Raw genomic sequence first — 72,089 nt, forward strand, 5'->3', positions numbered from 1 at the left:
ATAAAACATAATTTTAAAAGCTAATGTTTCTTGAATTTACCAGTTCCCTTATTTTCTACTTTACATTGCAGATGCCAGAGGCTCTTTCCTGGATTGATCTTCCTCCTGATTGAGGAAATAATAGACATGGAAGTTAGTCTAGCTGCAGAAGCTTTTTGTCAGGACTAGTCCTTGCTTACATAAAGCATTTTGCAGAGTTTACATAAATGCTAATATATTAAGAGATCAGATTTTACATTAAGGACATTTATGCTGGTGAACAGGAAAATGTTAAGTTTAAGATTACAGGAGTACTTTTTTTCATGACATGCCTCATGGTGAGTAGAAGTATTTCTCTGAAATTTTGTGACAGCAGCAAAACTGTATTTATTTGTTTTAGTTCAGGTTCATTAAATGTATGTCAGTTTGGTTAGCCATATTCATCAAATGAAGATGTGGATGATTTAGCAAAATATTGAAAGGGAATAAATTTTATTTTTACTTCTATCATAAAATAATAAGTTATATTATTGTGACCAAAAATTTAGTCTATGTAAATATATAGATAAATAGATTAATTTATGTTTGTGCCTACTACATTTCCTAATAACACTTAAAAAACATGGATTATTAAACACCAAACATAATATTTTCCAAAGATCTCTATGCCGTAGCCATTAGTAATGACTGTACACTCAGAGCTCTCTATGTTTCACACATTTAATTCACTTGCCAATTTCCCTAATTTGCTTAGCATTTACAAATGAAAAAAAAAAAAAAAAAAAAAAATCTCTATTCTAAAATTATACCCTAGGTTTTGCCTGACTGCAACCCAAATTTCTTGGGAGGTCAACTAGTCATTATATTCATATGACTGGTTTTTGGAACAGTCTTTAAAATATACACAAAATAGCAACTTACATGAATTGGAAGCTTTGAAGCTGCATATTATCTTTTAATAACATGTCAGTGCTATAAAAGTGTGAAACTCTTCACACTGATCCCAAGAATCATAATGCATTAGTACTCAGAGAGGTTCATGTCTCTTCTAAACCTCTAAAAACAAAGAATAATTTGCCTGGGAGTAGATTACTTGGAGGCTGGGCATCCTAACAACTGGATTCTCCAGGAGCAGAAAGATCAGTGGGCTAACTCAAACAATGAAGAACCCTGTACATAGCCAGAGATTCTTTGGGTTATCCTTGGGCTGTAGCACTGCTAGGAATCCTATCAATAAGTTTCATCATATCTCCTTGTGGCTGGCCTGCACCTCCCATTGTTGCCTTTCCCTGGTTGTAAGAAGAGCGAAAAGGCAGAAGCACCAGTAAGACAAGTATGGCAAAGAGAGATGTTTCTCTTGCAGAAGCTGTCATTTGTGGAAGGCAGTATCTGCCACCTTCTAACCAGAGAAGTAAATACACAAAGTGAATGGTCCTTGTCTCACTGGCCCTTTGCATTGATCAGAAGATTGTTAAATTTACAGCAAAAACAGATAAGAACATGAGACATACTTTTAGTGAAATGTCAGTCTCGAGAGCAGTCTTAATCAAGGCACTAAGGAGCACAAAAAAGAGAAATGTCTGAAATTGTCTGCTGTGCTAGGATCCAATGTAATGAACAAGAGAACTGAGAACTGCTCATTTATGGGCTTAATTTGACTTAGATGGTATTAATAATTTTGGAAAGATATTTATGACTTAAAGTTATAGAACTCAATACAGAAAGGGACCAGCTGAGTAAATGAAGAGAGTAGTATTTCATCAGAATGAAACTATTTATTTCTGGATCAGCAACAACTTGGAAATAAATTATATTGATGATTAATCCCTACGGATTAATGTTCTAGTGAAGAATGCCCAAAATCTGCTGAAACCCACACTAATCTAGCAAGCAGGATAATCGTCTCCCTAAGCATGTGTCCACACTTTGCAAGGGGAATTGTCAGCACTGAAGCATCTTTGAAATTCCACAAGATTCCAGAAGTAAATTTCCTATCCCAAAAATTCCCAAATCCAATCACAGAAATTCTCTTTTAGGCCTTCACTCAGCAGGTGCAGTGTACTGGTAGCATGATTAATATTCATGTACTCAGATGTATTATTTTAGACATTGTATTAAGCTAGTCTTCCTTTTCCATCACGATTCAATGCCAACAAATACAATAGAAAAATCTAATTGACTTCAGTGACCTTTTAATGTGCTTTTTGTATTTATACTCTCCATTTCTGGTAAATATGTTATTACTTATCATATATAGGCTGCTCTGTCAGTTTGCTTTAAATACATGAGTAGTTCCATATGGGTCCTTTATTCCAAGGAATTTTGGGAATCACTAATAGCTGGACAAGGGACACTGATTACTGAATTCCTGGCTCTGTTTTCAGCTTTGGACTGACTAGTATGTTTATATGATGCAGAAGTCAACCACAGGATGCCTAATTCATACTTCCAGCACTGCTTGTTCCTATTATTTTGTGTAATAATATATCATTTACTTTATAAAGACTTTTCTCATTCTATTTTATCAGTGGTTCACAGACAAATTTAGAAACAAGTTGAACATCAGGACTTGTAATTTTTCTAAGCCTCCATTTAGAATCTTTCCCCTGTCCATGTTAATTATAAATTGCATTCATCACACTGAAGACTATTTATTTGTTTCTTCTGTTTATCTGTTTTGCCTATCTGCAATACCACAGTGGGAATGGCATGTACAATGGCTAGAAAATGACCTGTGTCAAACAAATAGATGGTTTGCACACAGATAAAAAAAGCAAAACCAAAATATTTTCAACATAAATCAGATTTATTTTCTTTCCATCTTTTGTTTTCCCATGGTTCAATATGAATTAAAGATCTAAACTGCTACCAGCAATAATTCTGCATCTATTCCTCCATCAAAAGATAATGTGAGATTTAACAACTTTCCTTTCTACTTCTTGTCCAAGAACTGAACTGAATTTTCATTTCCCCATAAAGGAAATTGGATTTTAGTGTCCTAAAGCCTTAACTCAGCTTAGTCTGATTAGATTCTTTAATATGTAAATTTCTAATTCTTCCTTTTTTACTTGCTATTAATATTTCTGTTCATGAAAAAAAGAAAGAAAAGAGTGCAAGTGGCAGCAGAGGGAAATGCACTAAATATAAAGGAACAAGTAACAGTCTGCAAAAGGCAGGGGAGAATGGGCCTAACAGGAGCCTCTATTTTAACAGTTCAGTCCTAGCACAGTACTATGTCACCCCAGAAAAACAGCTTAAATATAATGAAGGCAATTTTTTTTTTTTTGCCAGTGGTACTGGCAGATATTTACTTTCATGTTTTATTCAACCAAGTCACCAGCTTAAGGGACCAAGAGGGAACTGTAAATAGCACTTAAGTTTCCAGAGTGTAATTCAGTTCCAGGAGAGAGGTTCAAACAAACTGTCCCTAATCCATCTGTGTCAATATATAGTTAAGCCCTGAATCTCTTTATCACATCTTTCAGATGCTGAAAGTTTACATGATTTCAAAAGACAACTAGACAAATTCATATGAGAAAAGTTCATTGAGAGTTATTGTATGTAAGACAACCAGTGCAAAAAGTCTGTGAGGCACAAATGATGAATATTCTTCAGTGGTATCACTTACAAACTTCCCTAGGCATCTACTTCTTGACTTTTTTGGTAAGAAGACTCTGAGCTGAGGTGTGACCCAGTCAGACAATTCTCATGCTCTTCTGCATCAAAATAGCTCAGATGTTCCTTTCTGAGGAAAGCTCCCCAACACAAGTAGCTCATAGAAAGTGTATATGTTCAGGAGAAAGGCTGCCCACCTGAGATGGTTAAATGACTATTTCCCACTTAGCTGCATTTGAGAATTATCAACGAAGCATTCTTAATTTTCATGTAGCTCTTCTAGATGGATTTGAGTTCACTACCTGTACACACCTTCCCTGAAGAAACTGGTTGATACCTACCTGTTGAACAATGTCCTAATGATTAGAGTAAATCCAGAGACTGTGACACCTGAATTTTTGGTCAAGCCCCACAAAGTTGGACAGCACAGTTATCCAGAAAGAGCACGTTAGTCTAGATCAGGAGGTTCCCATTTTGTAGGGTATTTAGAAGGACAGGCTTTTTTTTTTTTTTTTCCTTTTTCTTTCTTTTCTTTTTTTTTTTTTTTTTTTTTTCCTTGTCTGATTTGAAAGCTGGGATCCCAGCAGTTCGGATTCAAGCAGAGAGGGAGATCTGACAGGAGTGAGCCTGTCTTGAGAGGCAAGGGAGAGTACCCTGGCAAAATTCAGGGGTGTGATTTGCTCCCAGCCCTTTGCTGCCATGTACTTCATTGAAAAACAAGAGAAGTAAAGTAATGAGGAGTCTAGACAGCAAACTCTTGAATCTCTGTGGCCTTGGGGATATATGGAAAATCTTTTAATGTCTTCTGTATAAATCTCTACATTTAAGTCAAGGAAAAGCACAAATGGAAATCAAAGCCTTCTTTGCCAAATAATTTTTATATCATTTCCTTTTTAGGGCATATGTTTTGAAAGGCTTCTCACATTCCTGCTTCAAGGAAGGATTAAGGATTGTCTGTTTCCCTAAACTTGGTACCATTGAGGTGGAAGTAACAGGAGGGAAGGGGCAAGGAGGCAACGAATAATGGCAGAGCAATTAGCACTTTCTTGTGGAAGACTAATAAGAGAGAACCACAGCAAATGGAGGAGTAAACTGTGAACAATGTTTGCTTAAACCTAGAGTAATTTCTAGATACTATTGCTTGATTTCCAAGCAAAGAATTTGCTGCCAAATTGAGAAAGTTTGTATCAAATGACCTGAATATGATTACAGTTAGAGGTATATTAGGATATTCATGTTTGTGATAATTACTAAGCTTGTTTTTTATGGCCGCTTTGAAATGTAAGTATTAACTTTTGTGTATTTTATTTCTCTATGAACATCTATTTCATCCACAAATTCACAAGGCTTTGCTTTACTCATTAGCTGTGGAGGTGCTCAGGCAAAATGCTGCAAACCCAGACAGGTCTAACCTTTCTCTTTCCTGAATTTCAAACAGCTGAAAGCACCTTTTAAACAAAATGCCTGTCTCAACATCATTACATTCCTGTTACTTTGCACTAAGAAAAGGTTCAGTATTGTTTCAAACAGATATTAATTTACACTCTTTTGTTCCTCTTGTTAAGTCCTGACACTCAGTACAATCATTCATAAATGTATGGTTGAGGACAAATACACACAGGTGGAATGAAGCCTATGCAACTATTTTTTCATATACACCAAAAAGTATTTCTTTACCTATTTTCTATTTTTCTAGGCCATTCACACATTTTTCTTTTATGTTTCTTTCATAACTATTTATGCACGTATACAGATGAGCTCCTAGTTACCATCCTATTCATTTGCCTATTTATTACTGTCAACACCAATGAAGAGGAAGATAAAAATTAACGTTGCCATGCTGTGATGTGATTTCAAATTTATACCAAAATTAGTTAGTAGAATTAGAATATGGCTGTGCTACTCACAAGTGGGTGACTGGTCATGAATGATGGGTTGGAAGTGGAGAATGTATATAATCCCAGAGCAACTCCAAGAAGCTAAACAACTACTAGCTGAGGCACGGTTGAGAGAGTTTGAGTGATTCCAAACAGTTAAATGGATAATTTTGTATCCTTCCTATAAACAAGCCAGAAGCAATTTTCACAATTCCTTGTGCACCTCAAGGTTCTGATAACCTCCTGGTTACACCTAATTGGTCTATGATGGATGGCAGAAAAATCCTGCTGGGAGAGTTTTCTCTGGTACAGCGCTGAGGCCTGATATGAAACACATTCAAGTCAAGAAGGGCCTTCCAAAAAACACCAGATCGAAACTGGTCTTTTGCGAAACTATAGGGACCAAGTGTTGCAAATAGTAAAACAAAAAGAATATTTTCCCACAGAATTATCTTACTGCTTTAATGTTAGCTGTGGGATGATACTAAAAACACATCATCCAGAAAGAGCAGACTTTATGTCAGAGATATCTGCCATCAGGTGACACCAGCAATTAGGTTTTTCATTTAGCTTTCTCATGTATTTTATAATGTTTTAATACATATTTCATACCTTTTTCTTTTATTCAGAATAGTGGTTTGTGATGCCTATTCTATGTACCAGATAAATAAATAAAGCAGTAAAAGCATGTCAATTACGTTTTCAGAAGAATAGCAATGGAAGAAAACAATCTTGCAATCAGACATTGGAGTTACAATGATAAATGTTAACCCTCAAAAAATCATCTTCTGGCATACAGAGAAAAAAAATTAATCAATTATCAAATACTTTGAATTTTATGCAGTTTTCAATCATGCTATAACCATACCACAGCTAGCCTGCCATTTTGCCTTTGGATGAGTAAATAATACAGATACTTTTGTGACCTGTCATCCAGAAACAACAATGTTGCCATTTAAGGATGTTTGGTGGAACAAATTTCTTGATATGATTATAAAATGGGACACATGGAAACCAGCCTGCAATTCTCAGGAGAATTGGAAGCAGAGATACAACAAGCCATTCTAGACATTGCAATTTTATCCTGAAGGTAAAATAGGGTGAGTGTTGGTGGAGATTATTTGAATTGAAAACACATGGATTTTTGTCATATTTTTAACAGTATATTGATTTTAATTTATGTTGTTAGCCTGAATAATTTAGATTATCACAAGAGTGAAAATTAAATTTCAGGAATTTTCCTTTTTCTTTAAATGCTTCTCTTAACTGCAGGTCTGTACTTGGACCCCATTTAATGTTTTAGTTGGTTTGATATTACATTAGAGCATACAGACTAGCCAAAACACAGTCTCACTTAACATCTGGCAAATAACTGAGCCAAATAATGAACCTGAAGCATTCCTTGTTGGTGTTTCTCTTTCAAGTATGTGAAAGGTGATGGACTTGTTTCCTGAAAAAAAAAAAAGAAAGTCAACACATACTTGTGAACAGAGAAATTTCAAGACAACTGGATTTTAATGAAGAAATTTCCTTTAGCTGATGTATGACTGGTCTTCGTAGTTATTTGCAGGATGAAAAATATCTTTCTTAGAAAGCATTTAAAGAGGGACAACATTCAGGATTGCCCCTGAGGTGTCCTAGCCCAGATCTTTTCTATTCTGTTTTCCATTTCTGGTCTTCTGTTCATCAGTACTTTCTCAATCCTTTTGCTTGGTGGAAGGGAAGAAATAGATGTGCTGAAAAGCATCCAGTGCAGACTGTCCTTTTGTAGAAGGGGCTAACAAAGTGAAGCTTATACAGTCTTTGTAAACAGGCTGCATACTTATAAATCATATTCATTTTGTTAAACGTAATGAGGATTTTCACTGAAAATCATTTTGTTTTTGTTTTCCCTTTGCCCTCCAGAAACAACATTTTTGGAAGTCCTTTTCTCTATAGTTTTTAGATATGATTTTTTTTTCACTTCTCCCATGCTTTTGAGATAGCTGCCACTTCTCTGTCCTTGCTTCCACCCAAGTCCATATCTCTTTGAACTCCCAGGACATCATTAATTTAACAAATGCAAACTCAGTATATAATTTTTAAGGTACCCATTTTTTGCTTCTGTGGCACTGCTAGGTCTCTCATTGACATAAAATTGGAACCAGTACCTGCAAACATATCAGGCTTTCTTGAAAATTTATTTTCCCTTCATAAAATAGATTCTACATTAAAATTTGGGGTAGTTTGGGGTAGGGAGACAGGAGAAAAGATGGAATGGGGGAAAAGAGAGTTTCCTGGAAGGAGGACATCTCACACATACTGCAGTGGCTGTTTCAGGACTAGCTTTACACATTGTTCTTTCTAGTCAACATTTTAATAACACTAAATTACTTTCAGAAAATATTCTGTATTTGGAGGATAATTCTGCCTGCAGGTGTAATATTAATTCTTTTATAGTTTTTGCATACCTCCCTCATTCCTTTCTGACAGCTTGGTTTCAAGTTTCCCAAACTTCCACAGATTCTTTCTGACTTATGTTTTTTGATCCTACATTCTTATGTCTGTATTTTTTTGGATTGAAAATAATATAATTCGTGGTAAATCCAAGAAGCTGGGAGCAGCACAAATATCTCAAAAAACGGAACAGAATCCTTACCAGGTTGGTGTTAATTCTGACTGTACTCTGTTCATAAATCATCAGGGAACCTCATCTTTTACTTGATAGTATTCTATGAAAAATCATGCCAGTAAATTGCTTAGACTTTGGGCCAATAGAGGTAACAAATCCCAGACTATGAATGTTCAAATCTCCTTCAGTCTTCATTATGGAAAGTTTTGTTAACTACTGAAAAACAGTTAACTGCACCCAAAGACATGATATTCAGGCCAGTACAGGACATTTTACCATTCACTGAGAACACCAAAGTGGATTTTTTCCTCGATGTCATTGAGGTAAGTCTTTACATACAGTCCTGCCTCTGGCCATACACTGGGAGTGGCAGAGCTTACAGAACCAGTTTTAGATTTGTGGTGGAGAATATCTTCTCCCTCAAATCCTGCCAAGAGATGTACGTGCAGATAACAGAGGCAAGGAGGTGAGCTCTAAGCAGATGTAGAGACAAAAAGGAAGCAAAATGCCTTTATGGGAATGGTCTTTGCCTCCAGCAGGTCTCAGAAGAACTAATGGTGCTCTGGGTGGAACACTTCAGATCTTGTATGAGAACTGAAACTAACTAAAGCCTATTCTGGAAGGAAGTTTGTCCTGCCCTGATTACAAGAATTACCTGTGAAACAGTCTGTGCAGTCTGGGAAAGCTGCATTTCCCTACCATAGATCTCATAAGCCCTATACAAGCTGACATGTAGATTTAGGAACCCTAAATGTTTGCATAAATGTTTTATAATGATTAAATAATTGCCCCCTGAAGCACCCCAAAAGAAGCCAAAGGAAAGAGGAATCACCATCTAAAAGATTAAAACAAAATTTCAAGTTTCTCAGCCAAGATATTTTGTAGTTTCAATGAGCCAAAAAAAAGCTAGGAAAACTTTCAAGAGGTGAAACCATTTCCTTTTTTGAGCCCTCCCGTCTCCCAAACATCTTGTTGAATTTACCTCAAACTTTCCATTAAATTTCTACTTTGCCAGAATAACAAACTTCTGAAATTTCAAGCGGATTGGTTTGGTCTGATAAATGGCAACGAGCTAAAAAATCTGTCCAGGAGTAAAAACCTCCTGCCAACTTTAGAGAGAATATAAAATGAGAAATCCACCACCGAGAACCAAGAGCATGGGGTGTGTACACAATGCTTACTTCTGAGCAGTAGTATCTAGTGTCATTTAGACTGATGTCAGAGCATAAAACCAAAGTTTTACTTGGATCACTCCTCAGCACTTTGTACTGCCACCTGAAACAAGCATGTCAGGAAAAAAATATACCACCTTTCAGTCTTTTTAGTGCTGCTGTCAGAAGGAGTTGATGCCCTCTGTGATTTGCATAATCTCATGGAAATATGATTATTCTTAAAGTTTATTGATAGGTTTTATTCCTAAAATCAAGTAGCACCCTCTACTGGGCAGTTCACATTGATCTTCTGCCACTGAAAATAAAGATCTCTTTCCTTAAGTAAAATGCCCACATAATTATCTATGCTGGAAAATCAGAAAATGAGACATTAGTGTAGAAACATCAGGGTGAGTGCAAGAATATAAAAAGCATAGAACCACTGTGAAAAACTATATACTGTATTCCCAGGTTCAACTCTTAATTTTGATGGAGTTTGGCTATTTAACACCAAGACAGAGTTGGCCAGAACTTTGTGGTTAGCTTCATATTTAGATTTCAACAGAAGCTGAAAGCCTGAGCAGAAACCCATGTGTTCCATTTGTTGGCATAGATATTTTATCTCCAGATCAATGGAGGTATACAGCTCTTTTAGAAATATTTGAAAAGACAGCTCATGGTCCCTTCCAAGGTAATGCAAGAGATGCTTGTGTTGATTCTGCAGCACTACTGAAGTGCTTTGGTTTTAGAGGCTTCTGCACAGCCCATGTTCAGGATATGCACATACGTCAGGCAGGCAAACTAGACAGATTGCCCTTCCTTTCACTCCACTTCAGAGCCCTTAGTGGGTTCTTTCAAGGTTGAGAAATTTGGCTGTTACTGTTTCAGCCTCCATAAATGCCTGATATAATTTGCTCACAGAACCTGGCAAAAACCTCTGCCTGATCTCTCCCAGTTGTGCGCTCTCTCTCTCTCTTTTTCTCTCCCATTCTCTGTCTCTAAGGAAGCTCTATCTAAATAACCATTTTATTCTTTGTATTCCATTCTCCTTTCCCAGGAGTTCTGTGACACGAACCATCAGAAGCACCACATAAGAGACCCAGGACAGTTTGTTGTAAGAGCAGCTGTGCAGGAATGACCTGGTGATGTGGCACTTGGCTGAGAAACCCGTCCTCTGCAAGCCAGCTCTGAACAGCACTGAAATCAGCGAGTGTCTTCCTGTCAGTCTAGGGCAGCTTGGATCAGGCCCATGTGCACATCTGGATGCAGTTTGTTCAAAAGTGCCTGCACTATCCCACCTTTTATCTGGTATCACTTTTTACAGGGGTAAAGGAAAGCCTCAGCCTTACATCTGATGCTCCGCTCTTTCATGATTCTTTTCCAGTAATGAGATTACTATGTGATTTTCTCATCTGTTTAGTTTATTGTTGCTGTGGATTTAGATTTTTTTTCACTGCTGTGACTATATTAACCTCAAAGAATGTGCAACCACTTATTTCAAATGCATTAGTTGCTTTTGCTTGTTTTGGTAGGGGGCTTTTTGTATGTGTTTGTGTTTTGTGTGTGGGTTTTTTTATTTTTTTTAAGTAGGAATATATACTTTTGCCTGGGCTAAATATACTAGCTCACAATATTGGCATTGAATCAGATAAAGGCATATCCGGGGGAAATGAACTCCTTAACACATCTGATGGAGAATTTTAGTAGGAAAAAATCTAACTTGAAACATTTCTGTAAATCATAGCAGGAGTTAGTCTGTATTTGATAAAATTCTGATTCTTTATTTCTTACATCTATCGTATATAAACCCAATTATTTTAGAAAGTTCAATTTCAAGTATTGGATAGTTTTTGTGAGAAGACTTTATTCTCAGTAATGCACAGTTATAGATGACAGAAGAAGCAGGAGGACAATGTATTTACTCTTCTTGGCTGGAAATCCCTCAGATTTCAAAGCTGGAAACTTTTAGAAGCGGCTACTCAAATGTTTCATGGAAGAGATAATGCCCTCTCTGTTAGCCTTAAAAATGTGGCTCATGAGTAATGTCAAAACACTTTTCTTTTATTGAAATATGACCTGATTCTGTAACTCTAGTTTTACTTAGGAAAAAATGGGTTGGTTAAAGAATTCACACAAGCCTATTTTCAGTGGTTACAGAAATGGGTGGGGAATACAACTTAAAATAAAGTGCAATTTCATCCTTAGGTAGAAGATTTTAGTAACACCCACAGTAGAATCAAGTTATATTTCTGTATTTTAAATGCAATACTGACATGTTTTTCAAGGCAGATGTTACATATAATTTTGTATTATCTTTTGATGTTAGTACATGCTGGTAAAGAATTTTCAAGAATACATAGACTAAGCATACTGAAAAGAAAGATTTGAATATGATTCCTTTGGTTTAGAAAAAAAAAATCTAAATAATGAGATTTTTCTTTATTTGCTGTTGGAAGTTGGCAAGAATTCTTCGTGAAACTATTCGATTGCACACTTAACCTGCTTGTACCTGTAAGAAAATCAGATTATTCTTGTTAGACGCTAGCCAAGAGTTGTGAAACACAATTGTCTCCAATGTTTCCATATAATTCTTTTCTCCTGGACTTTTAAAAGCATTTTTACATGTACCATAAATTGAAAATTATTTTTTTAAAAGCTGTACAGAGGAAGGACTTTTGTAGTTTGTACAATGATTTCAAAGTTTTTGTTCCTTGTAATCCAAATCAGCCCTTTTCAACTTTTGTACCATTAATGAAGAGAAATTTTAAAGAAAATACACCATCTTTTGAAGCATCCAATGCATGATATTTTTTGAAAATAAGGCAGTTTCAAACATTAATATTTTTGTACTGTAATAATGTGTTTAAAATTACAGTATTTAAAAATTAATATTAAAAGAAATTTTTAAAAGAAAATTTGTATTTATCAACACCTCAGTCTTAATTAATATGATGTATATTTTTCAGTTATTTTTCCTAAATTTTACTTTCAGGCAAAATTTCTGCTCTCCTTTACACTATCTCTGGACACATTTTAAATGGGAGAAATATAAACAAATTTTGGAAAACTTGATATAAGGCTTATTGGAAAGGACAGTTCTATTTAAAAGAATAATAAGGAATTATGAGAAGGTCAGGAAGCACTGAGGACAGAGCCTGAAGATAACTGCCAAAAAATTTGGAGAGGGATGAAGGTTTAAAACTTGTAAGTCCTAGACACAAAAAGGAGATGGTGATGTAACTAGTAGATCGGTGAGTGAATTTAAAAATAGGGTTAATAATTTAATTTTAAAGAAAACCTGTTATCAATAAAAGCTTATTTATGTGAACTGAAGAGAGAAAGAGAAGATGAAGAGAGCGGGAGATTTTACAGTGGGTAGACCAGAGCAGCAGTTGGTGACTGAAATTATGCTGAGATAATACATATCTCCACAAATAATTTCCATATGTTTTAATGTCTTTTATTTTTTTTCCCAAATGCCTACCAGAACATCCATCCTTTTGTGTTTCTCTTTCATCCAACAGTTCTTCTCTGATATTTATTGCCCTGCTTGCTAACTCTCCTTCTCTGACCAAAGTTCATGAGTTTTCCTATCTGATCAGCATGGAAGAGGCTCGTTCACATGAACATGTGTCACTAGAACATGGAGTCAGCTGTGTGAGCTGCCTCATGCTGAGGCTGCGACACACATCCCATGAAGAATCACATCTGTGCTCTTTTCATGGATCTGATCTGATGCACAGCAGCACAGGGCTCATTGTTGCTTGGCATGAGCATTGGTCTCTTGTTTCAGCATCAAGCTTGTGCCCTGATTTTATCCTTCTTTCTTCCAAATATTAGGTTGTATCAGAAGATGTTGCTTAAATCACTTTTGCTTTAATAGGAGGAGAGATAGTCCAAGCTGAAGGTGGCTGAAGTGCTATGCAGTCAAGAATGTTTCACTTTCATGTGATCGTGTCCCTTGGCACTGCCCTTAAGCATCCCTCACAACTTTCAACCCACACATCCATAAAGTTATTGCTCCAGAGACTCATCATCCAGTGAATGGAAAGTTGGGAACTCCATCCCTGAAAATGCAGTGGGAGGTGCCCAGCAACTAATGAAAACAGTGGTGGGAGGAGGACTGTTCTTAGGGACTAATATCTGTAGGGGGTTAATCACAGGCTCCACACACCGCTGAAGCCAACTCCAAAGTCATAGTGCTTTCAAGGGGTGAGTGGATGGTGTCCTATAGGCAGGAACAATATGACAATGCTTAGCACGAACCAGCCAAAACAAGTCATCAAATGCCACAGGTGAGCTCTTTGTATGGGCAGAATTTTACGGGCTGCTTGAGTCAGCTGTTTTGGCCAATTATTTTTAAAGGCAGCAACAGGCACTGAGTCACATGCGTTCATCTGAGTTCATTGCAGAACAAGTTGCTTAAGGCAACCCTCTGTCAGCCTATTTTTGCACCCTGCTCAAAGGACAGATGGATTGATGTTTGCCAAGATTGCAGCTAACGTGCTAAATACATTAAGGAGTCATAGCTTATTAGTAAGGAAATTTGGGATCACAAAATCCCAACAGAAGCAACAGAAGAGCTGGTGTTCAGCAAGACAGCAACTTTAGCAGCTCGATATTAATATTATGGACAGTATCAACAGTAAATACATTACAGCTTTTACTTTGGATAATTTACCTGTCAAGACCTTGAAATAAAATAATCCCTGATACTTTAAAAAATCTTTGTTAAAATTGCCATGGAACTGTCTGATAAGTAAGAAAATATATTATATATTGGTTGATATGAAAGAAATTACCAACTGGCACTTAGTGCAGTTGGATACAGGCTGCAGAAGCAAGATTTGGCTAACTTAACATTCAGCATTCAAAATTCAGGACAAATTTTCCCAAACTGCAACTTGCAGCTGCAGAACATCCTCACAGCTGCCAGAAAACACCACTGCTTTCATGTTCCCGTATTCTTTACACGTAAAATTTTTAAATTATGGAATTTACTAATCCACAAATACTGCTTCAGACAAAGCAGATAGGTGCAATAAGAAATGCAACAATGATTGCTCACATAGAAAGAAAAGGGATCTTTGAAACATCTGCATAATTGTAAGTCCATCAGGAAACACAGTAAGCAGAATGGCATGCTGTAGTGCATCCCCCCTACCCCTGCAGAGCAAAGTTTCAGGATGGGGAAGACTCATGCAGGGGAAAAGCTGTTTGGAAAAGCCCTTTTGTCTCTACAACCAGGAAGGAAGTGCTCCCTCGGGAATGTTGTCCAGGTGTAGAAGCAGAGGAAAGCAAAAACGGGAAGGCAGCTGCTCACCATTCAGCAGCTGAGGTGAGAAACCCATGACATGAGCTAAAAATGAGGGTTCTCCTGAGAGACGAGAGTCAAGCATCCAGCCAGGACACTCTTGCCTCTTTGCCAGAATATTTATGTCCATGGTGCAAAGGAGATGGTGTAACACAGAAGACTCAGATAAATCTTATTGAAAATAGATCGCTCAGCACATTTTACAGGTGTTAATTGTGACAGGAGAGCACTTTTACTCAAGGCTGTAAGTACAGAGGATGCCCAGGGGTGCCTGTGTGTGACAGGAGCATCCCAGTAGAAATATATTCCCTTTTGCAGTTTAGTAAATCTACACCTGCTTATACTACTTTGACATCAAAACTCTTTGAAGGAGTATAGCTATAAGCCTGCTAAGGCCATTTTGGTGCTTTTGTTGGGATGATACTACTTGTATAAGGTTGTTTTTCTTCGGAAAATTCCTTCCTGTATCATAGTATCTCTTATCACACGCTGTGTAAGCTTGGATTGTCAGGAGTCCGAATAAAAACTTCCTCTATTCCTACACGATTTCCAGGTTGGTTTTATGAATTGTTGGTGTTATTTGGGTACCTGTCAGCCTTTCAAAATACTTACAATTTAACGGGAGGTCTGCTGGATGTACATCTGTGGAAATATACTTGTGAGAATCCAGCTGCAAAAGGAAACGGAGTTGAGGAAGGCTGCAGCTTAGCACAGGGTAAGGGCAGTGGCGAGCACGCAGTGTCCTGGGGCTGACAGAATAGGTAACGCAAGTATTTCTGCATGTGATGCAATCCCAGCTCTGCCTGCCGTGTAGGCATGCCTTTGTAGTGACTGCTTCCTACTCTTAACGCTAAAAAGCCAAAGAGTGGCGTCTACAAGTCTGCCTGCGGGAAGGAGAGAGAGAGAGGGACTCATTAAGTGTTATTATCTTGTGAATAGACTTGGTCAGACAAAACAATGGGATGGCTAAAGCTTAGGGGAAAGCTCCACCGTGACGCATCGGGGTCTACATCATTAGCATTTCTTCAGAAACAAAGCCGAAGGAAAAAGGTCTGCTACAGCCCTTTGAAAACAGAAAGGCCAAAGAGGTGAATGCAAGGACCTGAAAGATGGACATAAGGTAGGAAAGGGAAAGGCTGCTCCTCCAGAAGTGAAATGCTTTAATCAAGATATTTGTGAGTGAAGAATAGGGGAAGGAGTTACGTATTTGGACCTCTAAAATAAAGAAAGAACATAAGCAGTGTGGAAGAGGAAGGATATCCTCCAGCTGCTCAAAAAAATGTAAGAAACTCAAGACAAGAAGATATGAATAATTTCACTTGGACTGATGTATTTCCCGTGCTAATTAAAATAGAGGAATTCTTGGGAGTTCCCTAAGTGTACAAATCTTCAAATATTCCATGGATTTACAGAGTTAATGTAAAATGTGGCATGAGAAAAAGGTTGGTGCTGTGGAATAAGATCCAGAGGACAGTCAGGATGTGGGGACTTGTGGGTGGTACTGGGCTGAGGGTAACCTATGATTTAATTTGCACGATGAGTAAGAGAGAGGGAAAACTGTCTGATAAAGAGCTCAAAGATAACATTTTCTGCTGAGATCATGGAGTGCTGAAGATCATCACACTGATACTACTGGAGATCTGGGATTCAGGATATGATATTTAGTCAGAGTACAGTCATAGGAGCTTGATGAAAGAACCATAAAATTTGAATAATAGTACTAGTCAAACTTAAACAGTGTTCAAAACAAATTTCAAACTAACACAACAGAATTAAAAAACATAGGAAATGGGTATGTGCCTTACCTACTACTAACATTCAATCTGTATTTGTTGGTTTTCACACGCTAACAATCTCTGAAGGAGGAAATACTAAAATGCACAGCCTAATTTCCCAAGAGAAGGCATATTAAGAAGATTGTGTATTAGTTTACAACACTCAGGCTCTCTTTCAATTTATGTCACTGCCTTTGACAGCTGAGAGACTGAGGCTATCTGGAGACACAATCTTCACCGCTGTCATCCTCCTCCTCAGTTCTTCTGCCTCTCAAGGTATCTATCCACAAGTGCTGCTGAAGGACATTGCGCCAGCACAGACTAAAATAAAGACTTTGTAATGGAACAACATAACATTGTTTGGGAAGATAAAATGTCTGCCTAGCATAACAAAGAGGAAGGAGGAGGAAAAGAAGAAAGCATGCTGACAAGACAGACAATTAAGGGATGTGGCCATGCAAGTGGGTTTGAGGGGAGAGGTCTCTGCACAGCCTTTGAAGAACAGGACTACTCACTGCCTCGCTAGTGAGGACACAGTGTGTGAAGCACTACAGCAGAACAAGGAGGGTAGGCCCATCTCAAGTATTTGGGCTGGTTTTCAGCAAGACTGCAGTGCCCTGATTCGATAGGTGGTTTCGGTACATGATGAAGTGAAAGAACTCTAGCTCTTCCACTTTGACAATAGAGCAAGGCCTCCTAAAATAGCAATAGTTTCAGGCACTTAATACAAACATGCCATTTGTCAAAATCTTATTTGCTTCACAGAGATGATTGATGAGTGTGCTATTCTGTGCTAAATATGACAACTTTCTGGAACATTCCTTGTTGATGACCATGAACTTTGCTCCTCGCAAGGCCAGCTGAGGCTGCACAACTGTAATGAGCATGTTCTTAGTGGTGACATTGACATTAATACTTCTGGATAAGCCTCTGCTTCTAGATAAATATTTGCCTTTTAAAAATGGGAGGAAAGGCCTTGACTGCACTTAGAACACTTTGTCAAATCAGTTGTCTGAAAGCCAACTGTTATATCAATTAATTTTTGTTTACATACAGGAAATTTTTAGTTGTGTGTGAGCTGATTGGCTATATATTTTGAAGGATGGCAGAGGTCACTTGAATACTTGTGGCTGCATCAAAGGTCCTTTATCAGTATCCTGAAATGATCATACAGTATTTGAAAGAAAAGCTTTTCACTGGCTGCTCTATCTTGGCTAGAGACAGCTGACATCAGCAGCATGTGTAAAACCGGAGGACCTTCTTTTAAATACATTTGTAGAACTAAAGAAAGTGTTTTGGGTGAAGAAAATATTTCTAACCCCTTTTGGCACTTCTTTTTTTCCTCACTCTAGGATGCTGTGCAGAATGGCACATAACAAAAGCAAAGTAGTAACAAAGCAACCCCAGTTTTTGGTTATTCCCAGAAGAAGAAGCAGGAGAAGGTCCATGAGACCTTCAATACATTCAATGCATAATGCTGCCTCTGGTTCCTGCTTGTTTAATATACTTTCATGTAATTAATTTATTATCTGTCATTTCCTCACAAGCCTTCAAAGGCTTAAAACCTTTGAGTGGGCTGAAACATTACATGCCCTGATGGCACCAAACTCACAAAGACCCTTGCATCCATTTTTTGACATAACTGTGAGGATCCAAGCCCTTAGGTGTTTATTATGGGTTGCAATATAATTAGAATTATGCAGTGAGTTCAGTGTCAATGGAAAATGAATGAGATGGGTGTTGTTTGTAATATCACTACTGGTAATCTCAGTTTTCTTGTTATGAAGATCATTAAAACTAAAAAAATTAAAAATTTACAGAACAGATGGAAGCATCAGACATTTCACAAGATCAGCTTCTCTAGCTGACAGTAATGGCATGTATCATTGTAATCTATATTATTGTGTTATTCAGAATGGATTAAGTTATCAGTTTCTGTTATACCAAGATTGTTATGTCTAATTTATCTATTAATATCTGTTCATAGCACTGAAAAATGACTCACATGATTTTTAATCTTTGATTAAGTGAAACTCTCCTTGCTTTTAATGAACGAATGAAACCAAAATAGACTCACAGGAAGAAATACTCCAGTAAATCCAGTTTTCATTCATGCCTGAAAAATCTCTTCAAAGATTGAATGGATGCAAATTTTTTATTGGCTATCTTAAAATGTATAGTTTTCTCATTCCTTCTAATGGAGCAACGGTTAAATCTGACTCTTGGGTACTTTAAAACTTCAATTTTCTCAGAAATATTTTTGGGAAGATATTTCATAAAATCAAGGAATTAAGAAAAAAACCTCAACTCCTCTCAGAGTATCACTTCTAAGCCCAAATGGATCACAGAGAAAAAATCTGCTTTCACCACAAGTAGAAACAGTATTCAATGTTAAATTTTCAGCTTGGACAAAGTAACATTCCAAACATGGAACTGGACAGAAATGTGAGAGAAACAGAACCATTCCAACAACTGAGTGTATGGCCAGGTATCACCTGCCTGGTCCATATCTCTCCAACATTAAGTTACACCTGGGAGCTTAAAAACTGACCATGTCAACAGGAGAGGTTCAGCTGCAACTACCCTGGCTGTGTTCCCACATTTCTTTATAGCCTCTCTGGATAGTATTTTTTCTTCCTAGAATGGAAATGATGGAGTAGCATGTGTTGCAGTGGTTTAGTTTGCATAGAGCCTGGACTTACTCCCATGCACCACAGCTAAAGGGATCAGAGAACCCTTCTGCCCATTGTTGGCCAACAGAAGTGGTTAGTGATTTGCCCTCAGTAAGCTTTGTGCTCTTATTTGGCTGTGTCTAGACAGCCGAATACTTCGCTGCTATCCAAGGAATGTGCAGCCAATGTCAGTGATGTATTCACAGGAAAGCGTTGGTTCTGGAGCACAGGCTCAACACAATCACTGCAAAGTGTGGAAGCCAAAAGGCTTCTTGAGCAGGCTATTTATTACGGGGCTTACTTAACTTCCTCCAAGAGCAAAAAGAAAAAAAAAAAAGTTGCAAAAAATTCTTCAAAATTTTGCTAATTAAAAGTCCAGCTGATATTCAGTTTGATAGTCATCCGAGAGAATTAGTTAAGAGGCATTTTAGACATATAAACACACATAAAATTCTTGTATTGTCCAAGAATTACAAGCAGAAGAAGAACTATCTTGTGTTCTTCAAGAGCAAGTGGAACTGCCTTTGGATAAAGACTTATGATCTGTCTTGAGTAACTGTATTAACCATTGACAGATGTTTAGAAAAACAAAATGACAATTCAAGAGGTCAATATGAAGAAAAACCCAAACCAAACAGCACTATCATATTTTGGAAAGGAGTATAGTACCCCAGCAAAAGTTTCGTTTCTGTTAGCTTCCAGTGGAGTTATGCCTACTTAGAGAAATGACCCATCATACAGTGATGGGTTGTCCTTTGATTGCTTCTGAGGAGAAGTTGGCTACCAGCATTGTAAACTACAAGCAGTCCTATGAAAGACCAGACAACTGTCTCACAAAGAACTGAACAGATGCAATAGTTTGTGCCAGATAATGAACACTGCCTTTTTTATCAGCTGTGCAAGTAAAAGCACAGAAGAGGTAACTGTATTGTCCACAGCCATGCAAGGAGGGTTAAACACAGCAAAATTTCTAGGTGAAGGGTGGAGGCAGCAGACCAGAACATGAGGTACTTGATGTTAGATATAATCCTAACATTGCAGTAGCTTTGTTTTTAACTCAGCAATGTATCTGGCATCTTGTCTCTCCTATACATCAAGTGCAGGAAGACAATATGAACAGTTTCTAACTCTACCTCATAAACTTCTCTGAACAGGCACTGGAATTACAATAACATCTTTGTTGGCAAACATTTCCAGGCACTGTAAATCTGTCTGACTTTACAGGAGAGATGGCTGATGTGCAGATCTCTAAGTCACTGTTGTTAAAAAACAGAGCCCCTGTTCATCCATCTTGGGCCTTATTTTATAGCACACCATATAAATGAGAACTTAAAATAGTTCTTTATCCTTCCAAAGTGCACAGTCACTGGAAAGCATAACACAACAAGTTTAGCCTTGGGAACCTGAATCAGCTGAGAAAAGAGTAACTGAAGGACATATCTGTGTTTGCCTTTCCCTATCCAGAGCCAGCCTCTGCAGTCCATACCTATGCCAGTGTGCCTTTACTCACTTAAGAAATTGAATCTCTTTGCACAAATGTTCACCAGACCAAGGCAAGGAGTTGCAATCTTTATCACTTAGCACCAGGGAAGCAGTGTGGTATTGTACAAGAATGTTCCCAAGGAATGTAATAACATGAGCTGGAATGATCTGGCTTCTTACCACATGAGGCTGTGGAGAGAAAAATAGCTGCTCTTCCCTGCCCATAAGCATGCAGGAAGACACGCATCTATCCTTTGTTGTCCATGCTGTAATGTGCACTTATTAGTAACAGCACAAAGATTTTTTCCTTATGGTTTTGACATGGGCTAGATGGAGAGGATTTCCATTTTTTGAAGAGGTTTAAGGTTTTGAAAGATTTTGAGAGATACAAGCAAACACAGTTTGTTTTAACTAGTGATCTCAAAATGTTAAGAAAAATATTGGAGAGTTAGGGCTATTGTTTGTTATAAAGGCTTTCAGCTCATCACTCTGCAGTACTATTCTGAACATTAAAAACTTTCCAGGTGAGATATGCACAGAAAAAAACATTTCACCTTTTTTTTCTTTCCCCCAGCAGCTTCACTGCAGAGCCATATTTAGAAATGCTTGATCGTAAGGTGTTTGGATTTGGCAGGGAATGGCTATGATGCACTTTCCCCGGGGCCTGGGAAAGAGAAGCAGGCTGCAAAGACAGCTTTCACAAGTTGCTTTGAAAGGCAGTGTATAATTATAGAGGCTTGCAATGAAAGACAGAGCAGCCTCCAGGGATACCCCTTTCCTATTCTGCCACTTACAGCGATTCTTGCCTTTGCAGTCAAGTTCTGTCGTGTCCCGAGTAAGAAGCTCGGTCAGCAGTGAATGAGACAGCTTGCATCATCTCTCTCCTTCAGCTAAACTATTAAGAGGAGGCAGGTCTAAGGCTTTTTTTTTTTTTCTCTTGGCAGACCTGTCACTCATGAATGCTGCAGAAAGAAGAAACCAATAAAAAACTATTTCTACACTTTAGCTTTTGAGCTTCCCTTTTAGAGATCACTTAAGGTAGAGTGTTCCCAACTTTTCTTAATAGTGCTATTATAATTGATTATAATTTATTATTTTTATTACTACTACTACTACTACTACTACAATTTTGTATTTAGGCATCTTACATCCACTCTAAGAAGAGGTTTAAGTATACAGATCTGTGTGATGATGACTGAAAGCTTTGTACTTTTGAAAGCTCAGCACTAGGGCCACCTGCAGAGCTTTCTGAGAAATGTACACCGCCTCCAAAGATTGTTTTCAAAACCAATATTGACTTCCCACAGCCATGACCTGTTCTGCTGAATGCCAGAAACTGCTTGTACAAGCCCCTCATTTCCCTTTGTACTGTGCAGTATTTCTGCTCTAGTTCTGGTGGCTGAAGAGATGGAAGGGAACTGCTATGGAGCTGTCACAAACTGCACTTTTGTCTATCAGTAACACCTTCTCCCTCAAGTTTACATCAAATCCAGTGCCAAGTATGTGGCTCAAGCCCATCTCAGCACTGGACTCCAAAAGAAACTAAAAATAAAATAAAAAATTAATTGCCCCTACAGCTCTCTGCCTTATGCAAATTATTTTGGAGACAGATATTATGTGTTACATTCTCTTTAAAGCAATTATATAAAAAATACTATGGGATGGAAGAATGAAGAAAAAAATGGGTCAGGAAATTGTAAAGTAAAAGACAATATGCTGCAGTTTTAAAAGACTTTCTAATTTGTTATTTTTGTTGTCATTTTCAAATTAAACCTGAAATAGTTCTGCTGAAATGTATGTCAATATGTAACCATTAATTTTGTATAAGTTATTAGTTCTAATGTATGTAAAGGCCATTTCCATAAGTGATATAATAGACAGCAATAGCTGAAAATACCAAATGCTCCCAAATTTACTTCTGGTTCTTCTTTCTGGAAAGCATGATGTTGCAGAAGACCTCCAGAATTTAACTGTGCTGCACATACACATAAATGTAGCTGATTGGAAGTGGAGTTTCTGTCTGACATTTATTCATTTCAGCATCTGTTTATTTTCCAAATTGGAACAAAAGGTCAAAGCACACTGTGCTTGACAGAAATTATAAAACATTTTGATTCGAAAACACTAAACTAATTCATTTTGTCATTTTTAACTAAGAAGAAGCATTTTGATGTTCTATTAACTAGATGAATTCACTAAGTCAAATTATTTTGTTTCAGTTTTCAGAAACCTTATTTTTTTCCTTGAAAATTAAACCCTTTCCATGAAAATACAGACATCTGAGAATTTAATCTCTTATTCTGAAAAGAATTTCTGAGCAGCTCAACAAAAAACTCATACCATAGTATAGCATTCTCTCAAATTCTTCTTTCGTTGTGCTGTACCATATATATCCTTATGTGTCTGTGAGAGAGTCTTACTAATATTTCTCTTTTTAGAGAAATTGTCTCCATTGTCAATAATAGAAGTTTAACACTACTCTTAGTGAAAATTTCAGGATTCAGCATAAGGTCCTGCTGTCATGGACAGCCATGAACAATTGGGACGGGACTTTCTGATGTCACTATTGCTCTCTATTGCAGAAGGAAGGGGAGAAATGGAAACTGCTCAGCAGGTTCTCCTTCTGGTAAGGAAAGTGGAACAGCAACTGCAATGCACCAGGTTTTTCCTGCAGCAAGTAGGTATAAAGGTACAGATTTCCTTCTAAAAATATCATATCGTGCAGTTTTATTAGAATTATCTAAATACTGAAAAAGGAAACTTGATTGCTAAAAATTTAAAGAAAAAATTGAATGGGATTTAGTTTCTTGGGGTCTGTTCATTGATTGTTGTACAGCTTTCTTTAGACCAGAGCCAAGTGAGTAAAACAAAGATGTTTTCTATAAGAGATTTCTGAGATAGGACTTAGATATTTTACATCACCTCTATCTCTTTTGCAACACTCTATGAAATTCTTTAAATAATTGTGTGGGATTTTAGGTACTTTTGGAAACCGAGGTTTTACTTTAGTAGAACGCATAGCTGCAATCAGAAAGATAAGCTACACAATCTTAGGTTACATATACTATGGGAGTACAGTTTTAGCTTAAAGGTCTTCCTCTGGAATAAGACTAACAGGAGAGTATCTGTACATTTTCAGAGCAAACTTGGAGATGTTGCAAAGAAGGTTCGCACCACACACATGAGAAAATTCTTCATGATCTTCTTTTTCTTTACCCACCCCCCACCCCCCCAAACCCAGCAACTAACATTGGTAAATACTTCAATAATGAACTATAATCAGTGTACTAATTATATAGCAATCATTGCACAGATGTAATAGGTGTTTTTAATTCTTTAAGTATTCTAGGATTTGTAGACAAAATATATAAAAGGAGGGCAAAACAGTTCTATGTCCTTTTAAGACACGTCCCAGTTTTCCCACCTGCAGTTTGTCACGTCTAGCAGGCATAAACCTGTATATTAGTCAACGTGTCTTCCACAAATTATCCCACTACTGTGATGTTGAAATAAGTAGCTCAGCATAAAGCAAGATGTTCTGATGTTTGTCTTTTATCATCATAAGAGAGGTGTCTCTAAACATGCAATGAAAGAAAAACGACACTTGTGTTAACCACTCAGAATCAAAGCTAGTTAAAAAAGATAAGAATTTTTCCTTTGCTTTGGTTCTGCACCTTATAATGAACTCAGGCAGCTTAAATAGTGGAGTAAATATTCTCCATCACATGAGTGAGAGCTAATAATATGTAGTTCTCAACTAGTTTTATTGACTTGAATCTGGGATACTGAAATAATTGCAAATGTTTCACAATTGCTTAATGTGTAAACATGGCTAACATGACATGTGAAATAATACAAAACCGCAAGTCATTCAAATGACTTTTAAACACCTGCAATATCTAATGTGATATAAATATTCAACAGACTTTCTAGTAGAAAAACAGCCATTTTATTAGGAAGAATGGTAGAGTTATAATAATAGCTACATGGTTAGCTTAGATGAAAATAGAACTGATATGGGTGGAGGATTAAAATAAGGATAACTAGCAGATACATAAAATACCAGACATCTAAATTTAGGATCATTTGAATGTTCCAAACTTTGTTTTCATTGGCTTTTGTGTGCTGTTTCATAAAGTTATTTGAATGGTGCTGAGAGCCTATAGCAAGCACAGCCTTTGCGCAACGCTCTTCTGTAGACCATCTTAATTTTTTTCCTTATAAGTTGTTAACAGAGTAAAGATTTTGTACCTTTTATTTCATTTGGGCATGGCTGTCACAAGAGACTAGACTGCAAAAGTAACATGTGAGTTTACAAGTAGCTATTTAATTCAAAAGGACAGTTCTCATACAATTTTACCCTCTTCTGTTTGATGCCAAGCTGGTCACTCCTGCAGAACTGCCTGATGATCATTTCTCCTTCTGCAGCTTGCTCCTTAAAACCTAACTGTGGAAAGTTAGTGCTGGAACTTTATGGCACTTTGATTGAACAAAGGAGGGAGAGTGCTTCTGCCCTGCTCATGGAAGACAGAAGCCCTGATTCATAAAACAATCAGGAGGGACCTGTCTGTCAGAAGGAGTACAACGAGACCAGGTTAATGTGGGAGGAATGGTTTAAGCTGTTTTCTGCCCCGCCACCCCTTGCCTGGGATACCACCCTGCAAGCTGGGGCTGGCCTGATGTCAGCCACGTGAAGGTTGTACCTCTGGTCTGAATGAATCACGTAAGCTCCCTCTGGAGTCAATGGAGGAAGATGAGCATGTCTGGAAAACTGCTCCAGACATTGCAGTACTTGACTTGCTAATTAGAAGGACTTCTTTCTTGCAGTCTGTAGTGCAACCCTCAAGGATTCTCTCAGACTAGAGACCTGTGTTTCAGATGGCTAGAGCTAGGTGAGAGGAATCTTATTTTCCATGAAGAAATATCTTATGAGCACCAAAAGAGTTTTTAGATTCACACTAGGAAAAATGTCAGGAGATTCAAAACTGTACACTGAGTGAAGCTCACAGCTGGGACTTTCCCCTACTATTCTTCATGGAAATTTTTTGCTCCCCTACTTCAACCACTTGCTGAAGTATCATTGCAAAGCTTGTTCAGGGAGCAGTGGAAGACAAATACACAAATATATGTGACAAGCAGCTTTAGAGAGAAGTTTATTCACATTTATTTCTTAGCATTGTGTTGTGCATCGCTCCTTATAAAAATCTTAGTCCATTTCTAGCTTTTTATACCTTTACACCTTATAGCATCTCTACCTTTTTATAAAGGAAAGTTATTCCATTCTAAAGAGTAGAGGTAAGTGTGAGTGACATGATATAATCCTCATTCTCAGTGATCAATTTCTTCAAGGTTCTATAATCTAATATGTATTCACCAAAGAGAGAACCAAAGGCTGGAGGTGGAGATCAGTCAACTGCAGGTTGGAAACTGGAGGTTTCTTGTTCAAAGCACTCAAAAAAATTTGAGTCTGTATTTTCATATTATGAAAGAGAATGTGCTTATTTGCCTTTATGCTGATAGCCCAAGAGACAGCAAATTCCTTCCTAAAGTGAAACAGAAAGGGAGAACTTTGCCTCGGAAGAATATTATGGCAGCTCTTCCTGGGAAGATGTTCAGAACTGTGCATGGAAAGATCCATGGGAAAAAATAGTAGGAAAAGAAGACATGAAAGGATTCAGGCAAACTCTGTGTGTTTACAGACAAAATGAGTCACCACTTTCGAGTTTTGTTTGTATGTAATCTGGGCACCTGAGCTGTTGTAGCAAAGAGATGGAATTGTGTGCAATTTAAAAACCATTTGCACAATTGTTGGACTGCTATAAAGGAATCCAGATTTGATTCTTCTTAGCTTTTTACAAATATTTTCATTTACTGATTGTTCATTTTTTAGAAATAACAGAAAGATATCTCCAGGCAGTTCTGGTTTATACTCTGTACCTTCATGTATGCACGTGTAAGTCCATAGCTATATATTTACTGATGCTAGTGGGTGGTCTGAGAATTTATTTTAAAAATTGATATTGTATATCTGGTCCACAAAATGCTAACAAAAAGAGACATTTTTGGATTATGAAAGATTTGCATTTTCCCTTGGTACCTGCTCCAGCAGTTTGAAAACCTCTTTTTTTTCACCCTTTGACAAAGACAGCAGGGTGTGTGGTTTAGAGAGGCAGATAAAATCCTAAAGACTCGAAAGAAAACATTTTTTTACATTTCATGATCACTAAATAAATGAACTTTCCTACTCAGGAGGGAATGATAACTTGGCAAGGAGGTAGAGATTAAGAACAGTTCATTTTCTGTTTTCTAATATTTTTAAATGAAAGGTTCTTTTCTTTTCAAAGCATGAGTCTCTGTGAAATTAAAGGCTTACAATTGTTTAAAAAATTATCTACAAAATATAGATCTATGAAAGGGAATTTTTGTATTCTATCCAAGAATATAACTTGCTCCTGCACATATTCTAGACAAAGAATGTCAATAAGTCATAGAAAACATCTTATCATCAGTAATTTTATTTTGCTGTTGATGATTTAACTCCTTACTAATTGTTGATGTTTTAGCTCCTTACTAATTTTTTTTGATTGTGACATTTGAAAAAAATTGTTTTGGAGGCTGTACGAGTTGTTTGACCTGTTAAAAAATGTTTTTCCAGTTTCTTGAAACTGAGGTTTGGAAATGGTAGCTCTTTTGCAGGTATTCGACATGACTCCAGTTAAGGAAGTTTTTGCTCCATGAAGGCAATTACATAGAATGGGTTTAGTAGCTTTGTTGGTCCTTGTAGCACTTCTTTTTGTTCTCTTTATTAAATAAAATCTGACAATTACTTTCTGCTCCAGATCTCTCCTTTCAGCTTGCACTTGCTGATTCCTCAGCCTCTCTTTTTTTTCTCATTTGAGCTGAGGAACCAAGGCATTAGCAAAGTGCCTTGGCGGGTTCCCTGTGCTTCACACACTTCCAGAGTCCCTCAGCAGCCAGTGGAGCCCCAGCAGTTCCCTTCTGGTGTGGTAGGACTATACACAGCTGCATAGTGCATAGGGAGCTGTATAGCTCCCAATAAACATTCATCTCCAGAAAATTAATGGTATCCATTTTCCTAAGTTTACTGGAATCAGGTTTCAAATTGTGTTACCCACAATATTTTAAAGATGTTTCATAATAATAACACTTCAGATCTCAATTTCTTTTTTTTAAGCTAAAGTGCTCTGAAATGTCAAATATCCTTTCCTCAAATATTTCATTTTCATCACAAGGAAAATTGCATTTATATTGCCTACCTTACAAGTAAGAAAGCCAAAATTTCTGGCACTGAGCGACTCAGTGAATAAATTGCGGCATTATTCCTCAGAGCACAGTTTGGTTGCATCAACCCATAGGGAAACAAAAGAATTCATACTAATTCCTCCCTACAACTCCTTGCTTGGTGGCCCTTGTTCACCTCCCCCGGATTTCTGTGGGGTGGAAGTGTTTATGGTACATCTGCTGGGAACTGATTCACATCAAAAGTAAGTAGAACCTTTGTGAGTCCGAGAGAAGTCCTGGCCCCATTTCATCAGTGCCTACTGTGTGTGAGCACGTTCCAGATGCAAAGTGGGGAGTGCTGAAAATATTGAGACAAATTTGATAGAATCCTATTATTTTGTCTGGATGTTTTCCTTCTGGTCTCACTTTGAGGCTTACAAAAACAACTGAAGTTGTTACGGCAATGTCTTCCCTGCCTGCACTGGATTCTCTGCTTGTAATAGAAGAATAAAAACAAAATGTTCAAAACTGAGATAGTGTGGACAGAAGACAGAACAGCGCTTTTGGAGATACTGCTGCTCTGCAGCTATCAGACTTAATTACCAGTGTTACAACCCACTGTACTGTGAGTCAAAGCTCTCTTCAACAACTCCATTGTCTTTTTTCTATTCTGATATTTCTACCCTCATATTCCTGTTTGAATTTGCTTCTCATATTAAGGGCAGTAAAACAATGATTGTTCCCTCCACCCCCCATGGTTAATACATCAATAATACAGCTGTAGTGACAGGAAAGATTTGTAAGAACAAAGCCTTTTTACTAACAGAAAATTATTTACACATTTTGTTCCCAAATGGAATAACACAATAATTATCTCAAGGTTTGCCCTTTGCCCAACTAGGCTTGAGGTAAGTGGACAAGCTAAACAACCCAGCCAGTTTCAAAGCTGATAGCGGTTTTTCCAGTTTTTTAGGATCCTACAGCTGATACTATGACTGAATACAAAGCACAAGGCGTAGCTGTGAAGGTCCCATTAGTTTAATTGTAATTTTGTAGTTAAATACCCTAGATAGCACTAAGTAGCTCAGCCTCTGTTACCAAAAATCACAGACTAAAATCATTGCCTCTTGACTTCAGAGTCCTGATATTTTCTTTTCTATAAAATAAATTAAATGCGCCCTTAAGACCATAATAGTAGGCAACTTCTTCTTTAATTTGAAATAGACTTTTGTCCTATTACAAGAAGTAAACTCATCTGTTTCCGAGTGCAGCTATGCTATATCATTTTCTTATGGTGTAGTTAATCATATTTAAAATTCTTTGTTAAATGAAAGACAATAACATACAGTAGAAAATGAATAAAAGAAGAATTATACCTTTAAAGGAGACATAAAAGGAATTCTTAGCTGTTACCTTAAAGGTGATAATTCTATTGAAAAGAAAAACACTGCATATTTTCAGCTGATGCAGCATTTTGAGCAGGTGAACATGCATTCATGCTTAAGAATTTCGGTAATTTACAGCAGAGTGCCATGGAACAAAATAATTGGAGAGAGAAATCAGTGTCAAACTTCTGAAAGTCTAAATAGTTGAGCCAGAAGGAGGGCTATAATTTCAAGAAGAAGACAGTAGCAATTGCAGACACGTTTAAGGATTGTCTAAAAATCAATTAACATAAGTAGCTAAAACATAGTTTTATAGTATTGAGTCTCTCAAGACATGTTGTTACATGCAGGATTCTTTTATTTATATAATTTAATCCTCAGAAGAGTGCATCAGAGTGGAAAATGTCATGTCAGAGATCTGTAATGGAATTATTTCAAAATCTTAAGTGTTTAAAACCTTGCTGCAGAGGAAAAACTTTAATAGTAGCTTTAAAACAGCTTTAGGTCTTTGGCAGAAGGCTGTGAAGTCATCCAGGTATAATCAGCCACGTAAACTGCACGTGACAGTGTGATCCTGTGATCTGAACACTGAGCAGGAACACTTTCTGCCTCTGAAAGGACTCAGATGGGTTGTAGTGATCTTCCATTTTTTAAATGTAAGTCATTACATAGAGAATGTTGGTGTGTGTGGACGTAGGCAAAGACTATCACGTTGTCTAATACTACTGACAGCCTACTCTGTCTTTTGTGTTGAGAGAATGAAAAAATAAATATTGATTAAAATAGTGATTAAATAGTGATTAAATAAAAATGACAAAAAAGACATTGCACAGTAAAAAGAAAAAAGGATTGAAAAACTAATTGGTTATACATTTTTTTGCATGCTCACACCCATATACACATACATAACATGAAGTTTATCCATTTGCACTCAAACTTAGATGTACAATTTTATTGAAATATTAACTGGATTCTCAGCTAAGTGAAACATTGAATCACAGATATTTTTTTAGTAAGCATTTGGACATCATCTCTGCTTCCTTAGCAAGAGAACTTTTTGCCCTTACCCATTTATACCTCAGCAACTGAAATGTCAGCAAATGTCTTTGGGAAGAAGGAGGACTTTAATTACTTGATCCATCCAGAATAGAGTATTGAGTTTCTGTCTTCTCTCAATGTGAAAATGACATTCCTCCAGCACCACCTCCAGAGAAGTTCAACAAGGAATGGTGTGACTGAACAACTTTCTCAGGCATACATGTAAGCTCCTTACTCAGCAAATTCTAGTCCATAACTCTGATTCAATGTCAGTACAAATAAATTAATTCTATTACCAATCTTTTCTCTGGGAAAGCTTAGATGCTTTTCTGACTTCTGTTTTTTTCTTGTTTTCATCTTTTTTATTCTTTCTTTTGTCATTCTTCTTTCATCCTGTATACTAGATTGTAAGAAAAAAAATCCAACATAGGAAGGATGTAAATGTGTGATCCCAAAGCATCTGAATTACTATCAGGAGCATGGGAGATTTGATCATCCTTTCCCAGAAACTCAGAGTTCAAGAGAGGGTGCCAGCATGGCTGTTGTTGGTGTTGTCCTTCGGGTTCACTCAGGCTGTGCAGTTTATTTGGTTTCCAGGAGATTCAGTACCTTGAACTTGGCAGGCTGTGAATCAAGGTAGCCATCAGTTTTCCCCCATAACGAGTGATGTTTAAATAGTTCAATCATACTTATAATCCAGACAGCTTTTAGTTATAGTCATTAGGCAGCTCTGCCTCCAAACATCATAAAATATAAAGAATGACTCCTCCAAAGAACAGTATCTTTTAAAGTGAACGGTGTATTAAACTACATTAAACTACTTTCAATCCCAGGCACTTGATTTCTGTTCATTTGAACTGTGGACTTAAGCAGTTTAAAGTTTGCTTTGGACAGAGGAACCTGTCAGGAATATAATCACATCAGTTATGCTTTCCTTCCAGATTCTGAAGGTGCATTCATGAGCCTACTTAATTAGTTACTGTACCCCTAGTATGGAGAGGATAATTGCTATCATGAGTCACGAATTAAGTGGGATCTGGAAATATCCCAGAAAGCATCAAGATTTCTCAGATTTTCAATATTTGATGCTTCATGACTGTTGTGGGACTTTTAAGGATTTCTAATTTCCTCAGGAGTGAAATGAGGCAGAATATATCACAGCTACTCACAGCAAACTAAAGGCCCCAGAGGCCCAGCAAAAATTCCACAGAGATGCATCTTAGTTTTCCTCTCTCTTCCCTCCAAACTTTTTTCAATTATGTTAATTTGTCCTCTGCTCTGGAGAACATTTTTATGCTATTGTATGCTAAGAAATTATTTCTCATTTCACAGGTATCCAACAAAGTTTAGTTCCCTTCCTTTGAGTGAATGGTTGAATCAATGGATATTGGGAGTCGACAGAAAGCACTTCTTCTACTTGTCACTTCACAGCTCACTCATCCCTGGAGTATCATCCATCCTCTCCATGGAAGTCTTATTAAACAAGAGTGCTATTTAATCATCCATGTAAACAAATTTTATGTAATACATATGCAACAAGGGTGGATTTATAAAAAATATACCATGATTAGCTTTTAACTTTCCAGGGCTTGACTTTGTTCCAGTAAATTTAAATATATAAATAAATTCTATGCATTGACTAAGTTACCTCAGTGTCTACAAAATATTGTAATTATTTTTTCCCTTTCCTGTTTTTTTTTTCCCCCAGTATGCAGATACTCCAGCCCCCTGCCCTGAAAGACAGCACGTCCTTGCAGTACAAAAATGCTGGACATAGCAAGTTGATGTTGCAACAAGGGTGGAGTGTCACATAGTTTGTGCATTTAACAAAACTTAAATGTGTAGATGACTAATCTTAACAGATATTAAGACATATGAACTACTATCAAGGCAAATTCTTCTGATGTTTGCTTAGGTTTGAATATCTGCATGCGTGCTGGCATGTAATTTCCTATGAAAATGTAATACATATTGTGAGTACCTAAATATTTTGGAAAAGTTAGGTGACTATTTTTAAAGTACCAAGGAAATTTATTTTTTTTATAATTTCTCTGAATTTACATAAACATAGTAAGTGTGTCACTTTCTGGCATGTGTTATTTGGATACACCAAAAAAAAAATCAATAGAAGAAAAACCACTGAAATAATTTTTCTTTTCCAGGCCCAAAAATCTTTTGTTATTTTTTGGGGAGAGTCAGTGATTAAACAGCCTGAAACACCAATTGTGATGAGAAAACACATGCATTTAATGTACTGTTCTGCTCTTTGTATGTGATGTGTGTCCTACTGTTTCATTCATTCATTTTGGCTTAATCCAAAAGCTATTGAATTCAGTGGAAAACCACACAGTGACTTCAGTGGGGAGTAGATCAATCTCAAAAAACATTTAACAGTACAGGATAAAAACTGATTTAATGCTTCGTGTTATAAATCTCTTTTCCACAGCAGAACTTGTAGCCCTGTCTCAATAGCACTAAACCAGAGTATAAGAAAGGAAGAAGTAGGCAAATTAACTTTCAGCTGGGGAGATCTTGGCCTCTAAAATCTCACAATAGTAGGGTTTTTTGGGTTTTTTGTTTTGTTTTGTTTTGTTTTGGGGTTTTTTGGGGTTTTTTGTTTGTTTGTTTGGTTTTTGCGGGGGGTTTTTTGTTTGTTTGTTTTTTTGGGGTTTTGGGGGGGTTTTTGGGGGGTTTTTGGGGGAGGTTTTTGGTGTTTTTTGTTTTGTTTTGTTTTTTGCATTGTATCCACTATCTACACCATGCAGTCATGGGCAGAGGGGCTGAGTTGGAGGTATAGACAATTCACAACACTGCAGCTGTGTAAAAAGAAGCAGGTTAAAAGGCAGAGATTCAAAAAAAAGATAGAAATGCTCGTCATAATTTTTGGAGGAAAAAAGCCACTGTTGGGTAGGTTTATGTTGCCTTAACAATGTTGAGTCATACAAGTTTGTTGTATGTTCAAGATATTGTTCTGAAGTCAGTGTAGCTTGGTTTACATAGCTTTATTCACATCTTTCACTGGGGTTTAAATTGTTAAAGAAACTGGGTCAGATCTCAAATATTTTTTCTGTTTGATAGATTTGATAACACATTGGGGGGAAAAAAGAGAGATTAATATAAATGTATGCTGGAAATGTTCCTTCTGCAACCTGGGCATGTTGTGCAAAAAAAGTAGCTGTCACAGGCTATGAGACATTAATAGAATCTGAAAATAACTAAAAATTGAAAAATTTTAACTTTAATACTGTCATAACATGAGAAATTAGCAGGGATTTCTAGTTAGTACTGTTAGATGAATATAACTCCACCAATTTTAATGAGATCTCCATTCACAAATTCAGGGGAAAATGACTGGAGAGAAACAAAATCTCATAGCGGTCTTAGATCTTCTAGGATAATTTAATTTCCAGAATTTCAGCAGAGATTGAGAAAGTAATATAATCAGCTTTAAATTCTGAGTTCAAATACCTTTTTTTTCAGCATTTGTTGGTTACTCAGAACAGGCAACAGGAAAGAAAAGTTTAAAAAGTATATCTCTCTCTGAGCAAGGTTAAGCTTCTGTTCATGTTACTCTAATCAAGAAAGAAACCAGATTCTCCAAGACAAAGTGTGTTATACTGGAGTCTGGAGCTCTGATGGATGATGTTCTTCAAGGGTTGAGCCCTTCATGGATGGTTATACTTTGCATGAGTGAACTCACAGTACAAATGACAGAGATAAATTGTGTGCACTCATTCTATCTGGACACTCCAACTCTTTGGTTCTCACTTCCATTCCCTGCTCTTAAAGATGCTAAATCAAGATCTCTTTGTGATAGCTATGGAGTGCTTCTATTACAATGGGAATTTTAACCAATTAAAAAGGAAATTAATGAGTAAACTAATGTGGATGAATTCCTCCCCTCTGCTAGGCCTTTGGAGAGCAGCTGCACAGCTGCAGCTCACTCCTCCGGCAGCTCACACTGCTCCCATCTGACTGATCTGGCTGATGTTTGCTTGCATGGCAGGAAAAGTTCAAGACAAGATTTTTGATTCACCTGCTTTCAAACTCGTGGCACTTTTTTGTCTCCCTAGTCACAGTCTCTGGTCTTCAGGCAGTCTGTATGACAAATGTCTCACAGAGACTCCTTCACCTTGGGAGCCGCTGTAATGGAATTTGTATGAGCCATCTAGCACAGTCTTCAGCTAAACTTGCCTCGGGTACAGAAAGAGGGAGAAATAATATATTACCAGGGTCCACTGACAAGTAGCAGGGACAATAGGCTGTCAGTACAATGTAACTTACCCCAGTAAAACATAAGACTTATAAATACTGCATGTGTCTTGAAAGAAAATGACAAAAAAATAATCCCAAAACAAAGCAATTCAGATCCTCTCCTGCTTAGTGAGTCTGCAGTAAAGTAGTCTTAATTGAAGAGCAAAAATACTTAAAAAATATGTTTATAGTATTTCTGTTTTAAGTGTAGGTCTCACTGTTATCTATGGAGAAGAGAACTAAATAAAAATTAATGTAGATGGTCACAGCATTTCTACCATTAGAAAAGAAGGAAAAGTTTCTGGAAATGAATTTCCATGATCTATATTGTGGTGTGAGAGAAAGGACTGCACTAGAATCATAGAATCATGTACATTGATAAAGACCTTTTAGATCTTTGAGTTCAACCATTACCCAGCATTACTAAATTCACCACTAACTTCATAAGAAACAAGTAAATTCATAAGAAACATTGGGATTATTGACATTCTAGAGATTGTTGCCTATTTAATCACTTGGTTCTAAAATGTAATGAATGTTGTATATTTGATGTCCATAAATTTCAACAAAACGTGGTGTTTAATTCTATAGGTTAGCATGCAACTGTGGTAAATATAGCAGTCAGAAAGCTCACAAACAGAATCTAAAACAGAATAAACTGCTTAGCAGAGATAGAGGAAATGTAAGTCTGGATGTTGGCATTCATTTCCATATTTTTCAAATGAAACTGATACATAGGCAAATAGCAGAGATGTGCAGACATGACCTTAGTCTGACAGCCATTCCCCAAAGACAGCACCTCTTCCAAGGGCTGTGCTTAAATGATGTTGCTGGGCACATGCCTGCTTCCTGGTATGCAGCTTGAACTGTCAGCTGAAAGGGAAAAAGCTGGATAGGGTCGTCTGTAACTTCATTTCTACTTACCTTTTTTTTTTTTTTTTTTTTTTTTTTTTTTTTTTTTTTTTTTTTTTTTTTTTTTACTTTTGAAATGGACCTTGTGGACATAATTTTTGTTACTGAAAACTAAAGAATTTACTGTTCCCTTCCAGGGTATTTGGTTTTTCTACATAGTGAATATAGTACACAGTCATGGCATGTGCTAACAGACCATCCATGAAGATAAAAATGGATAATTCAAACCCAAATAGTTTTACAGTTGATGTTGAATTTTCCTGTTGAAGAGTTTGTAACATCAATGAAGGAGTCAGCAATTGGTACTGATCTGATTTAGGAAGACTAGCACCCAGCTGTGGTGCAGTGTAGTGACACCAGAACATGAGTAAATACAACTAAATTTATTTAGAGCCCTAACCCCAGGTCAAGCTGTGAAAATTGCCATGGTTCTTATGAAATGTTAGTTTGGACTTGCAAATATTGCCTTTTGTCCTCACTGAAAATAAGGTAGTGGCTGAAGCCTGGAAATAATTGCTGTCTACGGCAATGGTTAAGGCTTTGAAGTGGCCTGAGGACTCACAAGAAAAGAGAGGATCACAGAAATGGATAGGGCAGCTGTTAGAACAGCTAAGATGTCTTTATTAATTCAAACACCAGTTCCATGAGATCTGGATTTACAAATGTGAAGTAATCTGTCCTAATCTACAGTCTGACCCATGGCACTAAGAGTGAGGCTCTAGGTGTCTTTCAAGCTTTTGTTTCTGAGAGGTGACAAGCCTTACCAAGGTGCCATTCTGCACCATCTGGTAGTCCTGCAGGTATCTGTGCCATCCTTTATAAAGCCAAAATGCAGTGAGGCCTCTCTGAGGGCTTGTTGTAGCAAGCTTCATAGAGTCCATAAAGTTTTGGATAGAGGAAGGAATACATTAATGAGATTTAGAAAGGGAAAGGAAGGTCACAGTGGCTCACAAGGCATCTGTGCTCTCGTAGAGTCAAACTAGCATGACCTGAAATGGAAGGAAGGAAGAAAAAAAGTGTGAAGGTTATTGAGACTGATAAGTTTATCTTGGCCTCATGTAATTTCCACTCAGGGTCAATCCTTTTGTTTACTCAGTGACAATCACACAATAGCTGTGGGATGCGGTAGGGCTGGACTTTTCCTGAATTACCTAGGGTACTCTGTCACAGAAAAATTCACAGGGAACTTGAGTCACCTTTGCTTTTACTGTGATCTAGCAACAAGACAATTCCACCCAATTAAGGAAATCACAAAGCAGTTCTCACAGGAATAAATATACATATGTACCTCAGCCACGCAATTTGTCAAATATGCCATTGTAAAGCAGAATATTCACCTGGTATCCAAAGTTCACTCCAAGCAAAAAGAAACATTCCCATCCAAAATTATTCTTGGAAAATAATCTCTGCCTTGCTGGTGGTAATATGAAAGACCCAACATCAACCAAGCAATGTGACACTAAATCTATTCCTTGATAGCAGCTTGATAGCTATGGATGTCGTATATCTGGATTTCTGGTCCCCCACAACATCCTACTCACTAAACTGGAGAGACATGTATTTGTTGGATGGACTGCTTGGAGGATGAGGAATTGGTGGATGAGGAATTGGTTGGACAGTTTGGACAGTTTCATCCAGAGTGTAGTGGTCAATGGCTCGATGTCCTGATGCACATTGGTGACAAGAGGTTTCCCTCAGGGCTCCACATTGGCATCACTACTGCTCAATATTTTCATCAATGACATAGATGAAAGGATTAAGTGCACCCTCAGCAAGTTTTCAAATGAATCAAGCTGAGTGGTGCAGCTGACATGCCAAAGTGGTGGAATGCCATCCAGAAGGACCTGGACCAGTTTGAACAGTGGATCATGGGAACTTCAAGAATTCCAACAAGGCCAAGTACAGGGTCCTGCAACTAGGTCAGGGTAACTCGTTGCATCAGTGCAGACTGTGGGGTGAAGGGATGGAGAGCAAACCTGCCTGGAAGCACTTGGTACTGCTGGTGGATTAAAAGTTAGTCATGAAGCAGCAAGGAGCTCTTGCAGCCCAGAAGGACAACCTTATCCTGGATTGCATCAAAAGAAGTGGGACCAAAAAGGTTGAGAAAGGTGATTCTCCCCCTCAACTTGCCTCTGGTGAGACCCCATCTGGAGTACTCAGTCTGCTTCAGGTCCTGAAGAAAGGCCAGAGGAGGATTGCCCTAGGGCTGGAACAGTTCTGCTGTGAAAACAGGCTGAAAGTGTTGGAGTTGTTCAGCCTGGAGAAGACTCCTGGAAGAACTTATTGTGGCCTTTCAGAACTGAAAAAGACTTAGGGGAATGATGGGGAAAATTTTTTGTAGCATTAATTTAATCTCTATATTGAAGAATTTGCTTTCAGGTGTAGTTTTAGGGGCTATTCAACCTTTTTTTCAAGCATTTAACTATTTTTCTATACATGAGAATACATTTTTTTCTCCAGTAGGGATAGTCTTTGAGGCTTTTAGCAACTTTTTTTTGATGTAAAGTTCTACCCGCTATTGTATCATTCCACATGTTGGAAAGAATTTTTAAAGTATACATTTAACTTAGTAGTATGCAATTACAGAACTTAGTTTAAACTAGCCCTTTTCTTTTAATAATGTGTTGTGCATGGTTGTGGCTGCTGCTGTTTTGACTGCAAGAACAATGGAAAGGTTGTGAGTGATCTATAATCCCAAATATGTTTGGAAAGGCTTAATTAGAGGTAATCTTGAAACAGAAGCAATATGTGTTCCAAACTTCACGCCATCTTAATACTACATGGCAAATCTAGATTTGCACACTGAAGCAAATCCTGACCTTTATTTCTGAGATTTGTGTGATACACACATGGAGGCATTGACACCCCAACATTCTTCTATAGGCTGGACCAGGGACAGGACCAGAGCAGTTCCCAATCATCCCCATGAATGGAATGCTGCAGGGGGTGACACAGACCACTCACTGCTCATGGCACCAGGTTTCTTCTTATTAAAAGTGAGTGCAAAGCTGAGGTTAGGTTTCACCTCCACAGTCTGAAGATAACTTATTTCCTGAAAAAAAAAAGAGCATGCTTAGTTCTAATGATTTTTTTCTTTTTACAATGGCCCAAAATATGCCTGCGTAGGCAGTCCTCAGCAAACAAAGGTATCTGTGAACTCTATTTTTCCTCGCTAGGGAGGATTTCACTCTTTATGTTCCAATTTATCATTCCTGGTCACTCTCTCTTGAGTGCTATAAAGTAACCACCGTGGACAACAGAAGTGCATTGTAGGGCAGAGAGCAGAGGAAGAAATGAAAGGAACAAAATCTTAATCTGGGCTCCTCTTTGGAGGGAGCTGGAGGCTGGACATTTTTCTCCTTGAGGAGACTATATTGCAGGTGGGAGCCAGACAATGTACATCCCTTGGCTGTGACCACGAGGAGACAAATGGAGGAGATGAGCTGCCAGGACTGTTCGGTACTGAGTTACTTTTGTGTCCCAGTTCAGTCTGTGCACTTTAAGCCATATAACAATCAGCCCCAAAGGAAAAGACACTCGGTTTTCTCCAGGTAGGAAGCATGTTATCCACTATGATACACACTGAACTCGATATACAGAGGGAACAAAGGGCAAAAGCTTTGTTGATATTGTTTCCTTGTCTGCAAAGCCCAGTGGTCCGGAGTACTCCACGGTCTGACACATCCAGAAGGTGATGACCAATTGTTAACAATCCTGTGAGCAACTTCTCCCGGCAGTTCTCAGAAAAAGCAGTGCTGTGACGACGGAAGGGCACAGGATGTTACGGGATCCGTCTATGGCTTCTGGGATGTGGGAAGCAGAGAGCACTCTGTTTTCAGAGGATGCATGGCTGTAAACAGGAAGCTTTGCAGGGCACAGCTGAGTCCTTGGGCTCTGTGCAGGACAGGGGGAGAAATCTGCTGAATAGTAGTAGTAGCATCCAGCACGGAGTTGTCCAGGCATAGTGTATTCGGATTTCCTGAAAGTACATCATTCAGCCTTGTCACTGACAGCCCATGAGGCCACCTTATGCACTGCTGTGTTTTCAAACCACTGAAAAAGAGCTGAGCTCTGAAATCCAGGGGATTTTGGAAGCACACAAAAGGTAAACACCTGCTCCCTTAAGACTTTCCACTTCGAAAAGCACCTAAGTTAACAGTAAGTTGTTAAACCAGTATTATGCAGAACTAGTGCCAAAATTTCATTGAATTAATTTACTCCTAGTTCAGTTAATTAGAGTCCAAATCATTTTAGCCAACCCTCAACATAAAAGGTTTGATGAGCTGCAGGAAAACTGCACAGCAAAGGGGAAGGAATGGGGTCCCTAGAGTGCTTGAGCAGACCTCCTCAGAAACACCCAGCTGTCAAAAAATTCAAATAAAAATCACTTGTCAAAGAACCTCATATTTTGGCTGTGCAGAGAAAAAGAGCAAGGGCACTTGCATAGCAGAGATTTAACCTTCTGAGCCCTGCCCCTCCCTCTTCCTCAAAAATCATGTTGCAAAATCCATTCTCCAAATTAATCTAGTTTTGCTGGCACTAAGATGTATGAATTTAATAGGTTGACAAAGGATCATGGGAAAAGATAAGTGTTCCAGCACGTCCACTATTGTGTTTTGTGGTTTGGGCAGTCACTGTTGCCAAATGACCACTAAAGAAAGCAGTACATCTGACAACACTGTTATGCCACAGCATTAATGAGTAGAGAAAAACACATCAGTTTTGGAGTTTACATTTTAATCATTACTCCAAAGACAATTCCCTAAGACTAAGATAAGAGAATGCAGAAAGGAGCTACAAGACTATGTCTTATAATTTAAATTGAATGCATTCACTACAGTGACCTCTGTTTTTACTTTCTAAGGCAAGCAGATAAAACTCAGGAGTTTAAAAGGACCTTCTCTTTGAGCTGGCCACTTCTTACCAAATCTTCATTAACAGAGCCTAGCTCAGGGAAGATGATCCTGCATGTTAGAGCTGAATATGTAGAAATGCTCTGTCCTTTCACCTGCAGCTCTCATACCTCTCCTCACCTCATACCTCTCATGCTACCATGGAGCCTCCAGGGGAAATCTGGCACCCAGCACCTTTCCCTACAACTCAAACTTCATATGCTTTGTTGTCCCTCAGTGAGACCTTTAAGAAACAACTCAGCAGTCTTTTGATCAACCTGTGTTATAAATAAAAAGTTTACATTATTTGGGAGAGGAAATAACAACTAAATTGTAAAGTATTTTTATATAGAATGTATTTATCCACTATGATTTATATATTTTTCACAACAGATTTTGAATTGAGAAGTAGGAGGCAGAGAGGGGAGCAGCAGACAGCCTAGGAATGGGAATAATGATTAATAACACTCAGCTTGCTATAATATAATCTGAGAAATATATTGTCTTTTTCAGATAGGAAATATTTTACAAAAATAATGATTTTCTTCATGAGTAGATTGTTTGGCCAGATCTGTCTCCTAAAATTTACCATACCCCTTGAAACACAAGGATATTCTTGAAAACTTTTAAAAAGTATAACCCTTAAAAGGCAAAAAACAAATGAGGACAGGGGCATGAGATGAATCCTGGAACACCAGGAACTACATAAAATGCACATTAACCCATGATCGTTTCTTCAGGCTTGACCAAATATCCAGGCACCTAGATACTATTTTGGTATTTTCTGTACAACAGCTCTTAGTTGGTTTAGGCCCTACCAGTATCTCATTACTTGCAGATAGAAGAAGAAAGGAGGTTTTTGTCTACTGAAGGAGACTATAAATCTCTCTCCCCATGACTTCAAACACTTGGCTCTGCTTACTACCTCATCAACTAGCTGAGTGCTGTCTCTAGCTCATTCTGCCCTACACTATAAAACTTTCCTACTTTATCTCTCACCTGTCTCTCATAACTACTCCTTAATAGGTACCAGGTGGCTCCATGGACAGTTGAGGCTGACTCTTCCCACCACAGATATTAACTCCTTCCTTGCTTGACTTGACATTAACAGTTTACGGTTTTGGGTATGTTGTTCTGTGATGAGACTTAAAACAAGGTGAAGGAACTGGGAAGAGTCTCACGATCCCACAAATAAGATGTTACCATCCAATTTCTTTCCACCAGAGTATTGAACAGAAGAGTGGATTCAAAGGCGTGACACCTCCATTCTGTTCTCTGTTCTGCCACTGAACTGCATACAACACTGTCATTATAGAAATGGAAAGATTTGATCCACCAGAACATTTATAAGTTGAATACTATTTTCACATAAATGAAATAAAACTCAGTGAAGCAGTGGTATGGGAACCATAAAATATTCTGAATAAACATATCTTGATGATCCACAACAGCAACATAAAAAATCACCAACAACAGAAAACAAACAAACACAACAAAAACCAAACACAAAGTGCTAATATAAGATGAAAAAGCATGATGTGGGCTAAAAAACACAAAGGATTTATTTTCAGGTAAATGTAGCATTAATTCCTAACTTCCAGCTTTCACTTCCTGGTAAATTGAGAATCAAATTAATTTTTAATTGTGATCTGCAGCTGACATATCCAGGACATAGGTGATTTCACACCTATATTGACCTTTGCTGGATTTAAGTGAATCCATCCATGGCATCTTTTTCTTGCTATGCTTCACCCTGTTTTGTGTTTATGATGTTACAGTTAATTTAATCCTCTGAAATCAAAATGCTTCTCTCACTCTGCTGTCTTTAGTTGTGTTTAATGAGGATGAACTTTTGGATATAAGATACACAAGAGATCTAGAAGACAAACATTCTTATGTATTTAAATTGTTGTATATTTAAAATTTTTTCAAAATAAATGACAGGACAAAAATCTCCCTAAGACTAAAATAAATAAGCAATAACTTGGTTTAAATATTTGGCAAATCCCAAATGAGCTACAGTGAGCATTTAGGCAATGTGGGTGAAATACAGAAAGTAGACACTCGCTGAGAGTGAACCTTTCTGCAAACACGCAAAAGGAGGAGTTGCAGTGAGATTGCCACAGTCCCCAACAGTTGCCAGCCCATCAGCTGAGCAGGCTGTGACCTGTGGATAATGGGGTGCTTTCCTCTCCACACCAGACTCATTTCCTCCAGATGTGAAGAGGGCTATAGAATTATAGTGCCCTTGAACCCTGAAATTAAAAGTCCCTGGCCTCACGGCTTGTGAAAGGGCTTTTTTTGCTTTGGCTTAGTGGCATGAACCATCTGCTTGAACAGCCACGTTTCTTTTCCAGTGTGAATCTGTCATCATGGCAATTAGACGAGGTTCACAGGCTGAAACCTGCCCAGCATAGGATGTATCAGATTGCTGTCAAGCCACTGGCTAGGATGGACACTGTTTTGGAATGTATTTCACCTTTCTTCTGAAGGCAACCACATATATTTTCACTCTCACGAAAGTCATGAAACTGTAATATTTTTCCCCTGGGTTTAGGGGGAGAAGCATGGGAGATATGTGGTGAGGCAAAGACAATTTTTAGCTTTTTATATTTTTTTTATTGTCGTTGTTGCATTTTGTAACAACTTGTGGAAATTCAAGTGGTTGAATTTAAAAGAAAAGAAAATACACAGGTTCCTCTTACATGCCATTTGCTAGGACAGGAAACACCCATGTTAAAGAAAATAATGGAGACTTTTACGGGAAAAGACAACTCTAAAATCAGGAACAGTTTAGTTCAATCGTATAACCTGATACAGGTGTGTGTGTTTGTGTGTGTGTGTATGTAGTATATGTACACAGGTATCGATTTGTAATTAATATCACTCTGTGTATTTAGCCACCACCATTAGCTAGAATTTCATTTAGTATCCTTGATGGGGAATATTTATGTGACTTTTTTTTTTTTTTTTTTTTTTTTTTTTTTTTGCTTTAGCTGGAGATTTTCAGTTTCAGCTTTGTGTAGTACCTTGCATATGTTATTCTTTTCTGTCTGATTGTGCTAAGAGACAGAAAGTCAAGGTTCCCCTTGCTGTATTCCAGACCTACATCTATTATCTACTGTCACGTGCTGTGCTCCAGGTGTCCAGGTATCTCATACAGCAATGAAGATGGAGAAATGCAGGAAATCATACTATCCTGGCCAGATGGCTTGCAATGTTGCATATTTCAAGTCACACATTACTCTGGAAGTGACTAAAGAAGAAGTCTAGTGTTTTCCATTAAAGCATGAGGTTAGAACTATGGTTGGTCTTTAGGGTTAATTGATTCCATAGAAAGCACAAGAGCCTCCCCACAGATCAGAGACCAAATGGCACAACATGAAAAAAAGAATTACATAATGCATCTTAAATCATAATTCATTCTGGAATGACAATTGCTGTTTAACAAAACCATTTGCTTTTGTGTGTGGTTAAAGGAAGTTGGATTTATATATTCCTGTAAAATCTTTATTAATGAGTCCCAGATATTTCAACCAAAGAAAGCCCAGTTTTCCAAAGAGAGATAAAATATAAGGAGAATTTTGTGGCATTTGGCATCACCAGTTGCAGCAGCTACCCTCCTAAACTGCAATGTAAGTCATGCCTGGTACTTAAACATGCAAACAAGGTTAACTGTGTAGTAAACTTTCTTTATGTTTGGATGTAATGCAACTAGATTGCACTCAATGATCCTCATGGGTTGCTTACAGCTTGAGATGATCTATGACTTTGTGTATTTTGCATTTCATTTCAAAGCTGTTCAGTGTCATATATGTTTACTATGTCCTTAATAAAGGGGACCCAGAAGACATTACGAATTTTTGAGTAGTGGGGGAAAAAAATGTTAGCTTTTTCTTTTGTGTTTTATATTTTCACTAAAAAGCAAATCCACAAAATGGAATTGTATGGTTCATAATTTACTATAAATTTAATGTGGAAAAAAAACACAGAAGCAGCTCATTTTTCAATTTGTATTTTAAAAATCATGTGAAGGGTTTTCCTAAATGCTTATCAGAGAAATTGGGGAAAGCATCACACTTACACCAGCAACAAGTGGGTGAAGAGGGCTTCGCTCTCCAGAGAGCTTTAATAGTAACTCATGCTCTTCTCTGCTGCTCACAGTTAAAGGATCTGAGTGGTTGTGAAGTACCTGTTCCACTGTATCCTTAAATGGAACCAGCTGTAGGATTGTGCTGTTCTAATGACATAAAATCCCTGCTTTTTTGAGGTCTTTTAATGCATGTGCACAAAAAAATTTATCTTTAAACTGTGCAATTTAAAAGATATATTTCATTTCTTTAAAAAAGTGTATAAATAGCTTTACTTTTTAGAATAAGAAATATAAGGAAGAGTATTAAAACAACAGCATATAACATCGTAAATATTAGCCTGTTTTCTTTGTAAAATAAAGGAATTTGGGCTTTCAGCTGGTTTTAAGAGCATAAATAACTTTCATCAGTATATACTCAGATGACCAAATATAATGAAAAAAGATAAAAAATGTTTTTTTAAAAATGACAGTTTTATAAAGTACAGTTTGAAAAGGAAATCCCCTAGTTTACATACTAAAACTAAAATCAGTATTTCGTAGCATCTGACTCTTATATACTGTATGTTACTACTGAGAATTAAGGGAACAAGAAAAACTATCATCCAAAGTAATGAGCTAGGCAAGCAAAAACTGAAGGAAGTCTCCTGCTCCTGTCCACCAAGGAGCTGGTAACACGTAATATGTGTGGTATTATGAAATGCTGAAAAAGTCTCAGACCCAACAAAACCCTCCCTTTTATATTTTTTTTGTGTGTGGCTGGCTCCTGCCAACAAAGGACAACCTGTGTTAACCACTCACTCTATACACCCTGTAGGAAAACATATGTTAGGAAAACATACTCTCCATACGTTTCTTATTTGAGAAGATGCTTCTTTCCTCGATTCCTTGCCACAGCAGTGGATGAAGTGGATGATCTTGCTGCCTCTTGCTGAGCTGTTCCTGTGCCTTTTGAGGAGTGAGCTCCAGGGTCAGGGGCTGTCCTTCGGGAAGCTTTCTTTCCTGCACTCGCAATATTTACTTGAAGATGACATGTCCATCCTCCCAACAGGATGTAAGTGATGTGGGAGTCACACAGTATGAAATGCACTTAGTAATTGAAGCCAGCTTAGGGCTTTGAAAGGAAGCACGAAGTCTTGCATTCAACTGAGTTGTCAATGGGCACCAGTGAAGAGAAAAAAGACAGACTCTCATGTTCTCTGTGGTCTGTGTCACTGGGTTGATGGGCTGCTCTGATTTGAAACAGCCGTAAATGTGATCTGAATGCTGCAGAATTCTGGTTGCAGTTTCAGTCTCTGTCTGGCTTTTCTCTGTGGTCTTGCATCAAGGCAAAATGGTGTGAGGCAGGAAAGAAATCCATGGACAATAGTGAATGCAGGAACAGTGGACTAAATCTCAGCTGACAGCTCTTACATATATCATGAGATATCTTGTCACCCGTTTTCAGACTTCTATGGAGGCAGTCTATAAACATTTACACAGAGAAAAGAGTAATTCTTGTTCTAGTGAAGATTCTTTTCTGAAAAAAACATGGTGCTGTTTATAGAGCCATGTACATATGTTGTATATCACCTACATGATGTTTGTTGTGCCAGTTATCGCCTTGCTGAAAGCACTAGCTACTCAGAGTAATTCAGCAGTAATATAAAACCTTAATTACAATATTATGCTTCTGCCTCCAAGTACATGGAGGACAAGTTATACTTTTTCTTTATCTAGTCTTAACAACTCCATTGAGATGAGCGGCCCTTTGGACTTGCTCTCAGGGCTTGACCTGCTAGCTCACGGAAGTCACATAAACATATCACAGTCTACTTTCAGAAAAACACACTGGTGTAAACATGTGTCCAGGGGAACTGTCATTCACAGAAGGATTTTTACAGACTTGGAGTACTTGATGAATTACAGGTAGTCCCATAGACAATTCAGTTGTTATAGGTAAGCCTGGATCAGGTGCTGCCTGCGTAAAGATGTCAGCTAAACTAATGCTGGCTCTGTGACATCTCTGTTTAAAATGTGCCATAATGCTGGAGTGGTTCTACCAGCTGAGGCAGATGGATTTGAAAATGTCAGGGTTTTCAACCTGCTTCCAGCCTCCACTCCTTGTCTCACTTTACCTTTTGTAGCATGTGTGAAATTCTCGACATCAACACTGCAGATCCAGGAGGCCCCAGGACAGTCACCAAATGTGAGGGATCCGTATTTCCCAACCCTGGGTACTGGTGAGATCTAGGTCTTAATGCTTATAAGAAAGACATACAGACAAATCCATCTGAAGTGAAAAAAATGAAATCTACATCTGCAGAGCAACTGTGTGGAGCTTTTCAAAAAGTGTGTTTCTCACTGTGATGAATGAAGCCTCAGAGAAACTTACAGAAAAGCAAGGAAAAAACAATACCTTTCCTTTTTTGACATATGCCTTTGTTGTAATAACTGATCTTGCTCAAATGTGTATCTGCCATTTTTCTGTGTTTTCTCTCCTATCTTTCATAGTGAGACCAGCTGTGACTTAGGTACATCTGCAGTTATTTCTTTTCTCTCAGATAGCATTTGTTTTAGTTAAATGGAAACCCACGCTCTATCTGGTTTTCTGAGGCAGCTGCTCCCTTGCGATTGGTAGCATTTGACTTTCATGTTTGCGTACCTGTGGCTGATGCCTCCTGTCTTGCACGACATCAAAGGGAGGCAGCACTGGCTGGCATCTCAATTCCTGGCTCATGTTCTCTGTGCTTGGCTGGGCCAGGAGCACTGCACTTGCTGAGTTTTCTTCCTGTCACTGTGTGTGTGCTGGGCGACCTTGGTCATGGCATCCTCCCACACAGGGAAGGCTGCCTGGTGTCAGGGGCGCTCTTCTGCTTTCATCTTCTGATCTCCACGAGATAGGGCCTGGCACATGGCAGTGTGCTGTTTTCAGTAAGCCTTTAATGATGTGCAAGGCTTTTCTTGGGGGTGGGCTAGCGTGGGGGTAAAGACCTCAGGTCTGTGCCAAGATTCAGGACACATGACAATGGCTGAGCTTGTCAAGACTTGTGCAAATCGGGCTGTGCCGTGATACAAAGTGAATTGAGGGTTACTTGTGCACTCAGATGTTGAGAAGAGATTTCCAGGAAATGTCAGGATCATCTTTTTGTTTATGTTTTGACAATGCCTCAGGCACCAGAGATGACTTAGGCTTTGCCCCCGACATGATGCAAACATGCAAAGAGTGTGTACTATGAAAAACCCTAGAGCACCACAAAAAAGATATGAAAGAAAGCAAATACAAGCTATTCTAGGAACATAGGATTGGAAAGGACCAACTCAGTCACTAAGCTGAATGCACCACAGCCATGGGCAATAAGATGCCTTGGTGTTTACAAACATCTGCTTCAGAGTGGAGTTCAGCACAAGAATTTCGTGCCTAAATGACCATAGTGTGAGACCCAAGATCCAGCAAAGAGATTTAGGATAATCTTGTCTAGCATTTCAGAGAAATGTTTCTCCAGGGAAGAAGAATGTCTACCTAATGCCCTGTCCACTGAACGAAGCTCCTGCACCTGCTTGGGGGCAAACCCAGATATCAAACAGGCTGGGTGGAGAATGGATTGAGATGAGCTCTGGAGAGAAGGACTTGGGGATGTTGCTTAGTGGGAAGCTCAGTATGAGCTGGCAAGGTGGACTGGCAGTCCAGAAAGCCAATATCCTGGGCTACATCCAAATATGCATGGCCAGCAGGTCAAGGTGATTCTTCCCCTCTACTCTGCTTTGTGAGAACCCATCTCAAGTACCGCATCCAGCTCTGGGGCCTCCAGCACAAGAAGGACATGGATCTTCTGGAATGGGTCCAGAGAAGGGCCACAAAGATGATCGGGGGCTGGAGCACCTGTCCTGTGAAGACAGGATGACAGAGTTGGGGTTGTTTGGAGAAGAGAAGGTTCAGGGAAGACCTTGTTGCTGCTGCCTTCTAGTATCTAAAGGGGGCTTACAGGAGAGATGGAGAGGGACTTTTTACAAAACCCTGTAGTGGTAATGGGGTAATGGATTTAAACTGAAAGAGGGTAGATTTGGATTAGAAATTAGAGAGAAATTCTTTCCTAAAAAGGGTAGTGAGGCACTGGAACAAGCTGCCCAGGGAACCTATGCACAACCCATCCCAGAAGTGTTCAAGGTCAGTTTAGGTGGAGCTCTGAGCAACCTGGTCTGTGCATGGCAGGGGGGCTGGAAAAAGATGATCTTTAAGGTCCCTTCCAACCCAAACCATTATGCAATCCTAAAATGACATGGATGAATGGATCAGGAGCACCTCTCTAGTCTAGGCTGACTACCTATATGGCTACTTCCACTCAAAAAGATAGCAGGGATGATAGGTGGTAAGTGGAAACACCTTGCATCTCTGCTCTCTGCCTGCTCCTTAGCTCTAGGAGGTTTGATGAGATACCAAAAGAGCAAATTCTGTGAGATTTTCTGTGTGAGAACACTGTTGATATCTCCAAGGCAAGTCAGAACAAATTGGAATTAGAAAGGCAGAATTTCTAGTCCCTGTGCTTGCTGATAGGGAAGAGACTTTCTGCTCTGTAGAATATGTTAGATTTTTCCAGCAGTGATTTGGTGCAGAATACACAAACAGTCTTGATGGCAAACTGTAGCTGAGACAGATAAACTGAGGACAGATAAACTTCAGACTGTGAAGGCCAAATCCATATAAATCCTACTTAACTATGGCATTGAAGCATGTACTCAGCTCAGTCTGGAGAGGAAATTTCAAATCTAGGCACTTCCTACTGGCTTTTTGAAGCATCCCTGTTCCCAGCTGTGACTGCTGAGTATCCCAATGCAGAAGCCTAATTCCTTCCAGTAAGGGATGCTTCACATAACTGCTTATAAAAGTGAGGCAGCTCTGCATAATTAGTACTTCTTCCGGAGCTGGGAGGCTGCCTCATAGGTTCTACTATATTGCTAAAACATCTTAACTCCCTCTATTAAAAGTCTGCTTCTGCAATTAAATGACTAAAAAAGTTCCATTAGGAGAAACTTGAAATTTTGTGACAGGATACCAGCCAATTAGTTTAAGCACAGCATCAGTTTTCCTTGAAAAAAATCCCAAAGTCTTGATCAACTTCATTATTACCTCTAGAGAAGCTATTTCAGTGTAACATTTAAAAAGTTTTAAAAAGTTGTGCTTCCGTACAAAAGATCTGAAAATATATATGTGATACGTAATTGATAATGCATTCACAAACAAAGGCAGTTGGATGACATTGTTAGTTTCTTATAATCTTGGAGTATAAAACTAGGAAATCAGTGGTATTTGGATAAATATATGGTCTTCCTGTTTTCTCTGCTGCTAGTCTCAGGATTTCGGTTGCACAGCATCAGGTTTTCGCTAGGAAATCAATGAGGTTTGCCTAGTTGTAAGTTGAAAGATTTTGGCCTAGATTTTGTGGTTTGTGTAATTGGAGATTTTTGGTTGAAACCTTCAAGATGCAAAAACTATGTGGGAAAACAAACCTCTTTACATCTGGTAATATCACATCTGGCCCAGACCACAGCTGATTAAAGATCTTTTCTATGTTCTGATAGCTGTTGCAATTTATGAGAGCAATACAGATGGAATCTGCTGAATTCTATCTGGAGAAAACTCTCAAAGATACACTTCACTGGTGATCCACCTCAAGGCTGACCATGCAAAAACCAGAACTGTTCACTCTGCCAAGAGCGTGGGATTCTTCATGGTTACTCTCAGAAAAATGTTCATTTGTCCTCTTGGTGCCCTTACCAGACTTCTGAAATAAATATCTCTGGTTTCCAAGATTCTGTTCATAAACATAAACTTCACTTTGCATTTTGTAAAAATAGAGAAAAAAAAAAGACTATATTCCAAGAAACCACAAAGAGAAACCAAGAAAGCATGTTACCAGAAGAAAAAACATAGTATCTCCACATGAATATTGGTCTTGGCATTGCAATGCAGTATCACTGGTCTTGTTAAAATATCTAAAATTACTGCTCCATCAGTATTATTACCTGCAGGGGAGGAGAGAGAGAGAAGTTCATGGCATAGTACAGAAAGACAAACTGTCAGAAAAATTGTAATGGATAACGGTAGAGTTTTTAAAATTCAGATTATCTGATCCATTTTATCCCTTTTAAGTCAGAAATGAAGTCCAAGCAAATCACATCATCTGCCTTCTCATACAATGATAAAAAACCCAGGCATTCGCATATTGTGATTTACCCCATCATTCCTAAACACGATTTACTGTTGGAAAAAGCTTGTTTCTACCTCTTGAGTCTAGGTAGCTAATGCAGCCTGGATGGCCAGTTTTTAATTAGGTTGAGCATGACAAGATGAATGTCATCCTGGATACTTGTGGAGAGTTCACATTTCTTCCTACCAGTGGCCTTTGGCAATCAAACTAACTTGATGAAGTAGGTTCAGTTGTACAATAAGCAGTTTAGCCCAGAGAAATGCACAGTCATTCATATAAGTGTATATCTTATTTATAGGAAGAGGGATTATGACCAGTAAAGTAGTGATGCTGATATGGATTTCATGTTCCTGGTAGGTAACACCTTAAATGTGAATTCCTATAAGACAAAAAACACTTAGAGTAAACATCAGTTTTAAATGTATATACAAGTTAATGCCTTGAAAGAGTAGTAGATGATATTATCTCTTTATAGAATACTACTGAGACCATTACTGCTGTTTTCAGCTCTGTTACCCTTCCTTCAGAAAGGATAAACAAAACTAAGAAAAGAAGCTAGCAATGTTTACATTACTGAGTAACAAATAGCATACTGTAAGACTCAGGGGTTTTATTTTGAGCTGATCCAGAATATGATTAAAAGATTACTTCCTCACCTTCACTGAGAAACAAGGAGGAAAATTAAACAGTGGGTGAAGGTCAAATGAAACTCTGTAACAGCAAAATACTTTTGCCAGTTAATTTGCCACTGCTTGTTTTAGGCTAGTTCATTTGAGATTTGGCAGATTTCCAATGGCTAGTTTTCCTTAAGAAAGGGCTGATAGTGTGACAGAGATGTTAGAAATGACACAGATCATATCCTTTTACAAAAGTGGGGAGACTATTTTCCAGTCTAACATTCATATGCTTTCATTTCTCCAGATAAATAAGACTAGTACCAGGCTGGTGCTAAACTTCTAAAAAGCTTTGGTAATCAAAGCCTTAGTTCAGACCTGAACTGTCTAAAGTTTTCTCACTTCTCTAATCTCTTAAATCCCAGTGGAAATATCCTCAGTGTAGATTTTTACTATTTCTGAAATGTGCTATGGTGCCACAGTGTTGAGAAACCCTCTTGTCCAGCTGTGCAGAAAGCAGATGCCAGGGAGCACTGCTCTTGTCCCCTCTCTGCCCCATCATCTAGACTTCTGTCATGAAAATGCACACATCTGCAGGGAGTGTCCTATCCTGGGGGATTAGAGCATCTGGTTTTAACATCAAAAAGCAAACAATTGTGTGCATGTATGTGTATATATCTATCTAGATCTAGATATTAACCTATATGTGTGTATGAACTTACAGGTATCAGTAGCTCCTCACAGCAAAGAGAGGACTAGAAACATTACTTTCAAACCGTGCATATTCCTCAATTAACTAGAGTAATGACACTGTGAGACAGATATATTTTCATCATTGTAATCTGTCCACAACGTCTTGGAGTAAATATTTAAAGCAGAGAAAGGGGCAGAGATTACTTCCATTCTTAGGGCCCTTTCTGAGCCAACTTTTCTGAGATCCTTTTCAACAAGATACATCTATCTTTGTTTGTAAAACTATGCCAGCATTGGCCATTTAAACTCATTTATCTAGCATACAATCATATTTTGTACAGTATGTCTTAATAAAGAAACTTTTATATAAATAATGTTAAATAAAACACAAATCAACATATATCTTTGAACTAAGTAAAGGGGTAGTGAGGAAAAGACATTTAAAGAGTCCTAGTTCCCTTGCAAGAGAAGAGGAAAAATAATGAAGGGCAAAAGAAAAAGACAAGATTGCTGTAGATTTTAATTTTTAAAGGTCTAATTTCCTTCCCATGCATATCAGTCAGATTCTTTTTTATGGCTTTCAGATATGGACCACAGATAAAAGTTCCACGAAGATTGTACTGTGTGTTTCTTCCCTCACGGCAACAAGTTCCTTTCCGATTTATGTCCTAAATTAACATCACCAACAAAAATAGCCCAGCCTGACATCTGCAAAGGTCAGGGACAGAAATCCCCTCTATTGGGAAGGCTTGTGAGGCTGCCTGCACGTGGTGGACATCCTGAGCAGGCACAAGGGCAGTGAGCATGTAGCTCAGCTTCCCATGTGCTTCATCAGCTATTGTTCTAAACACAATTAGCTGATAAAATTATTTCTCCAGTAAAACAAGTAGAACATGTTGAGTGATTGGAGAGTTGCAAAAAGTGAAAAAGTATAATTTCTTACTTTTTCTCCTGCTAATAACAACTTCAGAAGCAAGATGCTTTTTTAAATTCTTTTCTTTTATCTGACAAAAGTGGCAGCTTTTTCTTTTTTTTTTCGATCATGCTTGCTAGATGTCTGTTCCTTTATTATCAGCCAAGGACAGATAAGGCAAACATGTAACATCCACAGTGCTACCGGCATTCACTGGGACTAAATGTTTATTTGAAGGACAATGCAGAGTTCCTTCTACTTGTCTGAGTATCCACGCTGAATTAAAATCTTCAGCACTTACAAATGCAGAGATTAATTTGCTCTAAAATTATTTGCGGCTTCAGGACAACAGCAACAACATGATGCGTGCATTTATTTATATGTTGACATAACCATTTGACACTGACTCGTCAGCCAAATTCTCCAACTGTGAAGAACTAATGGAAATTCTTTACTGCCAAAGGATTGTCACCGACAAAAATGTAGTCTTGGGCAGCTGAAAAGTCCTTCTGATAAAAATATCTGAGAGTGTACAGGTATTCTTGGTCAGGAAAGCACAAACTGAGGAGGGTAAAATTTGACTTTAATAAAAAGCTACCACAACCTATGCTGTCCGAAACTTGTTTGCAAGGTTTTAGAAAGCTTGAGAACTTAAGCATAGTTACTGTTATGATTTTTACTGCTTCCTGTTTAAGGGCAAGACAAGAAGTGGAAATTGCTCAAAAATAGCTTCTTGGAAGTTGCTTCCATAGCAGACTGAGTGTGTTTTTGCAATATTTCCAGTCCCATTTTCTGTATCAATGAGTTCTCATAAACAGTACTCGAACAGCATGTTGCTGATTAGAACCACACCAAACTTGTAAACCTTGGATCCACTTGCAAATGTGATTTTAGTGTTTGCACCTCAAAGTGTAACTGACAAGTTAAAAGCAACAGATGAGTACAAGTCCTTGGAGGTATCAGGGTGGAAGATAAAGTTTTTTCAACACAAAGAATGATTTCTCTTTTAGCCCTAGCTTGAAACCTACATGTTTTTTTGTATTTTCTGAGTGCTTGACTGGTTGTGAAAAAGGCTTTCTCCTGAACAACAGTATTTTATCTCCAGAGAGTTATGTTTTAAAATATTTACTTTTCAATTATTAAACTGTATAATATGGTCCCAATTAATAGATACATAAAAGTGAGTGATGAGATTTATATGAATCACCAGCAATATCTGGGAAGATAATATAGGGGAAGATATATGCAGAGACGTAGGAAATCAATTGTCCTTTATGGCCTTTTTATGTTCACAATTATCAGAGAGGCAGTATGGCTCATGCAATCCATCTAAATCTCATTGCACCACTGCTAATCAAACAGGACTGACACAAAGACCTGTCTATCCCATAGTATTATTTTCTTCATAGGCATAAAATTCCAGTTGTCTATTTTTAAAGCATTTTCTCTTGTGCATCTCTTCAGGACATTGAGGCAAACTCAGTTCAAAGCAAATGGTGGAACAAGGAGAAGCAGAGAGAAACACAACACCAACATGGCTCTGGTGACTGCTATATCTATGCTGTGACAACTAATGTCACCCACACACCTGCCTTGTCCTAGAGCTTGCTGCCTGTGAAGATGTACAATATTTTAATAGACCTGACCAAAACCACCGTTACAACATTTTTCTCTGTCCTCAAATGCTCTTCTTTCCTTCTCTTTGTTCCTGTTTGTTTCCCTGCCTCCTCCACCAGAGCAAGATATTTGGGGTTTGAGTTCCATGGCTGCTGCTTCCTGGTATTTGTGGTAAAAACCAAGTCTGGCAGCTGTTTTAGTATTCAATCAGATTGCTTTTTTTTCTTCAGAGAGCCTGAGGTGAGGAGGGGGAGAACCCCAACAAAACCTAAATGTCTGAAGTGAAATCTTCTGGCAGGCTGACTTTATTCAGCATTTGTTTGTTCAGTTCTGATGCTCAACCAGGCATAATAATCACTAGGGTGACTTTGGAGGATTAAAGTCTTAAGGCCTAGTGGATTAGTATGTTCAAACCTACATCTTTCAGCTGTCAGATAGAAGAAGGGTTGCTTCAGGAGCAGAAATTTTTTGTAAGTGCTTGCATGCAGAGAGCCCAATTTGTCAAAGTATTGAGCAGCTCCCAAGAATTAACAAATTTATCTTCCAGACTGCCTGGAGAAGTGGAGAAGGATTATCTCCAGTTTATAGTTGTGGAAGCAAAGCACGGATGGATTAAATTACTTGTTTCAGGTCACATACAGGTCACTCAGGCTGCAGGGGCACTTGCTGACTTGGATCAGAAACAAAAGAAGGTGGTCCTATGACTTTCTTCACTAGGTCTCAAGAGCTTCTTCACTTCCCCGCCTTTTACAAGGTGGGGAAAACACCTTCCTTGTGCCTTTGCCTACTGAAATTTTTGGGAAGGTTTTGGTGAGCTCTAGAGTCCCTGTTCTCTCCATCAAGGACTTTCATTAATGGTGCTGATATTAGCCACTAAAAACAGCAGAGCAAGGCATTGGCCTGATGCCCTGGAGGTAAAGAAGTACATCTTGGCTGAAAGAGGTGAACTGGGCAGTTCACCAGAAGGTTTTGATTACTGCCTCAGCCCACAGGTTTTCTTCAGTTAGACCTGTTAAGGGAAGGAATGCTGAGTAATTGGTATAGACCAAAGCCTCTGGGATAACTAAATTGGAGGAGTTAATCTCAGGAATTCTGCATGTCATATGTGAATCACAGTACTTGTTTTTAGTGCTCTGAGTAAGGGAGGCGTGCTGAAGTGCTGAAAATACCTTTTGTTCTTCCAACTGTTCTCTTTATCATTGTCAGTCAAAATTATATCCTTTTCACTTTTGAAATAGTTGACAAGAACTGGTGAGCATTCTGAAAACTCTGGAGATCAGGTATCTTTTTTCCATCTTGCCATTGCCTTGCTCTTTCTGGAGGTTGTTGAGATTACTTCAAAATATTTGGAAGATTTGGAATCTTCCAGAAAAGAAGCATGGGAGATGTACCAAATATACATGCTGCAGATAGATACAAATATATTCTTTCAAATCTAAAATATGTAAGGGCTTTCAGGGCATCCTTCAAAAAGATGTATTCAAAGTGAGAAAAACGAGATACTGCATATTATGAAAAGAAAATAGAAAAGAAAAAAGAAGGAAATCCTGAGTCTGGATATTTACAACCTTTTGTCATCAGAGACTCCTGTGCTGATGGGCACATACAGCCCTGTTGACACTGTAAAACTTCCTCTCCTGTCTTTCTGTGAGACTGCCAAAAAGGAAACAGAATCATCTGGATTATCTGGAAGCCAAGGGCCTTAGCATTTCTCTCCATATAATTGAGTTAAAGCTTGAGAACACACTGATAACACTCTGCTAGTGCTGCCCTTTTCCAAGGGTGTCCTGGTAGCTTTAGTACAAGTCACAAAAGTTTCCCTTCAGTCCCTACAAGTGATTCAAACATAGATAAGAACACTCATCATCATTTGAATCTGAAAAAGGAGTCCTACATCTGTCTCCCCACTTCTTCATTTACTTTCTTTTCTTCTAACTTCACCTAGCCTGACAGGCATGAAGTAATGCATCTGGATGTGCAGTTTTCCTCTTAAAACAAACTCAGACCTGTTTCTTCCTGAGTATCACAATAGTAGAGTGAAGAAAAAAGCCATGATCATTCTCCATGGTGTGATGGTTGTCTAATCTTTAGAAGCATCACTAGTCTGTATAGAAAGTGTATAGAGCAACTTGTCTCACATCAGGTAACATACACCCAGAAAAAGTATAATCTTAGGAAAGTAATATAATGGCCTTGTCTTCTAATGTGTTAATCACAGGAAAAGTGAAAACCACATGTTCTGACCCATGTACGCTTGTCTGGGTCAGAAAACTCTTGTGGTTGCTGAGATGGCTTTTGAGGCTTCCTTTAGAAACCCAGAGCTTTACTGTATGCACTGAAATGTAGCAGGACTGAACCATATTTCATTCACATGTGCAGGTAAGAGGTACTTAAAGATATGGAAGGAGGTGAGCAGTGGAAAAGTTTCTTGTGACTATGTGTCCTGCAGCAGTTAAAGATGCTCCCAGTAACACAGCACTGGATTGCTTCCAAGAATTTGTCTTTGCTATGGATAGTCTACCTCTCTCCCTTTTACATGAAGCTGTTTTTGGAAGGTGATTGTAAAGCTTTATATAGGTGCTGGAGAGACAATGGAGCCATGCAGCTCTTCACTTACCCAGCCTCCCTACTTTTGGCCCTCAAAGCCAAAATTCACTGGATGCATGCAGACAGTTGTCCTGCACTGTCAGTCTGGATCCTACCCCTTGGGAGCACATAGCACTTGTTGCATTTAAGCACAGCATGGCACTCATTGCATTTAAACACACCACACTGCACTGACAGTCTTTAGTATGTCCACAAAGAAGTCATGCAGTAGGAATGGAGGCAGGAAACAGAGTCCCTCTTTCCACCCTCTATCAGATTTTACCCAGATGTAGACACAATTTCATCTCACAAACTGCTGATGTCTTTGATCAGTGCAAGTGAACAGGGTGTATCTCTCAAATGCTGTTTAACAGCCAATGTGTCAGAGTTTCATTTCTTGCCTCTATATAAATCTGCAAGCATGGAGGAAAAAATAGTAAGAAAGCAAGTTTCCTCCTCCACCATGATATGCATTCATCACAAAGATGACACCATGAGGCTATGCTGGTATATATTATATATTATTTTGTCATGAAGAGATCATTTTTCAAATAGAAAAGCAGTCCACATAGTCATTTTTTCACATCTGGATATAACTTTTGGGTCTGACTGAAAATCACCTAAGCTTCTTTATGGACCTAGGAATGACTCAAATGCATATGTAAAGGGATGCTTCTTCACTTTGGTGTTGTTTCTTTTTCAAAAGGCTTTGCAATATCATGCATTCTTTTTCCATTGAAAGAGTGAAATCAATTTGCCTCTAAATGTGCTCTCTTGGCAATACTGTGCTTTCGGCAGTACTAAGATTATGGGAGCATGTCTGGAGCTTATTGGTGTGCTTTCTGGACAAACAGAAATAAGTTTGTAAGAAGGAAGTGGCTGAAAATAGTTGATTCCTCTTTTTTGTTTTGAGGGATCTGTTCCTCTAAACAATAACATATTTTATGTATAGTAGTAGTAGAGTAGTATGTCTGTATAGTAGAACATGTAGCAGCAGGTATGTAAGAAGTGTCCTCCCTCTCTCCAGATTTTCCTCCCTCCTCACAAATGTGATGATGTGGCCTCAACCTGTTCCAATTGCAGAGTAAATGCAGCTGTCAAATGAATCACAAAGGGCTGAATTTGAAATGAAATATGTTTCCAGGGTGGTTCCACACTGAGCTGCACTATATATCACTTCAGCATATATTATAATTCATGAGCTTTTATCACGCTCTGGATATCAGGCAGTGACAAATCTTTCTCTCAATCCACCAAAATTACATCAGTATACATATATCGGAATTTTTTTACTTATATTAGGAAGCAAAAATATTTTAGTACTCACTGAAGGATTGTTTGCAAAAATGTATTTATATTGCTATATTCTGGATTATATCCTTCAAAAATCTCCAGAAAGATTAAGGCCATGTCTGGGGATGGAAAAAACAAACAGAGAAATCTTGGGCAGCAATTTCATGGACTACAGAAGTGGAGGACTGAAGAGTAAGGTATATATGCTTGTTTTCTTTCCCTTTTGTTTTGTTTTCTACTATCTTGCCCATTCCACTACTGTAATTCATCTTTCAGTAGAAGAGGACAGTGTGTGGCAACGTAACCATGTAGTTACAGTAAGAAGGATGAGAACAATTCCTTTTTTAAAAGCACTTAAAAGTAAATACAAACATAAACTCTAAAGAGCTCAGACCATCTAGAGCCCTTTTCAGTGGTTTAACAGCCTCTCTGAGAGAAAAGTCTCAGACTGGATCTCAGACCCAAGCTTTTCAGGTTGGACAGGAGTCTGCAGATGATGTTTCCACCTGGGCATGCTTCTAGGATGATAAATTATCAAATTAATTTCACCACTTCTGTCTCTCCTCATTTTTTCACCAACCACAGATATCCATGCATCATAAGGAATCCCAGTTGGGTGTAAACAGAACAGAATTATGATTAGCATAATTTGTTGTGCTATGTAATTAAACAAACACCGTAATTATCTGGAATTAATGAAAGTAAAAGGAAATGGAGCCTAGCAGATAGAGTCATAGGTTTTCACTGCTGCCAAGGTAAAATGTTAAAGAATGCTAAATAGCCACAAAGGATTGAAGAGAAAAAAATGAGAAATGGATTCTGCTTCTGTCAAATTATCTGAGATTTCATATATTGGGTAGAGACTGGGGGAAAAGAAACTCACTGGGGTAACATTCAACTGACTACTACAATGTCACACATGTTAATAGATCATATATATATATATATATATATATACACATACTATACAACTATATTTTATACTATATTTTGTTCTGGTCTATGTTAGTTCTACCTATTACTAAATTCTTACTAGGAACCAAAATAAACAGCAAACCACAAATTAGCAAATTAATAGATACTTACAGATTTTGTTTTACAGAGTTTACAGAGTTTATGACAAGAAAATATTGTTCCCCTCATGTTTGTAAGCTGGTGCTTGAAGCTAGAGTTGGATATAGAATGAACAAAGAAGGGGAGGAGAGTGGGAAGGGGAGATAGGGTTGGACAGAGAAGTAGAATCTCTCCATGCCCTGTGTCCTGGAGTGGTTTCTGCATCAGGTGATGTGCATAGGGGTACAGCCTCAGCATGACACATCTATGTGGTTAATAAAGAATTAAACAAAGAGCCTCCTCATATTCATGTAGACTTTGGCTGTTCTGGTAATTTTACTCTGAAGCTTTGAGCATCAACCAGGTGCCTGAACAGCAAAAGCAGTATTCCTTATAAATTGAATTGCTTCCTGACTTGACTTGTACTTTTATCCATTTCCCCCTTAATCTCTATATCTCTGCCTGGATTTCCTTGTACTGCCTTTCAGCACCTACAGATATAACACTGAAATTCTAGAACTATGATTTTGTGCTATGGAACAGCTGGGCTGGTTTCCTATTAAGGTTTGTAGGAAAGAGTTGTGTTCGTTATTTAGACCTGACTTTCATGAAGACAGTCATTCTTTTATCCATATCACATGAAAACAGGACTTATATTAGAAACTACACAATATGAGGGTCAAGGGGAAAAAAAGAAAAACAAGAATGGGAGCAAATTTCTTACACTTTCTTTGTAAAAGAAAATCCAAGCAAGCATGATCAGCCAGGCATATGAGTAAAACAAAAAGAGGGAGATAAAAAGATGCAGAAACCCAGCAGAAGAAAGACCACAGAATATATAAGGAGAACAAGAATAAAGAGTCTAAACCACTGAGAAGGAGAGCTAATATTTAAAAGGAGATCAGCATTAAACTAAGATTAGGAATAAACAGAAAAAGGCAATTTTATGATAGACGGAAGATAGAAATTAAAGGAAAAAAAACCTAACAAGAAACCCAACCAAACCAAAAACACCAAACAAACAAAAAACCCAAACAAACAAAACAAAACAAAACAAAAACAAAAACAAAAACAAAACAAACAAACAAACAAAAACCAGCTGGGAAGATTTTATGTATTTGTGACAAAGGAGAAAAAGAAGACAGAATTGTTCAGATATCTGAATAAATGGTTTGGAGCACAGGAACAATTGAAAGCATGTGTTGAACACAAACAAGTTGGAAAGAAAATATCATATATGATGTTTAAAAACATTTCATAGACTTTTTGCTTTTTCTTTCACACATTGTCACTTACTAATTCAAGACAGAAATCTTGGAAATATGGTGATAAAGAGGATTCCCACAATATTTTCCAGGCAGCTACTAGGAAGGACTCTGGGAAAAGTTATATTTACAGAAATTCAGATGAAAAAGATGAAGATATATAGAAAGCAGCTTTGAAATTCCACTTTCTGAGCCCAATTTGCAACTTTAGGAGGATCAAGCAACATATATGAGAATAACAATACAGAAGAAAGAGAATTCACAGAGATAAAACTGCACAGATGCTGAATAGAAAATACTAGAAGATGGAAGAATAAAGAGTAATGTAAAACACACAGTGTTGAGACATACATAAAAAAAATTCCAATCTCTGCATTATGGTCCTTTGCTTTCACTTACTGTTGATTTTCTGAAGCAGGTATAATGGAAGAAATAACTGCATTCAACAATATAAAGGTGGCCATAAAAGAAGTTATCTGAAAATACACTGTTTGGTCACTAAACCATCTAAAACAACAGAAGGCATGACCTGCATGTTGAACTGAACTTCTTTTGGAGAATCATAAATTTTAAAAAAGAATTTGGAAAACTAAAACTAGATGATCTGAGTAGTAGGGGGGAAAATGCAGGAAAAATATATGATGTGTGCTTGAGAATAGCCAGAATATTCTCTCTTAAACTGCTGTCAAATTTTAAATTTAGAAAGAGAAGGAATTTCCTTGGATGAATACTTAAAAATAGAGCTACGTATCACAGACTTAATACCTGTCAAGCTTCTGATTAAGAGCTATGACAGTGCCTTCCTTCCAAAGATAACCTGAGCCAAAGAAATGTAACTTTTTCTTTAGAAGCCAAGGAGAAAGTTAATGAGTCTTTCATAGCCTTGAGAACATAAATCCTAAGATACCAGGATCAAATGATATGACTCCTAATTGAGCAAATCTCCCATGTATTTGCCCTGTGATCAATCATGAACCCAACACATGAACAATCACCACTTAATGATGCAAAACTGTTTCTGTACATCTTTGAACTCTGTAGGGGAATGGTACGGATACATCAACATTCCTCCCAAAAAGATGTTTTGGACAAGCTCCAGCTTGGCAAGTTTTACACAACACTTGCTATCTGATGAATAGAATTAACAGAAAGCGACCACTCTTGACTAAAGAACATTAATGGTCAATGTACAAGGATAGCCTGGATGGATAAAGAAAAGTTTATCCCCATGAATACTGTTAATTCTAGAACCACACAGAATAAACTTTCTATGTAAATAGTCAACTAAAAACCAGGTTGCAATGACTCCTTTCCTCTGCTCCTGTTGCCTATTGAGTGGAGCAGTCTCCCTGAAATCCTTTGCTATATATAATAAAAATATATAAAATATTTAAAATATATAAAATATATAAAATAATTTGATCTAGTTAACTCATATTACTTATTAATATATCTATTCTGTATAATAGTAGATTTATATGTTTTATTCAGATATATAACTTTGTGGACTCATTGCTCTGTGATTTTCAGTAAACTGTTTTGTAACAGGATAGGTTGAAACACACAAATGAATGTGTAGAAATGACAGAATCAAACTCTAAAAATAAGGATGACATTTCCACATTTAAAATTATGGGTTTTTCTCTTTGTGAATGACTCCACAGCTACAGGATTACTTGCAGTGTGCCCGATACTCGATTGTAAGTGTTTCTGGGACCTGTTAGTCATCTGCATGATGCATTTCCTAAAAGAGATGAAGGCGTCCTCTGGCAAAGACTGCATGCTGACAGAAGTGGGTGAAATACTGAAAGGAAAAGCTGTTTGCTGCTTCCAATAGCACTTGATAAAGTGCTTGATAAAAGTACATGGACGTAATGACCTATCCATCCCGACAAAATATACATCCACCATCAAACTTCGTGTGAGAAATTATGCCTGTGATCAACATCCTGTATTCTCAGTAGTGAGTAGTTTCCTTTTGGCTTTTTCCCAAAAATAATAACCAATCTACAAACTGAATGAAAGCTATTCTAAGTCAATTGCCCCAAACTGAAAATGGTTATCGACCTAATTTCTCACACAGATTTCAGGAACTTCGCATCCCCTCTTTGAACTCTCAGAAAGGGAGAAGCATTTTCCAGTAAATATTTCCCATAATTGTTCAGAAAATGGTACATTGAAATTCCAGACACCTTTACGGATCGAGGTCAACAATGTTTCATTTATGTTGCAAATCTCACTGGAAATTAAAGAGTAAGATCCTGGGTATTATGCTCAGAGATTAGCAGAACGAGAAGTTATATGAGAATCATGACACATTCTCCAGTGCCGTGAGTCTGGTTTATGGAAGATGAGATGTGGCATCATTTCAGAAGTGGCACCAGTTTTCAAGATACAAGAGCAAAGGACCACTTTATCTCCTGTGAGGTCCTTTTCCCCCTTCTGACAAGGAAACTCATTCTGAGTTCTGCAAAAACAGTTGAGTTGTGGTTCATTTCTTGACATCTAGAGTAAGAAAATTCACTGGTGCTGTATATACTGAGAACAATTCAATTCAGATGATTATGAATGTTTACTGAGGAGAATGACCCAAAGCATCCAAGCTGATGTTGTACCAGACAGCCTTTGATCACTTCCAAAAATGGTTTCAAAAGAGTGGACATAAGACCCACAGCAAGCACCAGAGTCCTCAATAGATGGGGGGCCATTGATACACATCAAGAAACACACCCCTGCTATAATTTAGAGCATAAATTTGCTGACTAGAAATAAAAAAGCCTCTATGTTACTGATTAGTGTGAAGCTTGAACCAGTCTCAAAGTCCAGTTTTTACATAGGGAGATAGTCTAGTGGAGAAACAGAGGCTCCACTGGAATGAAATCCAGGGTTCTTGTTCTTCTTTTCCTCCCCCTTCTTTACCAACAAGGTTATTATCAGTCTCTGGCATGATCAAGATATTTACACAGAGAAGAAAAGCTCCTGCTTGGCTCAAGCATCACCTTATGTTTGGTTGATCAGGGCAAGGCAGAGTAATGTCCATGAAACTGCCTGTTTCTATTCTGCAGCTATTTCTGTTCTGCAAATATGTTTCCCTACCAATTATTGTTCTGTTTAAGCCAATGGGAAATTATGATAGCTATTTGAAGCTGAGGATCTGAGCTACTATCTAAGAAGAACTCCAAGAGTCTTCAGAGTTCTGACCCCAGAGCCTTTCTTTCTTACTTACAACTGGGAAAATTTGTGGCTCTAATAAGGGCTACCCCAAACCCATCCAACATCTATCCTTAAGTGTAGTCTTACCTCCAGAGATTTTATAATTTACCAAAACATAAATATTTGAAAACAATGTTAAGGTGACATACATGAGGATTTATTTATCAGTTATTCCTTTAAACCAGCTTTCTCACCATTTACCATATTTCATGGTGGTCTCCAGCATAGATTCTCCCACATTTAAAACAGCAAAATATGCACTTCTAGTTGATATCAGATTGCAGTCTCCTGGGATTATGTTGTCAGGAGACAGCAGATGAACCTTCCCATTTTCTTACTGCTCATAGACAAAGTATCACAGATACCTGAAGGGACCTTCACTTTGAGATGACGAAATTAATGTTATTCATTTATAGATGGGACCTGACTTATGAGAATCTAGAATAAGTCTGAGCTAACATTTTGGGGAGGACATGGAAAAGGCTTAAATACATTTAAATAAATAGTAAGCTTCCTAAATATACTTAAATGAATAGAAATCCTGCAAATAACTAGCACTGACTGATTTCTGTATGTTTCATTCTAAAGGATAAAAAATATTGTTCCATTAAGTCCCACAGCAAGATTTCAGCTTTGTCAAAACTGAAAAATGAACAGACTTTTGACAAACAGACATTTTTGACAGAAAAAATATTCTTTAAACCATGCAAACAATTGTGCATGTAATCTTGTAAAATACTTCTTAAGCCCCAGCCCTCTCTCATGTCAGGCAGTATTTTTTTATCATCATGGCAGAGCTGGTAAAGTTGCACTTCATGCACAAAGTAAAAAGCCTTCTGAAAGCTGACTAAAGTGCATGAACCCTACTTTTCTGATCTCAAGATGAAAGGCAGCCCCTCATTTCTTAGGTAGTGTTATTTCTATTGCTGGCATTCCATCAACCACAGGAATGTGTGGCACACAAAGCAAACAAGTTACAAGCATATCTAAACACCACCTTCTGCCTCCCCTCATTGTTACGAGAATGGATTGTATTATACTCTGCTGCCCTTTGATGAGACAGATTTTGCTCTTCATGCCAAAAAACTTGTTTTGAACAGAAAAATAGAAATAGAAGCACTTTTTTAATAAAAGCAAGATTCTGCATGTTGGTGTTGGAAGTTACAGCAAAACAGAGAGCTCTCGTAAAACAAGCTAGCACTAGATCCATGCAGGTGGAGAAGAAAGGATGAGCTGCAGGGGCTTGACCCATCCTGTGAAGGCATACCAAGAGCACCATGATGAACCTCTGCTGGGACAGCCCAGCCCTGATACGTCATCTTTTGTCAAACTCTCAGCCACTCCTAACAAAGCTGTTATTTTGGGACACTTTGCCTTAAGACATAAGTTTCATTCTGGTCTCCTTTAGAACAAGTGTATAAGGGAAAGGATAGAGGTAAGTTCATATCTGTGTGCAGATTACCCCCTATCCAACCAGATAATGTTTAACTTGCAGCATCCCTCTGGCTTGTGTTACACAATCTCTATTTGAGTCAACTTGAACATTTGGCTTAAGAGAAGCACCCCACATAGAAATATTGCTTTCTTACACTCCTACTGGGCAGAGAGGAAAATGGAAACATGACCAGACCCTTTTGAATATTTACTTTAAAGGGAGGAATGAAAAACCTCAATCATCCAAGCACTGTGTGCACTTTAGGCAATAACATCCTCTTTCCAGGAACTCTTGGTACATTAAGAAGGATTTTCCTTTCAGTCTCATTGAGAGGTACTTTATTAAGCAGATGTTATCTGATGGATAAGAAGGTTAGCAAAAGAGTGGATGTGAAGATGAAAATGGTTTGCAAAACTTGAGCACATGAGCAAAGCAATGTTAGCTACTGTAACTGTTTCATGAATTGTGCAATGTTAAAAGGTGTAATGGTATAAGGAAAATAAAAGACTGTCTCTAGAACCAGCTTTGATGTTTATAGGGCTTATTATACTATTGAGAGATAAAAGGCAGGAATATAATATTTTCCAACAATACTTCAGCTAAAATAAAGACTAATTCTGTTCTGATTTTCACCCACTGAGACTTTGGCCTGCCGGGATCTCATAGACACTTGTGAAAGACAAATCAACCTGGCAATAGCACAAGAAACTCTTGCAACATATCCAGCATCTGCTGAGCTTTCCTCAGCAGTCAGGTACCTAACGTAAAGATAGTTGAGATGCATGGTGGTAACAGAACAGGATGTTCCATGTGACAAAAAGACTTCTTCTCTTGTGGTCAGTAAACCCAAATAGAAACAAGGAAGGTGAATTTGTGCTTCAACAGCTGAAGCTTATAATAGTAGTTAACTATAGCACAAGTTCTTCCCCAGTGCAGTTCTGAAGGACCAAACATATTTGGAATTCTCCAGTAATAATGCTTCTCAAATAAAATATTTATCTGCTCTAATGCATTGGATGATAACGTTCTTTATGCCATTAATATGACACTTTTCTGCCTCTTGCCAGGAAGATTAAAATGAGTGGAAGAGCTAAAAATATAAGGAATAAGGTAATACCTCTTCCATGTAATCAGGAATGAAGAACTACTTTGGGAATTATCTTCTTATAGCTTCATTTCCAGTTCCAGGTTTTTTTTTCCAAATCAGCTTCTGCACTAAGCATATACCTAAATGTGACCAAATGCATTCAACAGCTGAGTTGTTCACATGCTTCTGGGAGAAGATATTTCACTAGCCCACCTTCCCCAATGTATGCTGCTAATGACAGTAGAAGAGCTCCCTGTCAGCTCTAAATCTTGGTTTTAATTATGTCCATATCATGGCCCTCATACTTGGTCTTACCCTATTGAAAAAAGGAAGGGAATTTTTTTTTGTCATAGAAGGTTATCTTCAGGCTGGAAGACAGGCTTGGATTCAGGGAAAGCAAAAAAAAAAAAGTCTTGTCCAGCCAATTAGGTTTGTCTTCAAGGTCAAAAAATCTGATGGTTATCAGGTTATGCAAGTTATTATTGTTAAATGAGTTTATGGCTTACCTTCTACTCCTTATCCAAACAGTGATTCCATACAGAGTAGTCCAAACTTGTGACACTGCCAGCTTTGTTTCACAGACTTGATTATTGCAAGTGAGTTTTAAGAAACACTTGCAAAACTTTTTTCAGCTTTCTGATATGTTTCTTAAAAGCAGGTTTAAAGATAATTTTTCATTGTAGAGCACATTGAAACGTTGAGTGTACGTTAGTTATGTTCAAAGATGCCTGATTTGCTTAAGCATCTGGCAAATGCTTTCAAAAGATACAAAAAAAGTATTTCTTTATAGAACATTTTTGTGTATCTTGTTTTTAATTGACTCATCTGCTCGTGCAATTCAGTGTTTTTGAATGTTAAGATCAAACCATACAATTCAATAGACTTAAGTAAAGAGGCAATTTACTTGTTGCATGGAAATTCTCAAGAGTTAACAAAATTTTCACATTCTGTCTCAGGACAAACACAAGATTTAATGTCTCTCTGATTTCTCCCAATCACTCATTACTGGAGGGAATGAAAAAATGCTATTAGCAAGTCAGAGTTGCTTGGTCAGTCACGCACTATCCAGTAGGAATTTACTTAACCAAAGTTCAAAAGCCACATTATAGTCTTTATAATCCTTATAAGGATGTGAAAGACCTGTTCCAGATTGAAAAGCTGAACAGCCACAGCAGGGGGATAATGAGAGAGCCCTCTCTTCACAGCCACCCAGTAACATTCAATATGTGTGTCACTGAGAGTCACATCCCGGCTCCAATTCCACCACAACAAAAACCTTGACTGCTGTTTGCCGTATCTTAGTGAACACCTTAACAGCTGTGTATTAAATCTTCTATGCTTTATATTCTACAGAAAAAAAAAAATCTTTATAAGGTATTTTGCCAAAAAAGTTTTGGCTATCACCATTTCAGCTATTATTCATGAATTATTTTCTGTCCCATTTTCCTGAATTTTAACAAATCCTCTCTGACTGCAGGGTCTTCCATTTCACTGTCTTTCTGTTTTGACCTAATTCTGCAGGCTTCATTCATTATCCTTTCTTTTACTCTATAAGCAACAGAGGACAATAGTCACGATATAATCATAATTAACTGATTTTTTTTCCTCAGGATATTTCTAATGTAATTTTTTCTAAAACAAAGCAGCTAAATAAAAAAATAAAATGTAACATTAAATGTCCATTCTTTCTTTCAGAAGTCTTGGTTAATTAATTATTTGCAGATTCCAAGTGTGACATGATTCTTAGTCTCTTGTACCTAAACTTTCTTAAAAGTTCAAACCCTCCTAATGATACCGACCAGTCTCTAGGAACTTATTAAAGGATTTTCAACAGATCTGAGATTTTCTCTCTGCTAAATCCTATCATGTGGTCCTGAGATTGTTTTCTCTACCAGATTATGGCATGAGAGGGATCATATGACTTAGAGCTCACATTCTCAACACTGTCCTAATTCTTCAAAGAAGACCTCCAAGAAAAATCTCTTCTCCCGTCTCCTTGACTACAGATTTTACTTTGCAGAGTATTGTACTTTCCATGGGATATTTCTGGAAACTGTTGATTTTAGTTTAGCCCAATGCTGTATTTGTTTAAGATTCAGTTCTTCATGATATATACATACCTTTAATGAAAACATAATTCAAAAGTTTAATAACATGAGAGCAAGGAATGAAAGACAGCAGAGTTCACATTACTGCCTTTGCATGTTTAGTAGATGTGCCAGTCTTCTGATTCCTCAGGAAGCACTGTTTACATCTTCCAGCTCTTTAGACATTATTCCCTTAGACAATTGCTCAAACTCAGTAGCACAAAAATTGGTTAAAAAAAGCACACTATGTTCTTCCCACTTCACTTTATCTCCTACATGTTGTTAGGCTCCTCCTGCAAGTGTCCAAGTGAACAACTGGCAAGAGCCATTTTTCTGCCTTCTGCAAATCCATTGTTGCTCTCTTGAAGCACAGAGCTTAATTTTTTCTCACATCTATTTAACAGAAATACCTTTCAGTAAAACAACATCCTCTTAAACCACCTCAAAAATAAACTGTGACCACTATCCAACTTCTCCTGATAAGGTGAATACAAGCTCTGTGCCAAAACCCACAATTTTCTCACATCCCCAAAAATCTTATGGTGAGAAACTATTTACAAAGCATCACCTCTGAGAAGTTAGAAGTCAATTCTTTGTTTATACAGCCATCAGGATAACTTCTAATCCACACACACACATATACATAAAACTTACATCATGTATAAAGGTAATGTACAAACATTTGGGAACACTGGAAGATTTACCACGCTCCAGAAGTCCACCTGGCCTGCCACTTGAAAACTGAATCTCTAACATAAGTAGAAACTTTTAGTGCATTAGTCACAGATCAAAAATATATATTAAGTCTATCTTAGCCCAAATTTATGTTTTTCCAGATCATCTTTGCCTCTTTTCTATGTTGAAATAACAGTGTAGCATCTATCCTTGCAGATATACATGCAATTTCAGGAAAAGTCAAATAGTGGTTTGTGAATTTCAGAGCAGATTCTAATCCTTAAATTGGGCTTTGAAGGGATTTAGGGAGGGGAGACATTTCTCTGGTGATACAGTTATTTGTGATTGTTTTTTTCTGTATTCTTGCTGTGAAAACTTAATGGGTGCCAAATTTTAGACTCCTGAAAACAATAATAAAAAAAAAAAGATTTCCAAGTGCTATCTTTATTTAAGTGTATAGGAAATATGATATACCAGAAACACACACAATAATTCAAATTCCTGTTATGTTTTTGCAATGGTGAGGGTGGAACAATCTATTCCAGATATCTGATAGCTTATCCTAATTATTTGGACATGTAGTTCAGAACTGGTGCCTGGAAAATTATATAAGGTCTATAGAGTTTGGATTTAGGCATGTGATCTACCCAGTGTTCATGTCACAGAAAAAAATCCTTCAGGGTTTAGCAGCATTTAGGTCATGTCCCTGCTCACTCTAAGAATGCATGGAACTTTTAATTAGTCTTTCAGAGGCTCTTATATTGGATTCTGTTTTCTGTTAGGTTTGTAACTTTGATCTCATCACTTTTGAGCTCCCCAGTGAGAAAATCTTAACCAACATATTTTAAACGGAATGCAGGTAAAGTTTTTGCCAGTAAAAGATGCCATATCATTCTATGTAGTCTTTTCTTTTGCTTTGGTTAAAAGTCTTACTGAGTGTAATCTGATTTCTATAAACATTCATTTATGGGCAGACATATTCCACAGTGCCAGTTAGCTGGGGTTAAACAAGGTAGAAAGGAAAGAATTTTCCAGCTGTGTTTAAGGGAAATATAATGCCTCAATGTGATATCTTTTAAAATATAAAATATACTTCAAAGTTTAAGTTAGAATAATTTAACTGGCAAGTGAGAGTTCAAAAAGTCCTAAAAGATCTGGGGGTTTGGAAGTATTTTTCTTGCCAAGAATGTAACAAAGACAAACAGGGAGGAGACACCTCTAAGCATTCAAAGACAAGACTAGATAATAATATTTTGATATGTACAAAGTAATAAATAGAGTTACCAGCTTGCCACTGGCAATGTTAAATTTTCAGAAATAATATTCATAACTTCGTCAGACTGTAAATAAAATCTAGATGTGTTTCCTTTTAGTTTTGCAGAGCCAATGAAGAATAATTAGAGAAAAAATTACTACTAGCAAACACAAACTGTGATAATGACCTTGAACACATCTCCAAAGTCATTGTGAAATCTTAGTATAAAGAATGAAGCACTCAGGCTCTTATCCAACAATTCTCTGTTCATGGACAAGTCTTTGTCATCATGCAAAAATCTTTGATGATGAATGCAAAATGTAGTCCTTTGCAGAGCTGAAGACAGTATTTTTCTTCCAGGAAGAGCAGATTTCCTGCTACCCACTGCATTGAGGGTAACATCTGGTCCTGCCAGGATATCAGGTCACAGATAAGTGAAAAATTTTTTTAAATGATGGGACTTGGGACTGAAGATGAAATTTTAGAAGTGCATCATAAAAAAACCCCTTTTTTAAGGGAATCTAATATACAGGAAATAATTTCTTCTTCAGAGTATCTGAAATAATTGATAAATATATATCCCTTGTGTTTCATACTACACCCCATGACCCTCAAATTCATTCAACTGCATATTTTGTCTACTTGTTTCAATATAAATCTGGAACTGTGGTTTGACCCTCTCATTCTTGTTGCACTTGAGCTATTTCTCCCCACAAATGTTATGCCTGAGACTGATATTTGATGTAATTCTGTGTACGTAGAGAGATACGTTTTTGTGGCATAGATTTGGGAAATGCGAATTTCAGTGCCTTTATTCCAGAATGAAAACATTGTGCCAATATATGTTTTAAATGTTGTGTGAGATACTCAAATTACTGAGCAATTGTCTGGTTTTTGAAATTGTAGGAATTTAAGTCTCAGTGAGAATAAATGTTTTTCCAGCCACTGAAGATATTTATACTTTAAGTAATGAAGTGTTTGGATATCTTATGACATACAGAATGATTATTGTTATATGCATTTAAACACCACAGTTTCCTTTGTTCAGTATTTTGGACTTTAGCAAATGGAAAATTTACATGCAGTAAATACATGCAGTCTTGTGACTGTATGTTTAAACACATAAAAGAAAACCATGAGTTGTGTATCTACATGTGTTGTAGATTGTTTCTCTTTTGTATAGATGTGGATACAATTAAGTAATATAAATTGTTACCTATGCAAGTTGGCTCAATGGCTCTAAAATTAACATTTTGCTCTTCCATTGTCAGCTGCATTTATAGTGCTTCAGAGGGACTCTGAATTTAGTATTTCTTTAACTGTTAAATGTTCATAGATAGGTTATTTGATCTGATTTTCCTGACAAGGTTATTTAAATAAAGGTGGAAAAAAGAACATAGCTTTGTTTAATTATATACCTGCTGAAAGTGGCCTCATTCTCGAGACAGTAAGGTCAGAACATGTTAATTTCCTTGAATTCAAATGCACACAGCCATTATTCTGAAATATAAATATGATGGAGTAACATGAACTTAATTACAAAAACACTTCCTGGGGTATCTGTTTAATCCACAGCCAAATGATAAACAGCCCTCTCAGAAAGACCTGTCTCTTTGCCCAGTGGAGTCCATTAGCCACTCAGTTTTCACACCTTCCAAAACTCCTCCTTGTTTGTTCTTTAGTGGAGACTCAAGAATATGTTTGTTTGATCTTTACAATGAGAGAACTGTAAGATGCATAGTTCAAGGAGTACTTTCAAAGATAAATACAATTAAAACAATCAAAGGGTTTGCTTTAGTTCAAAATTATTAATTTAGCCTATTTTC

At 37.7% G+C, this 72,089-nt stretch overlaps 1 long non-coding RNA gene across 2 annotated transcripts; it reads left to right on the forward strand.

Moving 5' to 3' along the window:
• Positions 1-15,459: 15,459 nt before the first annotated feature.
• Positions 15,460-34,505, forward strand: LOC134547729 (uncharacterized). 2 transcript variants are annotated; one of them, XR_010079577.1, is made up of 4 exons: positions 15,460-15,667; positions 21,421-21,514; positions 23,059-23,165; positions 31,474-34,505. It is a non-coding gene; the product is annotated as an uncharacterized LOC134547729 (long non-coding RNA). The 2 variants fall into 2 exon arrangements; XR_010079578.1 differs by having other exon boundaries at positions 23,059-23,153.
• The last annotated feature ends 37,584 nt before the right edge of the window (positions 34,506-72,089 follow it).

The sequence above is a fragment of the Prinia subflava genome, chromosome 2 (genome assembly GCF_021018805.1).
Source record: "Prinia subflava isolate CZ2003 ecotype Zambia chromosome 2, Cam_Psub_1.2, whole genome shotgun sequence".
NCBI classification, from domain to species: Eukaryota; Metazoa; Chordata; class Aves; order Passeriformes; family Cisticolidae; genus Prinia; species Prinia subflava.